This window comes from Triturus cristatus, chromosome 11 (assembly GCF_964204655.1).
Source record: "Triturus cristatus chromosome 11, aTriCri1.1, whole genome shotgun sequence".
NCBI lineage: Eukaryota > Metazoa > Chordata > Amphibia > Caudata > Salamandridae > Triturus > Triturus cristatus.
In genome coordinates, this window is record NC_140594.1 from 42,276,384 (window position 1) to 42,348,472 (window position 72,089).

Below are 72,089 nucleotides of genomic sequence, written 5' to 3' on the forward strand. Positions count from 1 at the left end.
AAAATTGAAGAACGATAGAGGACGCTGGACCCAGTACTGCAGGACACACCAACCCCCCCAAACAGACAGGGTGAACAGCCAGAGACCAAGGAGGAGGGCAAGGGGAAGAGGAAGAGTAAGAGGAAAACCAGGTTCAGCCAGCGGGAAAACCAGGTCCTGCTTGCAGAGGTAAAACCAAAGGAAATGATGGACGGAGTGTTGAACATTGCAAGCACTCACCCCCAGTCAACTGATCTGGGTTTAATCCACCACCGTTCTTTAGCCCACTCTGCCACCCCAGTTCATACATGGCCATATGCAATCAGTCTGACCCTGTGCCTCATGGGAACAGTCCAGGTTCGGGCTGGACTGTTCCCATGAGGCACAGGGTCAAGACTGATTTGCATATGGCTGGGTTCAAACTGGAACGGCATGGTGAGCAAAAACAACGATGGATTTAGGCCCAGATCTCTGTACTGGGGTGAATGTATGACATTGTTCTGCATTCTGTCCATCAATTGATGTTTTTGCACCTGTTTGCAGAGGTGACAGAGAAACAAGACCAGCTCTTGCAGTCCTTCCCAGCCAAGGTGAATGCTGTCGGAGAGGTGAGGAGAACAGTGAACGACTGCAAGATGTGCTGGCATGATGCTAAGCGCAAGACAAAGGAGAAATTGTCGACCAATAGCAAGGCAGTACTGCAGACCGGAGGTGGGAGATCAGCATCACAGGAGGAGCTGGATGCGTTGGAGAACAGGTGTCCGCAGACATCTGCGAGTAGTCGGTGTTTGGAATCCAGGGACAGGATAGTGCGGAACATGACAAGCCACATCAGCAACAGGGTGAGTAACAACCAGGGACTGGATGGACGGGGGTGGATAGGCCCATGGTCACTCATGCCCAATTAACCATCTACAAGTGCACACCCACAATGACTGCAGATCTTGTCCCAGATACTCTTGTCCCTGGGGGTATAGACTCATATCACCCTAGTCAACAAATATATTGCAAGACACATATTGGTGGGGTCGCAGACTTGTAAATCTGCACAGAAACGTAATTCAAAATATAGCCAAAGATTCATATCAGACCACAATATAAGGGCAACATGATAGAGCAAAGGGGCATATCGCGTGGAAATGTGGCAGGGTGGCAAATTGGCCTCCTTGCATCAACACCATTCATATACAATTTGTCTGCACAGGGCTGCATCTCTGTGACGACAATATGAGGATGCACTGTGAATGCGACAGATTATGTGCATAAGGGAGCATGCCACCACCAATGTCAGTACACATGCACCATTGTGCAAGGGTGTCTGAGTTGATTTGAAGATTGTATATGTGCATGAAGGGGGACCTTACTGCACATACACATTCTTGCACACAACAGACACCCTTGCACAATGGTGCATGTGTGCTGACATTGGTGGTGGCATGCTCACTTATGCACATCTGTCACGTTCACAGTGCATCCTCATACTGTCATCACAGAGATGCAGCCTTGTGCAGACAAATTGTATATGTGTGATGCTGAGGCAAGGGGGCCATTTTGACACCCTGCCGCATCTCCAGGCAATGTGTCCCTTTCCTTGCTCATGAGAGGCAGCCCTGTGTACACCAAGTGAGAAAGCATGTAGTGAGTCCGCATATCATATACACATTCATTTTCACAACATAGTGATCATGCAGCCTTCTGTCTAAAAGGCGCATATCCCACAATGCACACATTCAGCACAGTTGAATCAAAATGTGATGTGATACCAAAAGCAGGGGGAACAGGCCTTCAACGTACAGTGCATGGACTACGCATATCAGGAATGTGTCACCATAATGTTTTACTACATATTTTGTCTGTGTACCATACTCACAGAAGTAAAAAGTCTGTGTAAAGAAGTATAACAAGTCAAGTATGACACCGAGCAAGAATAGCAATTTAGCACCAAAGAATGCCACATTGCTAAATGGCACCATTACCCCTTAGGTCAAAATGCACTCCTCTACTCTCAAGTGTACACATGTGCCATTCCAAAAACAGTATTTTACATTAGTCCTGGTGTGAGTTGCCCATTACACCTTGATCTGCATGGAAACAAGTATTTTGGGAAAGTCAGCAATGTCAGTGAACAAATATGCAGTCATGTCTGTTATCCGCACACAAACCCTGGCATTCAATAATCTGAAATAGGACAACATGTATTATCCATGTGACCATCTGCATGGCATATACCCAAACACACATCCCCCTGCCAATTTTACCTGATGTGATGTAAGGGGGCTGATATGGCCTGAGCACCACTAATAAGCCTTTGGAAATCCACAGCCATGAAAAGTAGGCCTGCTTACACACTACACATTGTTATGTTATGTTATGTTATGTTAAAATCATTTGTAGAGCGCACTTACACCAGGCGGTTTCATGGCGCTGTGGGCGGGATGCGGCAGTAGTGTAGTGACAGACACTTACTCATATGCCGGAGAAAACAGAAGGGTTTTAAGGAGTGTTCTAAATTGGGTATAAGAAATTACTGATCTGAATTCCGTGGGAAGGGAGTTCCAGAATTGAGGGGCTAGGAGTGAGAATCTAAGACCATTGTGTTTTTTCCGTTTGAAGATGGGGATGGTGAGCAAGTTCAGGTGGGAGGAGCGAAGTTCCCGATAGGGGGTATAACGATGTATCATAGAGGAGATAAATGCCGAGCCGTGATGGCCGGGGCTTTGAAGATGGTACAGCCCAATTTAAATGCACAGCGTTTGGCCAACGGAAGCAAGTGAAGGCTCTTCATCAAGGGGCAGACATGTTGATGTCTGGGTTGATGGAAAATGAGCCTAGCTGCTTGGTTCTGAACCAATAGTAGGCGATGGAGCTGGTAAGCTGGGATGCCAACATAGAGTGAGTTGGCGTAGTCAATATGGGAGATTACCAGGGCCAGGAGAACTAGAGTTAGAGCCTTGGTGGTTAGGAATCTGCAAATTTTCCGGATTCTTCATAGGTGGAAGAAGCAGGAAGATACCACCGCACCGATCTGAGATTTCATAGACAGATCTTTGCTTATTATGACCCCTAGGCTTTTTACGGATTCTGCTGGGTGAGGAGGATTGCCTAGGAGAGGTGGCCAGAAGTTAGAGTTCCAAGGATTGGAGGTGCCTCCGGTCAAGATCAGCTCAGTCTTGTCAGGGTTGAGCTTTAGTTGATTGGCATACATCCAGTCACTAATGAGGTTCATGGTGGATTGAAAGTTGGAAACTGAAGTGGCAGAGGAGTCAATTTCGAACACCAGCTGAAGGTCGTTGGCGTAGTTAAAAGCAGCAATGTTACTGTTGCGTAAGGAACGAATCGGGGTGACATGTATAGATTAAAGAGAAGGGGTGAAAGAGAAGACCCCTGGGGAATCCCGCAGGTCAGCCTAACTTTCTCAGCTGAGAAGTTGGCGAGACGGACTGCCTTGAATCGATTGCTTAGGAAAGAGGAGATCCACCTCAGAGCCTGTCCCTGGATGCCAGCATTACTGACACGGTCGATCAGGAGATCATGATCGACCGTGTCAAAGGCTGCCGACAAATCCAGAAGTACCAGGGCCTGGGTGATGTTTTGATCGGCCCCCTTCCTAAGCTCGTCCATGACTGCTAGGATGACTAACTCCGTAGAGTGTGCTGGTCTAAATCCAGCTTCCTGGGGGGTCAAGGAACTGTGAGTGTTCGATAAAAGAGCAGAGGTAGTTAGCTACATGAGCTTCTAGAATCTTACTAAGGTAGGGGAGTAACGAGATGGGGCGGAAGTTGCTGAGTATCAAGGGATCGGCGTTGGGTGGGGAACAACCTTTGCAACGCAACTATTACAACGCACTACACTTACAACGCATTTTTTACAACGCAACATCCACTACAACGCATTCCATTACATCGCATGACACTACAACGCATTTTTAAAAACTACCTTTACAACGCATTCCATTACATCGCATACTACCTTTACAACGCATACCATTACAACGCATAATATTACATTAAAACCCCTACACTATCCAACACTTACCCTACAGTTGCACCCCCTGGAGTTAGAATAGTAATTTTTACCCCTATACTATCCAACACTTACCCTACTTTTGCACCCCCTGGAGTTAGAATAGTAATTTTTACCCCTACACTATCCAACACTTACCCTACTGTTGCACCCCCTGGAGTTAGAATAGTAATTTTTACCCCTATACTATCCAACACTTACCATACTGTTGCACCCCCTGGAGTTAGAATAGTAATTTTTACCCCTATACTATCCAACACTTACCCTACTGTTGCACCCCCTGGAGTTAGAATAGTAATTTTTACCCCTATACTATCCAACACTTACCCTACTGTTGCACCCCCTGGAGTTAGAATAGTAATTTTTACCCCTATACTATCCAACACTTACCCTACTGTTGCACCCCCTGGAGTTAGAATAGTAATTTTTACCCCCATACTATCCAACACTTACCCTACTGTTGCACCCCCTGGAGTTAGAATAGTAATTTTTACCCCCATACTATCCAACACTTACCCGACTGTTGCACCCCCTGGAGTTAGAATAGTAATTTTTACCCCTATACTATCCAACACTTACCCCACTGTTGCACTCCCTGGAGTTAGAATAATAATTTTTACCCCTATACTATCCAACACTTACCCTACTGTTGCACCCCCTGGAGTAAGAATAGTAATTTTTACCCCATACTATCCAACACTTACCCTACTGTTGCACCCCCTGGAGTAAGATTAGTAATTTTTACCCCTATACTATCCAATACTTACCTTAAATGCAATTTAATATTATGCGTTGTAATGGTATGCGTTGTAAAGGTAGTATGCGATGTAATGGAATGCTTTGTAAAGGTAGTTTTTAAAAATGCGTTGTAGTGTCATGCGATGTAATGGAATGCGTTGTAGTGGATGTTGCGTTGTAAAAAATGCGTTGTAAGTGCATGCGTTGTAAAAGTGTGCGTTGTAACAACATACATCCGCGTTGGGTTTCTTCAGGATGGGGACAATTTTGGTGAGTTTGAAGGTATCCGGGACCGTGCCTTGTCTGAGAGAGTTGTTGAGAAGTGGAGGGTCTGGGCAGGGGGAAAAAGCTTCTCGTAGAATGTTTGGGGGCAGCAGTCTGTAGGGGATCCTGATCCAACTTTTTTTAGTAGGACAAAGAACTCCTCTCTAGAGATCAAAGGTATTTGATCCAGCACCTGGGGATTTTTAAACGAAGAGGAGGGGGGGTTGTTGAAAGGGGGAATGCTACTTTTAATGGTGGCAATTTTCTCCATAAAATACGAGTTTAGGGAATCACATAGTGCTTGTGAGGGGACAGGTTTAGCTATCACTCTGTCCGGTTGTGATAGTTTGTCGACTATGGAAAAGATGTCCTTGGTCTTAGTAGCTGAATTTGTGATTTTCAAGGAGAAGTAAGTTGTCTTTGTCTGGAGGATGGAATTTTTATAGTCTTATAATAGGATGATGTAGGTGGCTTTTTTTTCCGGGACATAGTCTCGTCTCCAACTACGCTCGGCTTGCCTCAGTGCTAATTTCTTTGTTTTCAGCTCGTCGGAGAACCAGCGTTGAGCATCGTGAGGACGTTTTAGTTTGGTTCTTTTAAAAGGGGCGACGATGTTGCTGGCTGACTCAAGCCAGTGCTTGATGCTTGTAGCCTGATTGCCTAGGGAGTCCTGTTCACCAGGGGAAGAGGCTTTTAATAAGGTGCAGAAATCGTCGATGCTAGCCCGGTTCCAATTTCTAGCCAGGTGGTTGCCCAGAAGTGGAGGTTTTGTGAGGAGGATGCAGTCCATGGAAAATGTGATAATGTGATGGTCTGACCATGGGCATGGGGAGATTAGGGGTTGTGTGATTTCCAAGTTGGAGGTCCAGACTTGGTACAAGATATGTCCCTTAATGTGGGTGGCGACATGTACATGCTGGGTGCAGTTCAACCCGGACAGGAGGTCCGTGAATTCTAAAGAGCTGGTGCTCTCCTTTATATCAGTGGGCCAGTAGTTAACGTCTCCTATGATAATGATTTTAGCGCTATTGATAACTAGTTGGGAGATCATTTCGCCTAACAGTTGAGGAAAACAGGGCATGTGGTGGATGGGGGTCTGTAAAAGAGAGCGCAGATAAAAGGGGATTGAGGTGTTTCAAATTTTAAAATGAGGCTATCAACAGCGACTTTAAGAGCGGTAAACCTAAGTTTATGGTGGATGATAGCTGCAACCCCGCCTCCAGGCTTCCCTGAAGGCCTATTGGCCTGCAGTATATAGTAGCCTGTGGGCACTGCTGCCAGGATATTGGGTACAGACTCGGTAGTGAGCCATGTTTCCGACAGAAGAAGTATATCTGGTTTGTCGGAGTCAAGTAACTGGAATATTTCTAGATGGTGTTTAGCCAGTGAGCGGGTGTTTAAGTAGCTGATTACCAGGGTCCTTTTTTCCTGGGGCAGGGGAGTGATAGGTTCAGGTGAGTCTTTAAAGCTGGCGGGAAAACTCTGCTCAGACGGTAGGGCAGAGAGTTCAGGAAGAAAGTTCCTGGGGTTGAGGATCCCTGTAGTGTGCAAATGAGCCTTGGTGCAGGAACTAATAGGCCAGTTAGCTTGTAAGTGTCTCAGCTCAGTTGCTGTGTAAGAGATGAAATGGGCATAGTGGTTCGCCCCTTGCCCCGGCCGGCCGTGTACGGGTGCAGATGGGCTTGCCTTTGGCACGCCTTGGGTGCGCCGGTGGCGCGCCCGCTGCAGTCGTCCGCTGCGTATGCGCTCCGGCATCGATCTAAATAGTATTGAGGCCTGGAAGACTAGGGCTACCGGAAGTGCCTGCCCTTACTGAGACTCCCAAGAAGCCCTCCGCTCACGGCACTTGCCGCGTCGGACCGGGGCGTAGGAGTTATCTAATGCAGGTGAGGTTGATTGTGCACAAATACAAGTTTAAAGTATCAGCATTGATTGTGCAAAAATACAAGTTTTTAAAAAGTATCAGCGAAAAAAGATCTGTGCCGATATTTACACGGTGGGAACAACAAAGTTTTAGAAGTATGCGTAAATTAGTGTCAACTTAGAGGGTAATGGGTGTTGTTACTGTCTGTTCAGCCTGCAACAACACTAGAAAGTCACGCTGCACCATACTCACAATGGTTGAGCAAACAGGAGGGCAGTAAACAATGCATGCAAGGAAAAACAGGACCGACGACATGCACACAAGAGAAATCACAATAGCCGAAGCTATTTCTGTACATGTGTATTGCCTTGTGCAGCACACATATGAACAGCAATCAGTCCATCATTGCCAATGTGCCTGAAGGGGTCCCTCCTCACACATAAACAGTCTTGCACCAGACTCATGCACATGTGCACTACCCAGCAAAGCTGGCGGTCTGTGAGCCACACTGACAAGGCAAGTGACAGTGCATGACGAAATGCATGGCTGCTCCATAAAAATGTTAACATGGTGCAGGCCACGGTCACTGAAATGGCTGAGTGTGGAGTTCATTCTAAAGGAGCAGGTCACACTCTGTCACATCCTTGTGTCCATGCAACCCCTGATGTAAGTAGACATCTGCTGGCCAACAATGCACAAGTGTCACAACTGTGACCAAGACCCATATTTCCTCAAGCTTGAAACATCTCACCATTGTAAATGAACATAAGTGAGAGGGTCACTGGGTGAAAGGGGTAAGGGGCAGTAAAACCAAAGCTGTGGCATACCTGCAGATCAACATGCATCCATTAAGATGTCACCACTTCCTTTGACTTAATAAAATAAACAAGTATCTTCACTGTGTGTATCATGGCAAATCAAGCATACCTCCCTGCCCATATCATGTGGCACACCACATCAACCCAGAAACAGTGGGCGAGGCCGATCATGGCACAACAACAATCATGTTGCATAGCCAACAGCAAGGTGTGGCACCATGCAATACATCCCTCCTATAAAGATCAATCTTGAAAAAGTATCAGGGTGTAATCAGTAGGGGTGACTCTCACACAAAGCAGTGCACAGACTTATAAATCTGACCTAATCAACATTGACAACAATGTGGTACAAACTGAATCACTGCCACTACTGAACAGAGGACACAACTGGTGCTGCATGTGTGTAGAAATGTGTCACTCACATTTGGCATACTTGTAAACTGTGAGATGATAATGAGCAACTATAACATCACATCTGTGATGTTGCACAATGAATCACTACTCAGCATGTAATAGGCATCTCCTCCTAAACATTCTGAATGGACATTGTCATGCAGTCTGCTTGTAAACATATCCCATGCATGATCAGACTTCAAACACAAATACAACTGCATCTCCCCTTTACATTGAAGAGGGAGAAAAATCACCTCCCGTACAGCAGCTTGTCCTACTCTTCAATGATGAAGATGAAGATGAAGAGCTTCCAACCATCAACCAGGACACCATCCAACAGCTGCTCAACTCAATTAGCACCCCATCTCCGGAAGCAGGGCCATCCAGTAGCGTTGTGGATACTCCACCCCCTGCACAAACCACCCAGCTGCAAGTACCTACCACCACAGCTGTCCCCTAGGACCATGAGGACCACTGTTGCATTTCAACATCATGCAGTAGAGGTCCAGCAGGAGATGACTGGTCAGGTGCCTGTGGAGTTTGACAGCCTGGTGGCCAAATTAGTTGGGGTACGTGGGTGTCTCAGTCCCATTAGGGCCCACCTACAGACCATCCCAGACACCCACAGACTGCTCCATGCTCTTCAGCATTCCATAGCTGACATCGCATGAGTACTGACTCAGAGACAAGAGCAGCTGTCCAGTCACAGCGGTTCCAGCGATGTCAGCAAGGAGTTGCGTCACATGCAAATGATCATGGAGAACATGGAGCGGATGCAAGCTTCACACATGACTGCCACGACTGCACACCACAGATGAATACTGCTGTTGCTTCAACATCCACATCTCAGCACCCTGATGTGTCAGTGCCTCACAGTGCCCCAGCCAATCTACCACCATGCACACAGGAGGCACATGACACATCAGAGGATGAAGATGTGGATGAATCTGCACTATTGCAAAGAATAAACTGGTATCATTCATCTATGCCAATTGGACGGTTTCTCCTTGGATTTATGCTTAGCATCATGCCCTGGAACATCAGCTTCCACTGTCCCTAGATTCACTCTGCGACAATCACCTTGGACCTCGATATGGACTGTCATAATTTGTGTTGTTCCCAAAGACACTGCAATCAGCCTGCTGACTGAACTCTGCCTCTTCCTCTGGACAAGTTACCCCCAAAGGACTCTGTTAGGCCCACCACTGGGCATCTATGGAACGTGGGGGTTGTTTGACTAAGTACTGGGCCAGTCTTCATCAAAGTCAATGCACATGCAAATAAAAATATTTAAGTCACACAGATGTGTGTTGCCTATGACCATTCAAGTATAGAAGTCTTAAAAAATGTTGGGCCAGAGAAACCATCAAAACATACACCATGGAACATATGAGAAATGTTCATGTTTAACTGTGTCCGAGATAGTCAGTGAGATGACTGGGAATGTATGAACTAGCTGTGCCCTCATTGCTCAAATACAACATTCTTGCAAGAGTCCAACATTGCCCTATGTACATGATGGGAATAGGCATGTGCGAAATATGTCCAAGTCAGTCGCATGCCACAAGTAGTGTCTCCATTTAGCATTGCTGACAAGTCTCACTTGGCAGATCTACTCACATCCAACGGGGAGGACAAAGCTTGTTTTAATGGGGGTCATTGCATGTCACATAACAAAGATAAAGCACACCATATTCACATAGATGAAGATTCATATTGGCACATATCGACCACCTGCTATTCGAACCACATCTGTTTCAGTGAAGTTTTATTGGCAATAGGGACTTATCCTAAAGTGCAATTCCTTAGTCAGCCACTTCCCGTGGCTTAACAATGCCTTGGAAGTAAGGAACCCTCTCATGCTGTGCTCACTGTGAAAGGAGAGGGAAGAGGTGTGGTGCAGCTGCCAGGGCGGCTGACTATGGAATACAGGGGCTCACGGTTCCATCCCCAGCCCCGGCGACAGCTTAGCCCAGCACCTTGTGACTCTGGGAAATAGCTAGCTTAATCTTTCCAACAGCCCCCAGCGCCGGGACACCTCTCTGGAGGTAGCTGTGCGCTTTACAAATGCTGGTATATATATTATATATATAATGTGTCCATGGATGTGTAGTGCACTGCAAGTAGCATATTGTCAGATGCTGTACCACCATTTCAAGGGTGGCATCACTATAAGCAATGCCAAAAGTAACATCTTGGAAAAGTGAGTATGACACTGACACTACAGGGAGCAATGCTACATTTTCCCTCCTGTTTGCTGCAGAACTGTGTTATGCCTTCTGCCGTGCACATTTGATCCGCAAAATGACAACATTCAGCTGGGGCAGGAAGGTGAGCCTCCCTGCATAGGAACATCCAATTTCCATAATGCTGACACACTTGCACTACGCAGAAAGTGTGCCTATGTCTATGCATGGTATATGGACTTTGCACCAGGCTCATGTTAAATGCATGTTGGGGCTGTAATCTGGGGAACACAGGGCATACATCCATCTTCATGATGGATAAGAGTTTCAATGTCAATGTTTTCTCAATGCCATGTTCCTACATTGTGTTGTAAATGGGCTACAATGTGAACTCTGTCAGTCACACATAAGATATTATACTTCACAAAAGAGTGACCCTAGCCTAGAGCACTACTCCTACTTGCCACCCTGTAATCCATGCAAGTTTCCTGCGCTCAAATCAAATGGATCCTGACACTATCTGTCCAGCTAAGTAAGATGTCATGACCACATGTACACATTCAAATGATTGTTCTGTGATTGAATAAGTAGTATACAAGGGAAAAAGCACCAATCCATAAAATCACCTCCAACATAAGTGCAACCAGAATTCAAAAACATTAAAAATGTATTATAAATTAACAAAATTAACTACCCTAAACTAACACTAAGCACTACTACAGCTAACCTGATCTTAACTCACTGGAACAAAGTGAATGCTAATCTAAACTATCTACCGTAAATAATCCTAAACATGCAGAACATATTTAAGACAGCAACCTACTCCCACTCATAAGGCACATCATAAGACAGGACAAATACATCTTAGCTAAGCATAAACAAAGTATTCATTTATCCTACACAAATATATATATATATATATATTTTTGTTTATATAACAACAAATACATCAACCCCCCATCCAAAGGAAAAGGAAACTTATCCCCAGATACTACAAGAGAATTAAAATCTAAAAATATGTTAAAATCCTACACTACCTATTCCTACACAACAACTACACTACCTACAAACAAAAACCTTACCTAGCACTAACTAATTATATGAAAAGGCATTGGGGGAATGGAGAAAAGGGGGATGGGTCAACATTGTTCATAGTCAAAATGGTAGACCCAGGGCTGCCTTAATGTCCTGCAGGTGGGTGGTGTCCTCTGCCATTTCACGTTCAATGTGGGCCAGTGTAACGTTCATGTCCATCATGTAGCTACGGTCCCTCATGGTAAATCTAACTCCTTGTGTTGGTGCTGCAGATGGCATTGTCCCTTGTCCATGTGGCTGTGAAGGGGCACCAGATTGTGTGCAGGATCCAGACGCAGCGGCTTGTCTGTGTGGTGTCTCGAGGTGATCTGATGATATCTGTCCATGTCGGGACCCACGCCTGTCGCCAGAATGGCCCGGTATGGCCTGTGTGTCCCTCTGCATCCGGTGGAGTACTTCTTCAGGCACAGACTTCCACTGCATGGTCAGCTCGGCGCCTCCTCTCCATGTTGCGATAGCCGTTGGCCACCCCGCGTATATGCTGATATCGATCTTTACAGACCTGAAACGCGTGGGCCTCCTCTGGCGACATGTTGTCTATAAAATAAGAGCAATGACAATATGTGAGTCCTGATGACTATGTCAATGTTCTCCATTTAACTTTGAAACACAAGGTCAGTGAAACATGGGAGCCTACACTCTAACGAAAGATTGTGAAGTTCGAAAGTGACATGGACAATGCAAGGTTGATTTAAGGATCAGTTACAACATGATGGTGACACTGACATGAAAGTGCATGTCATGTGACATGTAGTGTCACAACATAATGAGACTGTCAGTGACAAATGATGGTGCTGTCACATACCTTGACTGAGGGGGACATGTACAAGGAGTTGGACGAGAGAGACATTGGCCATCCGGGTGTAGCACCCTGCTCCTCCACTTCTGTAACACAGGGCTGCACCATATGTACAAATATGTAGTACAGCCCTGCGTGTACCCCGGCGATGGTGTGCAATTTATCAACTCATTGCCATTACAGGCACCCTTGCACAAGAGAGCAAGGGTGTCTGTGTGCAGGGGAGGATTGTTTATGTGTAGGAAGGTGTCCCTTCCTGTACATGACCAATCCTTAAAAAGCCCTACTGTAACTTTCATGTGTGCTGCATCAAGCAGCCCACATGGAAGTGTCAAAATCACATTTTTCATTTTTTTTGTACATGCACAAGAAGGGACACCTTCCTGCACAGATTCATACTGGGCAATTGGTCTTTTTCCATGTGTGCTGCACAAGGCAGCACACATGATAAAAACAGCGTTAGTTGGCTGAACACTGACGTGTACATGAGGCGCTGCCACTCTCGCCACCACAAATTCACAATAGCTGACGTAGTGGTGGTGAGAGGGGCTTGTACATTTGCCAATGAGTCTTCCAGGGGAATGACCCCGAGGAGACAGCTTGACAACATCGTTGCAGTGGCAAAACATGGCTATTATACACATAGGGCCATCTTTGCTAGGTGGTTGGGGAGCGTGACATTGGTATCCTTGGCTTAAATCTAGGCCTTGTTGCTTCTTCAAAGCTGGTATGCAGCATACCTACAATAGTACTGTGCAGACCTGTGTCTGACCCCACACGGCCTGAAAAACACTACCTCCTTGTACATAATCTGGCCCACATGCACAGTCATCTCAGTCAAAGATGTACACGCATTCCATGTCTGGTCATACTCATCACCAACACCACTCACATGTCTCCTCTCCTGTCTGTACGCTCTACAATCCCCATGCATGTGCTGTAGTGACAGAACCCATCGATATTTCTTGCATGGGTATCACTGAATGGGGATGTGCAAAGTTACATCCGGAAGACATATGCATTGCTCCATCTTCACATACTGATTTGTTCACACTTCACACTTCCACGAAACATCATCACACTGGAGGCAAGGTACATGTGATACACACCCATACTGCATACTACTACGTACAGGATTTTAGCCAGACATTCATCACATCTCACAATGACAATATTTAATGGGTGAACTCACCAGTGGTGTGTGGGTCTATGAAGGCGACGATGGCCCCCTGTGTGATCAGTGGTCTGCCAGCTGTGAGACATGAAAAGAAATGTGTGTTGGTATCAGACATAAATTCACACCTGTGTTGTATTCATCATCTAATTCATCAACATCAATGACAATGCCCTGTAACTGTACTGTTGCAGTTCAGGTTGCATACATGATTGTGTCTTCTTTGCCTGTCATCCCCGGCCCAGACATGATAATTCAGAGTTTGGCAACACAAGACAATCCTGCTTGCACATATGCACATTTTGCATTCAGTACTTGTGTGACACATTCCCAAGACCCCGTTTCTCCCAACAACATCATGTTCTCCGTGGTCTATAGACAATAGCATCACTGAAGATCGCACAAGGGTGTGTCACAACTATTGATGGGGTACGAAACTCTGGAGATGTCCTTTTTTAAATGACCAATCTTTCCTATCTCATCAAACGTTACACAAAACCTAGGTACAAAGACAGCAGACATAGGAGGCAGCGCCAAGAGTTAAGGTCATGAAAACTGATACTTACTTTGGAAAATGAGGAGAAATACAATTATTCTCATCCTTTTTGCTTTTTCCATGTGTGCTGCCTTGTGCAGTACACATTGAAAAAGCAAAATGCCTTGGATTGTTTATGTACAGGAAGGTCACCCATCCTGTAAATTAACAATCTTTGTCCCGCACGCAGACACCCTTGCACTATGGTGCAAGGGAGCCTGGGCTGGCACTACACTGCTAAGTGTCACACCAGCGCAGGGGGAAATGCAAGCTTGCACCATACGCTTATAAATATGGTGCAGCCTTGCGTTTCAGAAGTGGCAAAGTTACGCATGAAGGCATGACGGCTAACGCCTCACTCCGCCACTTTCTTGAACACATACCCCATTGTGTTACAGACAGCATTTTAGATTTTTTGCTAAAGTGATCATTTAACAATTTAGAGGTTGTACTTACCACCTTGTAGGCCAATGAGGACTCCCAGGTGGTCCAACGGGTCATCCTCATGGCCCATGCAATCCTGCCATCGGTGATTCCCTTGTGGACAGTCCTGTCCACACCGAAGACCCGTAGCATCTGACTCCTCACATGCTCCCACCTCATCTTCCCCACACATACGGCACATCCCTGCATGATCCAACACCCACTCTCAACCATCAAGGGCAGGTAGTACTTCTAGCCAGAGGATGCCCCCCGATTCCCCCTCCAACATCCTGCCCTCCCTACCCACACCCACCATCTCCCAGAACACACCTAAACAAACTCCTACAAAAATAAAGCCAAATATATACCCCAACAACTATTAATTATGTAAATTACCCCTTGGACAACCACCTGACAAGATTTAGTAGAAGATGCAAAAAACACGTAAGGACAAGTACACAAGACTTCACAGAGACACTAGGGACAGTTCACAGGACACAACAGCACTGTCCAACTCGAAAATTACTAGCACCCCCTCTCCAAACACCTCGAACACTCTCCACATTCACTGGCAGTGTCCTCAAAACAGAAAGTGAAAGTGCACAGTACTCCTACAGTACACAGGATGCATGCTGACATCACTTCCTGTGTGTTTGCCGCCCTTTTTTGACTTTGCTGTGAAAATCTGAAAGCAAATTGGCTTTAGCAGTAATATTCTGTGTTGTTACATGTATTTAGCAATTATTTTCCATAACGTTATGAAAAAATGATGGCATTTGCATTAATGCTGGCAAATTTTGATCGCTACATGCAAGTTGTACCTCAGATGAACAGTGTTTGATGACAGTTCATCTCTGACTCCAACACACACCCTAAAATTCATATTTGACCCCAAAACACACCCTAAAATACATATTTGACCCCCAAAAACACCCTATAATTCATATTTGACCCCAACACACACCCTATAATTCATATTTGACCCCAAAAACACATACTCACCCTACAACTTCCAATTCACCATTACTAAGTGCACAATGTTTAACTTTCACTAAATTATGCTTATGTCCATTTTCCAAAGAAAAGAGAAAAAGGGATGTCATATTTTGATGTGCTTCTGTGAAGAATTTATTTATAATCCATTCCCTCCATGCTGTTCCTGAAGCAGAAGCTGTGGTGTGTGCAGCATCTACCTCGTCTTCCTGCTCATCCTCAGGATTGTACGGTTTATCCGGCAGTTCAAGCCATGGCGCATTTGTGCAAGACACAACATGTCAGGATTATTTTGCACACTAGTTCTGGGCTGTACAGCAGTCTACCGCATGATATGTCGAGGCACCGGAACCTTGACTTAAGCACGCAAATCTCCTTTCGACAATGGACATGGTGCGTCCAAGGGCAACATTGTACAGTCTCTGTACCTGTGTGTCTGTGGCTCTGAGGGATGTCATCAGCCATGGAGAGAGTGCATATCCTTGATCACCTGAAACATATAATGGAGAGATGTGTCCATTAGTATTTGTGTCTGCCGTGTTTGCAGAGTTTCTATTTTGGGGTGTGTGATTTGTCCTACTTTTAAAATTCAGGTTTGTCATGTGTAGCTATGAACAATTGACCAGCATCACTGCAAATTAAATTTCCCATACTTGACCGCCTACACATCATCATGGTGGCATGGTCTGGATCCTGTGTATTGCCTCCATGTTGTGACTGTCAGGATGTATGTTTAACTCGTAAGTAGATTACAGTTTGTTTACAGGCCCGTTGCACATACTGATCCTCTCATGCGTACATATTTAATGGTGTGCACCATTGGCACATGTGCCTGCTAACACATCCCCCATAAGTTTTTAAATGATTACTATTTTGGGACATCATCTATATTCCTCATTGTGAGTGGAGTGATTGTGCTGCGGTGCTGGGAGAGAGATTCCTTGTCTGTCAAACATTGAAGTCATTGTGGGCGAATTACATCCACTTGCACCAAAGGTGGGTCAGTGTTTGAGTGACAGTGGCATTGCTACCTGGTGCAATGTACTCACTGGGATATATGATGACTATGTCCTTGTGCATGAATTGACTTTGACTCTGCATGTATGGATGTTTGAGTAATACCCATCAATATTTCTGTGTGTGTCAGTTAACATTCAACACACATTGTTATTTCAGCTTTTGTGCATCATACTACTGAACGTCACCAGGGTAGTCATATGCATGTTATACTTGGCTAAGGTAGTAGAGCCCTTTACCTAAGCCGCAAGGGTAGAGAGGTAGTCCCGGGTGTGGATGCATCCTCCAAAATGAAATACTATTTACCAGAGGTATCCCATCCAGTGTAATGATAGCCCGGCACTGAACTCTCATGGCATCAACCGCTCAAATGCAGGGAAGGACGCAATTCCTTTTGGTTAAATAATCCTCACACACTCCAGTGGTGTCATGATTCATCTTAGGGTTCACCCAGAATCATAAAGATTAGGGTGTGCTCAACCATATCTCAGGGTGCACTTAAGCGAGATAGGCCAGGGGATCTGAAGATTACTAATCCTCCTAAGTCTCCAGGTATCCCTTTGATGACTGAGTCGCAGGGGATGTGAGAAAGAAAATGAACGTGTGTCGTCAGGAGATGATGGTCCTCATGCCATGCCAACATATTTCACCCCTACTGGGTGACCCACATGGGTCCTGGGTTTTCTTACTGGCAAAATAGGCTTGCCTCCCTGGGTCTTTAGTGGGTGTGTTCCCCTATCTTGTTTTCAATTGAGGGTGCAGACAGCTGCACTCTTGTGAAAAGATGGAAGATATGCTTATCTCCCATCCAATTTTGTAGTGTTTTCTGCGTGCCCTATTCAGGTGGATTTAATGTGTCTCAAGGGACTGCGGTTAGTGGAGTTAGACTTGTGTTCATACTTTATTCATAGGTCCTGACCCTCCATCACACCTCCTTGGTTCCCACCTCTCCCAGCATTTGCAAATGTGTGACGGAGGGGTGGGAACTTTGAGGAAAGTTTGTCTACAAGGCTACCCACACTGACCGCAGTACCTTGGGTTCTTGTGTATGGTAGGTGGACCTGTTACAAGGCATGTTGTATGCCATTTGCTACATGTACATTATCACATTTTTGAGCTACATGATTGGGGACTTGAGCTGTGTGGTGTGTTCAGTTTGTACTTACTGAGGAGCAGTCAATTTCCATATGTGCTATTCTCAAACCGCTGATTGATGATGGACTGTCGGAAGATGTAGGAGTCATGCACACTCCCTGGAAACTTAGCAACAACATGGGAGAACAAGCCCCGGTGGTCCACACTTGCCTGCACATTATTGGAGTGTGTGTGCTTCCTGATCCGGTAGATATGTGCAGTGTCCACAGAAGGCACAAGCAGAACATGGGTGCAGTCAGTTGCCCCCAACACATGCTGGAACCCAACAATGGCATAGAAGCCTTGCTTGATGTCAAGTTGCTCTTGCGCAGTGTTGGGGAAGTGTAGGTGCTGTGAAGTCAGGCTGATAATGGATCTAATACAGTTGGGAGGAACCTTGAAAAGGATGACTGGGAGACTCCAGCAACTCTGGCAATAGTGGGTTGGAAGGTACCAGAGGCCAACATGTGCAGCATTGCTGGTAGCTTTGTCTGAGGTGGGATGTTGGTGCTACGCTGAGATGGTGCCTGCAGCCTGGGGGCTATCTGGGTCAGTATGCGGAGGATGGAGCTCCTTTTAAGCCTGTATTGGGCTATCACATCCCCTGGTGTGAGGTCTATCAGGGTGGTGCATTGGCTATAGACCTGCTGTCTTCTTTGGCGGTGGCGGTGGTTGTTGTGGTTGTCTTCTTGGGGCTCCTAGCTGCAAGAGTAGTACCTCCATGGCATCAGTAGGTTAGCAAATGAGGCTCTGGGGTAGTCTCCATTGTGTGCTGTTTTCTATCACCATTTTTAAGACCACCTTTTTTCTGGTCTTAAAATCGAGCCACTAATGGGCCCTAGCAGCTGTTTTTGGAAAGTATCGCCGGACCGGGAATCCCCTGTTAATATCGCGAAGTGGGTTTAGCGGCTGATTTTGGACCGGAACGCCTACCTTGCATCTCATTTTCGTTAGCTATCACTAACAGCAGTGGCGATAGGAAAAATGGACAATTTCACCAGCAAACTGTCGCTAACCGCGGTTAGTGGCAACTTGTACATATGGCTATTAAAAAAAAGCTGCCGTAACGTCAAAAAATTGATGCTACAGTGGTGTTAACTCCTTGTACATATGCCCCTCTGTTTTCTTTTTGGCAGTCGTAATGTACACTTTTAAGTTTGGCTCCACCCCCTTTAACAGATAAGCTAAGTCTAAGCTTTTGAGTAACTTTGCACTTGGGTTTTGTGAATAGCCAAAAGTAGTAAAGAAACTCAAAAGTGAAAGAGGTAATTACAAGTGTAAATAAGTCAGAAGTGTAAGTTACCTTTGTGAACAGCCCCATATTCTTTTGCTTGCAAAAAAACTAGCATTGAACTTCAGATTTGGAGTTTTGAATCACAATGTTATTAGAGATCAAGTAAGTCATTTATATGAGAAGCAGAGAGTTCCAAGAAAAACTCTGGACAGAGGGTGATTCTTAACTGAAGGAAATAATTGCACTGGTGAGAAAGGTGAATGGCCTGGATGTTGCTCAAAGGCAGCCTTAAACTCAACAGAGTAATATATGACTCAGTCTATAAAATATCTGAAAGAAGAAGCAAATGGTGTGCTTGGAACAAAAGAATTGAACCTCAAAGCTATAATAAATCTGCCGGCTAGTAATGTTATCACTGCAGCAGCACACAGCACGCTGCGAAATTTCAGAAGTGTCTAGCTAAGGATTTTAAATGCTAGGGGTGTGGAATAATTGGAGACATTGCACTTGTCTGCAAAAGGAAGAGCAGAAAAACTGTCATCGCTTGATGTACCAGATAACGATACAGATTACGGAGGAGAGGATAATGACAATGGACCCAACATTTTTGCCTGCAGAAACCCTCCGACAGTCTGACAGAGGCTTGCTGCTCAACATCGAGGGTTACCCTCCGACCATCATATTACAATGATTGCATTTGGAAGGAAACCTGTGGGGGGATTCCACTCCTCTCCCGATGGGCTCAAAGAGCCCGTCGGAAAAGAAGTGGAACTGTAATCTCTTGAATGACGATAGAGCCAGCCTCTGCTCCGCTTCCAGGATTACAATGTTGGTTGCCAACAGCCTTTCCATGTCGTCCTTACAAACATGGAAAGCCTGTCGGAAAGTGACTCTGGGGCCCCTAGCAGGACCCCCATCTCCCCTGGCATTTCGCTATGGGGCCTGGGGGGCACTGCCCCATAAACATCTCTGCACCGTGTGGCAGGCATGGCATGGTGCCTGCCACACGGTGCAGGAATGTTTACAAATATCCATTTTCCAATGGAAGCTTGTGCAGCAGGTGGAAAAGGCACACAGCACAAGCTTTCATTGGAAAATTGATGTTTACGACCGCCCTATGGGCGGTTGCATCCTAATACTGTGGTTGGAACCGCCAGCATAAGGTTGGGCAGTGCCAAAGCCCAATGGTGTCGGGCAGACATAAGTCCACCGACCTCGTAATGTGGCCCAATATTTTTGTGGTAAAACATCAAACATTAAAAGTAGACTGGGCACTACATAAAGAGTGGCAAAAGGACAAACTTGTATTTTGGGTGACTTTTGGTTGGGTGACACTCCAAGAGGCAGCAGATTCTGCTTCCCCATGCTCAAGTATTGAACAATAAGTATGGGAAGCTAATTTTGTACAGGAATAAGGACCTTTCTCTGAATCAACTTACATCAACCATGAAAGCTATACAGATGATACTATAGAATGGCAGGGTACATGTTACTGCTTAAATTAAAGGACAAAATTGCTATCTGCAAGTTGTATATTACCAGAGACTGGCTGTATAATCTGATTGCCAGAGAACACATGTTCAGTAATTGTTTTAAAGAACTGGGCCATCACCTTGTGGATAGTGAGGTTACTAACCCCAGGTAGCTTGCTAAGGAGCTGGACCACTGGCTCAGCACCATGGTCCACAAGAAGGTACCTGGAGTGTCCCCAAGTAGGTGGTTCATGTTCCCCCCACCAGAGAAAGGAGGAGGTCTAGGGTGACACAGACATGTCCCAGAGTAAGGTGGATGAAAGGATTCTAGTGCCCCTTCTCAGAAACAGGGGAGGAGGTTGGGATGAGAGAACCTCAAGCCAGGAGCTCTCGCAGCAGACACTGCCCATGATGCCAGCAATGTGCCTGGAGGCACCAATTCCCTTTAATAGGGCTCCCGCTGTGTGGGGAACTCGTTGGTTACAGTGGTGCACAGGAGAACCTCAAGCCCCAGGAGCTCTCGCAGCCGACACCGCCCATGACACTAGCAACGCGCCCAGAGGCTCCTATTTCCTTCCCTAGGTCTACCGCTGTGCAGGATGCAACCGGGCTCCTGCCCGGGCAAAGACCCAGCCAAGAGTGGGCCCGTGTGCACCCGTCTGTGGCCGGACAAGGCTGGGCTGTGCACCCCTCTTTCAGCTAAAGTAGCAACAACATAAGGTGAGAACTCCTATCCGTAAAAACTATCAACTATGGGGAAATTAACAGGACCCACAGTCACGCGTCCTTCTGTCACCATTGACAGTATGTTGGAGAGGGTGGTTAGTAATGTAACAAATGAAATTGAACTAAGGGAGAATAGATTGTCTTTCGGAAGTGAGGCGATACAGACAGGACCCGGTAGTGGTATTACTTATGTTTCTGTGTTAGCTGGTGATGATGCCTTGCATACCGTGACTGATCCTGATTTTGAGCCCCCTATTGGTGATGTTGACACATCACGGCCACCCCATTTGTAACTGTGGCTGTGGCAGCAAAATGCGAAAGGCCATAAGGAAAGCCCACTTGTACCAAAAGGAAGCAGCCCCCACGCACTGGTGCACCACGTAGTGACTTAACCTCCTGGGTGCAGCCATCTCTTAGCTCACAGCCCATAACCGAACCCTCGAATGATGACGCTACTTGACCCTCTTATGCCCACACTGAAGCTACACCTGAATCACTTGATGTGAGGCAGTCTCTTATCAACGTACTATGCTCCCAGGCTGGCAATTTAAAAGACAAGAAACTCAATCCTCCAATGGATAGCCTGGATCACCCAGAGACTCTAATGGACAGACTCTGTAACCGGGTAATGGCTCTAATAACGATGCCACGATGGGAGGGGGCAATCATTTGACAAGTGTTTTATCCCCAAACAGTCTAGTTAATGGGGATCAGTGTTTGCCAGATAGTCTTTCAAATGCATTTTCCTCTAATAGATGTACACAATTGATTGATCAACAGCCCCCGAATGCAACGGTAACACATAACTCCATAGGTAATGATCGCCCGCATATCCTAATTAGGGATGGTCCCTCTGCTCTCCCCAACCTTAAAACTAAACATAACTCTATATTGAATCATCCCACAGAATTTTCTGGTAAGAATAATGGTGCTACCCACCACCCTCCACAGGGGACTAGTCACAAAATCAATACGGACGTGTTGAGCTTGCCTCCAGCTACCTGCCCATATGTCCTGGTGTTGGCAGGAGTACCCACACTTAAGGCACAACAGAATAAATCCTGGGGAGAGCTGTGCAACAAGTGTGTTGACTGGTTAACTAAGAACAAACAGTTTAATGTTTAGAATATGAATTAGCTAATCATCGTACGGAGGGTGGGGTGGGTTGGTGGTTCAGCTAAAAATATTGAAGGGTATTGTATCATAATAAACGTTCGTAGACCCTCTGTGGTAAGGGCGATATTATGACAGCAAGAGACCTCTGCCCTTAGACACACTAAAATCTGGTCTTTACCCCTAGGCTATTTTTCTAAACCACCTATAAGTGGTAATATACCAGGACCATCTCCCTTGGCTGATCAGAATAAATTTGTGGTGCTATCCAATCTTGATGCCCAGGACTGACTGACAGCATTAATAGTCGGCGGGCCGATACTTTACGAAAGCACTTTTTGCATGCATCCCTGACACATGTTCAAACTGATACAGAGGGGGCTCTGGCTTGTGATTACCAGGTTCTGAAAATACTTAATTGGAACGCGTCTGGTCTACAACCTAAGATAGTATTAGCAGACTGGCTGCAGTTAATCAGGCAATATGATATTTTAATGTTTCAGGAAACCTGGGTTACTAGAGATATACACCTCGAAGGGTTTGAGTGTTATAATATTCTCTCACCCAAAATGGGACGGTCCTCTGGTGGTTTAGCCATATGGGTGAACATCGCAGCGGGGGCTGTGTTATGACTATACCATTGCATAATGATGAATTTCAGGTTATGAGATGTAAAAGGGTTATGTCCCTATACTTGATTCATTTTTACAATAACAACTTTTATTCAAAACCAATTCACCAGTCTCTTTGATTACATTACTGTCCTATGGGACTCAAAGAACGTGGATAATGATACAGTTGGTAGTTGCTTGGGAGGCAATGTTAATGCCAAACTGGCCCCCCGGGATTCTTTTTTTGACAATCTTAGTAGTGCCCTAACCTGTTATAGGGGCGTAGAGCTGTTGGAACATTTGACAGTTCGCAATTTGAGTAATGGTATGGACGTCGCTGCTTTTAACAATAATTGTATAATATAACCTACGTTTAGAGGCAGGGGTTGCACTACTACAATTGATTATATCTTTATCCCTTCTAATCTAGATGATTTTTTTTTATTGTACGGCAAATTTGTTGAAACTCACCATAGGGATCATAACTCGATTGAAGTGGCAATTAAACTGTCCTCAAAACCCGAGTACAAAATTGAGAGTGGTGCAAGGAATCTGGAACCCTCCAGGGACAATTTACAATTAGTGTGGTGAGGAGTAGATCCTGCCCAATAAGTTTATAAAGTGGTCAGGGAGAATCTTACATTGTTTGAGGTTTGCTTGACAACACACAAATCCAATCCTGATGTAGTCACTGCATTTTCTAATCTCTGTTCAATTAGTAAAATAGAATTATTGAAACCTACCTGTTTAATTCTTCATTGACTTAGATGGTTTAACCACAAATGTTCAGTAGTAAACCGGCAGTTGCAACAGGCCCTTGCAACCAAACCTAGGTGCCCACAAGTGGTGACCTTGTTAAGAAAAAAATATAAGTTGGTCATCTCATTGAGGTAGGGAGAGATATTAGTCCAGCAATGGGGTTCGCTTGCCAGTGTGGCAAGCCAAAAGAACAGCAACCTTTTCTGGGAAACCATAAAAGATATGCGAGAGAAGGGCCAGATGTTAACACCAATTAGTTGATATATAATTAGCGAAGCATGGCAAGCACATTTCTCAGCGGTATACCCAGCTCCGCCTCACCATAATGAGATATCTCAGCTGCCCATCCCCAAGGGAGTAATTATGTCCCTGTCCGATGTGGAGGTTGCCATAAATCAGAGTATGGGCAATAAAACTCCGGGACCTGACGAGGTGCCCATAGATCTCATCAAACACAAACCAGATATCTGGGCCCGCTTTTGCTTAATGTTTTTAATAACCTAGTTTGTTCCCCGTTACCAAGCACATGGTCAACTTCTGTTATCGTACCAATTTTTAAAAAGCTGACTGCTCCCAGCCAGGCTGCTACATGCCCATTTCTTTGATAGATACCACACTGAAAATCTTGGGTAGGGTCCTGTACAACTAGACCAAAGCTTGGGCTGTGGAGAATTCCATTCTGTAGCCCTGCCAATATGGTTTTAGAAATAATGTGGGTACAATAGATCAGTGTCTTAATCTAAACCTAATAATTAGCAAATATACCATCGCCCAACGTTCATCGATATATTTGGCCTTCATGGATTTGACCTCAACATTCGACTATGTAAATCTATCTTGGCTGTGGTCTATCCTTTTAGAAAGTGGAATGGACAAGACACTAGTGCATTTTTTAGCCTATTTACAAAGAGACATGAGGGCTAGGATTAGAATTAACACGCACTGGGAAGTTTCTAACAATATTGGTGTTTTTAGAGGGGTAAGGCAGTGTTGTGTTTTAGCCCCATTCATTTTTATTCTGTATATCAATAATTTACATGCATTTTTAACAAACCTTACTAACAACATCCCAAGAATAAAAGGACTCTATACTTCCATCCCTATTATATGCAGATGATAGAGTCTTAATGGGCTGCAATTCTAACGCGCTGCGTCTTTTAGTATGGGTTGTGTGGATTTCAAGTCCTCCTAAGATTTACAAACTAATTTCACCAAATCTTTTATCATTGCCTGTGGATCAAGAAAGCACACAATAAATGCCCTCTCTCTTGGCAATCAGAGTTTACAAAGCACAATCACTTTTCCTTAACTGGGACTGTTTTTTGTTGCTAACAGCCTGTGGACAGACCATACTGCCTACTGCAGGCACAAGTTTTCTAAGGCAAATAATGCAGTACTTGGCTTACCCCAACCGAGGAGGGAGTGGGCCATTTTGCCTATTTAAAAAAAATGTTAAATCTCAGTGTACACCAGTAGCAGCCTATGGCGAAGAGGTTTGGGGCATTTATAATTGCCATAATATTCAGAATGAAGAGAACAGTTTCTGCCACTAGTTCTTGGGTGTCGCAATCTCTTCACCCCAATATGTGTGCCACAGTGAACTAAAGTTACATTATGTTGAAGATTATATCAGAGCGTGCCCCTCTTCATTTTGGCTAGCTTTATGGAAAAATAAGGCTGTGTCTCTCACCGGAGATATTATAGCACATTGACTTAAATGTGAGAAAGGTATGGACGTTCCATGGTTAGCAGAGGTGAGAACCAGTTTACGCAGGATTAGCCACAGACATGTTTTTGCTAGCCCTAATGATTTTGACATTGTAAATAAAAGGGTGCTTCATGTGGCCCTCTACAAGTGCTACCACAAGGATAGGCTGGCCAAAGAGTCCAGTAAATTGAGCCTGGCCTTGTATTTAGACATTGTAAACAACCAACAACTGACTGTCTATCTGAGTAAACCTATGAGTTGCTGGTAGCGTGGTCTCCTTTTTCATTAAAGGGGAGGCACAGTTAAGTATCTACTATGCTTGCCCCTGGACTTTCCAGCTAACTTTGATCTTGTTCCCTGTACATGTGATGGGCACTCAGGCCAAACCTTACTATACTTCTTATTTTTCTGTAATTACTACACATACTATACAAAATTGTTCCTACTTCCTTTCTTTAAGAGGCATTTCTTTGTAGTTTAGAGAGAAGCATATAGGGCCCTTCTCAAATTGGAAGAGGATGAGATAATAGTCCACATGGGGGCCTTTTTGAAAACTGCCATTTGAGCGTGCAACTCGATGAATATTGTATAACTGCACTTTAATAGCCCAGCACTACATTGATTTTTACGTATTCTTATGTGTTTTCCTTTTCAAAATATTACGATTCATATGATTTTGATATTGTATGAGCCTGCTCTTTAATTGATATGTATTTATCCGAATAAAATTATGAGATGAATGATAAAACAGGGGAGAAGGTTCTGATGGCCTTGGCCCAGGGTGCTTCCTTTCCTATACCTCTGCTTTGATTGGGACTCACTCTGTCCTAGGAAGCCACCTCCTGGTGGGAACTCTACAGCTGTGGCCAATATGGCCTTAGGAGGGATTAGTCACCTGGGGCAGTTGGTAGAATATGCCCTAGCCTCCCTTAGTTGGGAGACTCAGGGGATGAGCTTGTGATACCTGAGGGCGGGAGTCAGGACTCCCACCCATGTCATAACAGTAAACTCGGATCCCTGTCACTGCACTGAGAGATAATGATGTCAGTCAGACCATGTTATTGTTATTGTTAATATATATTTGTAAAGCATCAAATCACCAGCGGTCTCTAAGGGCTACCACAATGACCCTGAACCCAGAAGTCCCCTACTGCCGGTTGATCGAGCAAAGATGGGGTAAGCTTATCCAAATGCCTCAATAAATAGGATGTCTTCAATTTCTTCCCAAAAGGAAGTAGCGTGGCTTCCCCACGTAAGCTCTCCGGTAGCTTGTTCCAGAGCTGGGGGATCACCACAGAAAAGGCCCGCCCCCCCCAGCGTAGCTCTATTAAAACGCAGACAGGTCAGCAAATTTCTCCCGGATGAGCGGAGACATCGACTAGGCACATAGAGCTGCAATCGGTCTTTTATGTAGCTGGGTGCCGCTCCACCCTGAGCTTTGTGTGCAATGCACAGGCCCTTAAACCTGACCCTCTGCTTAATAGGAAACAAGTGTAATTGTTTGAACAGGGGTGTGGCGCTAGTTCTTCTTGGCAGCTTAAAAATCAATCTTGCAGCATCATTTAATGTCATCTGAAGTTTCCCCAGGAGTTTCTCAGGGAGCCCAATATAGACTGCGTTGCCGTAATCCAGGTGTGACAGAATTAATGCTGACACAACGGTACGCATGGTGGTAAATAACAGCAAGGGTACCAGTTTCTGAAATTGTCTCATCAGTCTCACGCAGCTCCCCACAACCGCAGCTACCTAATCATTGTTAGCTTGGTATCTAACCTGATACCCAAGCTCTTCACAACTGGCACCGGTATCCGAGTGTTGCCAATCTCTTGTGGCCAGAAGAGGCTGGACCAGAGGTTAGCCCCTGTGCCAAGGGACTGCACCTCTGTCTTGTCCGGGTTTACCCTGAGCGAATTGGAGGTCATCTAGTTCATAGTGAACCAGAGGATGTTCTGTACATTAAGCTGTGCCTGGGTGGAATTGTCAATGCACACAATTAGCTGGGTGTCGTCGGCATAATTAAACACCTGACAGTCCAGTTTTGCCAACGCTTCTACCAATAGCTGAAGGTAGATGTTAAAAAGCAACGGTGATAATGCCAAGCCCTACTGAACGCCACACAGCAAGGCGCCATGCCTCAACGTATGGTCGCCCAGTTGGACTTTTTGGGACCGATGCTCCAGGAAGGAAATAATCCATTGGAGAACTGTCCCAGTAACTCCCAGCTGTCGAACACGGGTCACCAGCTGTGCATGGGTCACCGTGTCGAATGCAGCTGAGAGGTCCAATAGAATCAGTGCAGAGGGGTTTTTCTTGTCAGCTGTGAGCCTTAGCTCATCCAGCACTGAGAGCAACACCAGCTCAGTGCTGTTATGGGCCCTAAATCCAGCTTGCCGGACATGTGGCAGCTGGTGATCTTCCAGAAAGAACGAGAACACTCGGAGCACATATTGTTTAAGAACTTTGGCCAAAAAAGGGAGTCTCTAGATAGTTCAAAAGTTCTTTAGATTCTTAGTGTCTGCCCCTGGTCTTTAACAGTGGGATAGCTTCTTTAAATTTGTGTTGGACCTTCCCTGTAACCAAGGACAAGTTTAATAGGGACAGCACCTGGGCCCTGTTACCGGAAGGCCTATTTTGAACACACCTGGAGGGCAAGGGTCCTCTGGTGACCCCGATTTGACTTTGCCCATGATATGGGCTAGGTCATTAGGGTCTAGGGCAGGAAAGGCCAAAAGTGTACCGCCCTGAAAATCTGGTAGACCTAATACTGGAAAGGGACATGGGCTTAAACGGGTGCTGCCTATTTCCCTAATAATATCTTGGACCTTAATTAGGAAGAAATCCTGAATTTTCTCACAGTCATCCTGATTGGTGACCACCCTGTGTTCTTTCTTATGACTCAGCTCTTTTAAAACATTGAAAGTCTCTTTTTGAATGTCTGTGGCCTCATTGATCTTTGATTCGTAGTACACGGATTTAGTTGTAATAATTAGAGTTTTATAGGAGGCTAGTTTTAGTTTATATTTCCCATGGGCCCCTGAGTCATATAATTTCGGCCAATGCCTTTCACATTGACGAAGGGCCTGTTTTTCCCTTCTCAGTTCTTCCGAGTACCACGGAGCATCCTTAGTTCTATTCATTATTCTTTCCCTCCGAACAGGGGCCACAATATCCATGACTGTCCTCAGCCAGTGAGTAAGTTTCTCATACTCCTGGTCCTGGTCACTGAACTGTGGCCCTGGGTGGACAGTCTCACATAGTGATGCCCTTCTTAGACTGGTGTCCTCTATCTTAAGCCAGTTCCATACTGTCCTTCAGACTGGAGGTAAGTGAACTGGTTTACTTTGTACCGGGATCTCAAAGTTGATCTGATAATGATCTGACCATCTACAAGGTCTGCACTCTGTTAATAGCGTGGCTGAGGACATAGTCCAGATTAGGTCTAAAGTGTGGCCCTTCTCGTGGGTAGGGGTCTCCACAATTTGTTTCAGCCCCAACATGGTCATGGCCTCTCCATACCCACTGGCCACGCAATCTCTGGCCATCAAATCCCAGTGGTAATTAAAATCCCCTAATACGAGGATCTGTTGGTATTTTGAACAGAGGTCACTAATCACTTCATGGAACAGGCCGATAAACAGTGGGGTTGACTGCAGAGGACGATATACCACCACCACTATCAGTCAAGAATTAATCCCCAGTTTGATCCCTAGGACTTCTACCCCATCAAGACTCTCCTCGACTATGTTCTCGGTGGATCCAGCCCTGCGGTAAAATATTGCAACCCCTCCCACCCATTTTGTTCCCCTGTCGATTATAGGTCAGGACTTCATAATCAGGGGGAAGGGAGGCCACTATATTGGGGCTCGAGGCATCCTCTAACCATGTCTCTGTTAACGCGAGGATATCGGGCTTCGCCTCCTGGAGCAGTGAGAACATTTCTAAGTTATGCTTATGAAGGGACCGAGTGTTTGGCAGAATGGCCCTTAAGCAGAGTAGATCATCCCACCCCCTGTCTTTGACCCTATGGCCATGCATGTTACTCCTTTGTAGTTCCCCCCCTGTCAGTTAGTAAATTATCAGTTAGCAGATTATATGAAAGAAGCTTCTTTACTAATGGTTCTGAGAGGGATGGCGTATAAGCTGGATAGTTTAATTCAAGGAGTTCTTCCATTGAGTACGTCCAGTTTTGACCAGGGTCACTGGCCCCTGGCCCCGCTCAGGCGCAGACGGGCTTGCCTTAGGCGCGTCCGCGCAGCGCCCTGCTTTATGCGCATGTGGGTGACTCCCTAGAGTGTGTCAGAGGGAAGCGCCGACTACGAAGAGCGCCGAGGGACCTGCCCGAACTGGCAGTCACCTCTCTCCGGTAAGTTCTACCCTAATGTAACACAGATGTGAGCAGTCAATTTCAAAAGACAAATACATTTCACGTAGCAGCAGTTCCAACATATAAAACCAAGAAATCGTTTTTTTTGAAAAAAAAGATGAGGTCCTCGTTTAAAACGTAGTTCCCCCAAATGTGCAAATCACAGCAGCAGCAAGGTCTAAGACCGCGATTCAGGTCTTGGTAGTGGAAAGACTGGTTTCTGCAGAGCACTACACTGGACAGGTGCGTAGGGTAACTTAGGCCCACAAACAGGGCGTTTTCCACCCTACTGCTCTGGTGTCCCTGTAATGGGGTGGGGAAGTGACCTTGAGGAAGGGCACAGATCAATCAATCAATCAGGGTTTTCTAGAGCGCACTACTCACCCGTGAGGGTCTCAAGGCGCAGGTGGGGGGCAGCTCCGGATCAGTCGAAGAGCCAGGTCTTGTGGTCCTTCCTGAATGTGTGCAGGGTCAGGGAGCATTTGATGTTCACAGGGAGCTCGTTCCAGGTCTTGGCTGCGAAGTGGGAGAAGGCTCTCCTGCCTGTTCTGTTTCTGCGGATGCGGGGGACCTCTACCAGGGTGAGGTCGGCGGATCGGAGGTTCCTCTTGGGTAAATGGAAGGATAATCTCTCGTTTAGGTATTTGTGTCCAATGTTATTGAGTGATTTGTAGGCATGGTTGTGCAGTTTGAAGGTGACTCTCTTCTCGACGGAGAGCCAGTGGAGGTCTCAGAGGTGTTGGGTCATATGTTTGTGACGCGGTGTCCCGAGGATTAGTCTCGCTGCGGCGTTCTAGATGGTTTGGAGTTTGTGTAGAAGGGTTCTGTTGATACCGGCATATAGGGCGTTGCCGTAGTCCAGTCTGTGTTATGAGTGCGTGGGTGACGGTTCTTCTACAGTCGGGGGGGATCCATTTGAAAATCTTGCGGAGGATGCGTAGGCAGTTGAAACTGGTGGAGGTGATGTTGTTGTCTGGCGGTTTATGGAGAGGGAGAAGTTGAGGATGATGCCAAGGTTTCTTGCCTGGTCTCTGGGGGTGGGTGGGATCCCGAGGGTGGTGGGCCACCAGGTGTTGTCCCTGGCGGAGGTGCAGGGTCCGAGGGTGAGAACCTCAGTCTTCTCAGAGTTGATCTTCAAACAGCTGTCTTTCATCCAGGCTGCCACATTCTTCATTACTTCCTGGAAACAAAGTCTGGTGTCTTCGGGCTTCTTCGTGAGTGAGAGGATGAGCTGGGTATCATCTGCGTAGGATACAATGCTGAGCCCATGCTGTCTGATGATGGCAGCGAGGGAGCCATGTAGATGTTAAAGAGCGTGGGGCTGAGCGATGATCCTTGGGGTACTCCGCAGTTGGTTTTGGTGGGAACAGAGAGGAAGGGAGGGAGTCTGATCCTCCGGAGTTCGGCCGGAGAGAAAGGATTGGATCCAGTCGAGGGGGGTTCCTTGTATCCCGCGTCGTGAAGTCTGGCTGTAAGCGTGAGATGTGGAATGGTGTCGAAGGCTGCGGAGAGGTCCCGTAGGATGAGGGCCGCAGTGTGTCCCTGGTCGAGTAGCATGCGGATGTCGTCAGTGGCGGTGAGGAGGGCGGTCTTGGTGCTGTGGTTGCTGCGGAATCCAGACTGGGAGGTGTCCAGGATAGAGTTCTCTTCGATGAAGGTGGTCAGTTGGGCGTTTACGAGTCTCTCGGTGACTTTGGCCATGAAGGGAAGGAGAGAGATGGGCAAGAAGTTTTTCAGGTCCGTTGGGTCGGCCGTTGACTTCTTGAGGAGGGGTTTAATCTCCACCTGCTTCCAGTCATCTGGGAAGATGCCAGACATGAAGGAGGCGTTGATGGTCCATCTTAGTCCGGGTGCAATGGCAGCGGCGGCCCTGTGGAATATGTGCTGTGGGCAGGGGTCCATTGGGTCTCCTGAGTGGGTTTTCTTCATGGTCACGGTGTTGTGTTCTATGGTGGCGGGATTCCAGGTCATGATGGATGGCTTATCGGCAGCGAGGGGGGGGGGTAGTCGTGGTGTCCAGTGTCTGTTTGTTGAAGTTGTCGTAGACCACCTTGATCTTCAGATGGAATTAGGACCTGAGCTTGTCGCAGAGTTCTTGGGACGGTGTGATGTCCATGGCTTCTCTGGGGTGTTTTGCGACCTGCTGTATGATGTTTAACAGTTCCTTGGCGTTGGTTGCGGTGGTCTTCCTTCAGGGCGCTCCTGTGGTTGTTCTGTGGTTTTCTGGATTCGCCAGATTTTTTCTAGGTGTCTGCTGGAGCGTCTGGCTTCTTGTAGTTCTGTGGTGAACCAGGTGGCCTTCAGAGGGCGTTGTTTGGCGAGGCAGCAGAGGGGTGCGAGTTGTCGGCGCAGCAGGAGATCAGGCAGTAACACTCCCTGGCTGCGGAGTTGTGTAGGTCGAGGCGCTGGCGGGGGCTTGGAGAAGGGTGGTATTCCTCTGACACCTTGCTCCAGTTCCTTTGTGTCGGGCATGGGGAGGCGTGGGTGCGGTGGTGGTGTTGAAGATGAAGTGGACGCAGTGGTGGTCCATCCAGAGGGGCTGGGTGGTGTGGCTGAAGCGGATGTTTGTCCCACCTATGAAAATTGGGCCGAGGGTGTGTCCAGGTTTGTGCGTGGGCGTGTTGACCAGCTGCTTCAGTCTGAGGTTGTCGGGGAGAGTGGTGGAGTCGGGGTTGTCGCAGTTGTCAAGGTGGAAGTTCAGGTCCCCGAGTAGTATGTAGTCTGTGGAGGTGATGGCGTGGGGTGCAGCGAGCTCGGCAATAATAGTTGCGGACTAGGTGCGAGGTCCCGGTGGTCTGTAAATGAGGGTGCCGCGCAGCGTGGCCCTAGGGCTGGTCAGGATCTGAAAGTGGAGGTGTTCTGTGTTGGAGTGGGGGTCACTCATGCTGAATTTGGAGAGTCGGAGAGGGGTCTTGTGTGCGGTGGTGAGTCCTCCTCCTGGGCGGTGGGGGCGGTCCTTTCTCTCGATACTGTAGCCGTCGGGAATGGCAATGGCGATGTCGGGGCCAGAGGTGGCATTGGTCCAGGTTTCCGTGAAGAAGTGACGTCGGGCGAGAGGGTGTCGATCAAGTCCCAGATCTCTACGGCATGTCGGTGCACAGAGTGCATGTTGAGGAGAATGCAAGTTAGGGTTGCGGCGGTGCGTGCATCAGGCGGGCCTTCGGCGGTCGAGGTGGTTTTGTCGACGGTGAAGGATCTGCAGCAGAGTCTACATGAGAACTGTCCATGGGTGGTGATGGTTGAATATCGTTCGCAGTCGGTGTGTCTTCCGGGGTTGAGTGCGTGGAGTGCGGCGGAGCTGTATCGGCAGGGTCCCGGGGCTCCAGGGTTCCTGGCACTGGCTGCAGTCGGGTCCCGGACAGGCGCAGACGGGCGCAGATGGGCTTGCCTTGGGCGCGCCTTCAGCACACCAGCGGCGCGACCGCGTAGCGGCCGCCATTATGTAGGGGAGGGGGGAGGGACGTGCAGCAGGGAGGCAGGAGCGGGGCAGTCAAATGCGCAAAGAACTTTAGGCCTACCAAATGAACCAATACCAAAACAAAGATTATCTTAACAAAAGCAACCAATGATAATCTACGAATTCAAAAACAAACGTATCCAAAGAGCAAAACAAGAGCAACAAAGCACAACCAGACTGAGCGCAACCCACTTAATACTTAACTGAAATATGGAAGACGTCACCAAGGAGAACCCGTCTACGTCTCGCCGTACTAAGGTCTGCACCTCGGGTCCAAGACAGGGCGACAGTCAGGGCAGCGGGCCTCTGTAGCCGTCTAGGAACGGGAACCCTCGTGGAAGAGATCATCGGGCCACTTTTACGACATACAGGGATCGATGAAGCGGGGTACCTCCCTCCGGAATCTTCACACGAAGCTCCTCGAAATTTTCAGGCTTTGGACCGGTACCGGATGACGTCGCCCCACGTGGGCGCCAATTTGAGGTTCTGGATTTTTTTAAAGTCCAGAGGTGTCAGGGAAACAACACCCAAAGACCCCTGAGTTCCTTCCTGTCTCGGTGCACAAATAAACAGAGACGCGGGCTTCTCGATGGTGGCGTCAGAGACCAAGTTTTATTTACTGCAGGGACACAGAAGTCATAGGAACCACACAAAGGCAGAATCTACGAGACTGTTCAAATTGCAAGAAGTGGGTTGCTCCTTAAATACACGAAATATGTCTTTAGGCAACATTACACGAATGATTTTCATGCCCAACCCGGTATCCCAAACAGACAATAAACATACACCAAACAATAATTAGTCGTAGGTTTTCGGTATTCGATCAAGTCTCCTTGTCAGTTTTCCATTCTTTGCCCGATCCTCCCCATCATAAAAATCGTATCCTCCCCATTGTAAAAGCCCAGAAGGAGAGGAGCAGAGCCAGGTGTAAGGGATTGAAAAGCAGGATAAGAGGTGTTTATGGATCGTAAACGGGCACGGCTACCGTATTCGGCCTCTCAATCAGGACAATGGACGCGAGAACTAGTATAGCAGGATTGGCCTCAGGCAGGGGAGGCAGCTTGATTCTGCCTAGTCACGTAGCGTCAGCTTCCTCGGGCTTGAGCTTACGTGTCCTTAACAAGGTGATTCTGCCGGGGTCATCGCTCGTCCATTGACTATGTGAGGGCAAGAAACAAAATGGATGCCGTACCTAAAATGGATGCCATGATATTACAACAGAATGCCCTATTTCTCAGTGAATTCATGCTTGTAGTGCGGCGAAAACACTGTCATGCATACAATGGATCATTTACGGTTCACTGGTACCAAAATCGTGTCAGTACTACGATACCGACTACACGGGCTCGGATCGTTACAGAACCTCATCAGGTGGAGGGGTCACGGATCAATGCGGCAGCGGGAAATGGAGGGGAAAACGTATCGAAAACCAGCACTACAACAATAAGGGACAATAGGGAAAACCAACACAACAGCAGTAAGGCACAATACAATAAAATTAAAGAGCCACAAAAGGAAAAAAAACAGAATCAGGGAAGTCTCAAACCCTGCAACGGTGGGGCTGCCAGAGGCGAAGCAGAGCACAGCGGAGCTGCAGGGGAGAGTGCGATTCTAGGACCGAAGTCACAGGTCTCAATCGCGCTACCCCGCAGCGGCCGCCAGTATGTAGGGGAGGGAGGAGGGACGTGCAGCTGGGGGGCGGGAGCGGGCGGTCAGGGGGAGGGGTCACAGGTCAATGCGGCGGCAGGAAACGGAGGGGAAAATGTAGGGAAAACCAGCACTTCAACAATAAGGGATAATAGGGAAAACCAAAACAACAACAGTAAGGCACAATACAATAAAATAAAAGAGCCACAGAGCGACAAAAGGAACAAACATTTGCAATGCAATAGGTCTCGCATTTGCGAGAGTTTCAGCTATTGGCATTGTAAATGACGATGCCTTTTATCTAAATGTTTGTTTTAAAGCATCAATAAAAGGCATTGTCATTTACAATGCCAATAGCTTAAACTGATGTAGTGGAGCCATCTTAAGACAGGCAGGCATCTTACGTGTAGCTATGTCTGAATCATAACCTCAGGGATATTATCCCCGCCTTTGGGTTCAAGACCCAGACCATATTCCACACAGGTCCTCCACATTCTCCCAGAATGCAATGCACCATCATGCTAAATCAGGAGCTTTAACGTTTGTGCGATGGCAACTGAGACCCCTGTGTGACTTAATTGTGCTACACTGCCACAGCAATCAAAATGCCTTGTAGGGGGGCGGGGTATGCTACTACACAGTACTCTAATATGTGTAACCCCACACTACATCTTTTAGCACTGTGGCGGAGTATTATTTTTGCTGTTATTTAAAAATGCGTCGTGAAGTGTTTCATTTGTGCCGGTGCTTGGCTCCAGCACTTACTTGTAGACACCGACATGGACACGGTGGCACTGTATGAGTATTTTTTTTAGCAGAGTCAGTTAGTGGGGCATTTGGCTATTTAATAAACCTTTAAAAAAATATACTACTGTAATATAAACCACCAGTCCACCTCAAGGTGACAATCGAGTGGTGAATTTTGTCCTAGGACTCTTTCCCCAATAAATAACTGTCAGTACTTTTTATGATGCTTCACTGAGCTTTTGAAATTGTGTGGGCTTGTGCACCATTTTGCTTTTGGTTAAATGCACAAATTCCACTTTCACGCATCTTGTATGTTCAGTACCACATCCCAAAATCCATAAGTTATCGCATACGGGCAATCTGATTGGATGGGAACAGGGTGTATGTATGCACCTCACTCACACAGGAGCTAACAAACCGAAACAATTCGGGGATATTTACAAGCCCATTGCGCTGCCGCTACTTTTTCCCCATATTAAAAGGGGCGCACCGACGGCACACGGGGCTTGTGAATAAGCCCCGAATTCGTTTGTACTTAAAACGGAGCAAATTCATTTCATTGCCCGTTTGGTGCGTGAGTATCATGAACACAGAAGACAGAATTTTGTACAAACAAGTCCAATACAGATATCAAACTAATTTCAATTTTTTGTCGAGTGTAAATAAGAAATAGATAAACAATGCAGCTACCCTAAATTCACATTTATTCCCGCTCACAGAGAAATGGTGTCTTGGAGTCAGATGAAACCAAGAAGCTTTCACCCGAAACTTTCAACTGGCACCAAAAAACAGGAGCATTTAATTGACGCCATTCATTCAGACTGCGTGTGGAATAGATGTAAATGTCCAGTGTTTGTAAAGCGCGAACAATTACCCAAGGTGTCAAGGCGCTGGGGGTCGTCGGGAAGATTAAGCGAGCTATTGCCCAGAGTCATATGGTGCTGGGCTGATCTGCCGTCGGCACAGGGATCGAACCGTGAGCCTCTGAGTTCCGGTGTCAGCTGCCCTGGCCACTGCGCCACACCTCTTCCACTATAATAATATAGAACATGGTATTTACCCAGCCTGGTCAAAAGCAGAGGTAACGGATTTCACACGATTTTGGAGGGAAGATGTAAATAATGACAGAAAACGTATTCCACTTTTCGAATGGGATATGCGATACTTCGTTTCAACCAAAATATTTATGCACTTTATTTCTATGACATAAGTAGCAAAAATAGTGCAAACTGTGCTGCTTTTTTTCAGTGCCGTTTGTGGATAACTTTGCACTGGGGCAGAAGTGTGCACATTTAGGGGCTGATTATCAACAGTCAGCGATAATAATATTATCGCAGGCTATCTCTGGAATTTATCGCCCTACAGGACGATAAAAATTCCAGCGATAGCTAGGTTATCGCCCTTTTGCAGGGAACATCTCTGGTTTTCCAGCGATGTTCCCTGCAAAACGGCGATAACCTTGCTGATAAGACCCACAGGGTCTTATCAGCATAATCCACCCCCTATGTTAGGGATGGCTAAGTCAGGATTTTAGCAGACGTTACATTTTGGCGAAAACGGCTGTTTTCGCCAAAATGTAACATCTGCAAAAATCATGTGGGCTGCCTTGTAAATATCGCGATGTAAACATCAGCGATATTTGCAAGGTAGTCCATCCGGGGTACGCCCAGTAGCGCCCACTTTGCATCTCATTGGAGATGCAAAGGGAGGAGTTGGGAAAAAGGGTGCTAACATGCGATTATGCATGTTAGCGCCCTCTTGTAAATAGGGCGCTGGTTTTATCTCCACTTTTTTGGCTTTGTATGCCAAAAAAGCGGAGATGAAGCCCTGGAGCAACCTCCCCTATAAGAATAATATACGTATAAATAACTGTTACACCAATTGACATAAGAATAAAATGCATAGTGAACTGAACTACAGGTTGTTGCACATCCTTCTGTTGTGAATAACGTATTGAGTACTATGAGCTGTCACACTGTTCTCAAGCTAGCTCAGGAAATAATTTGCTAAATGGACCATACAGGGAATTGATTTGTTTCTTGTACAAATAAGGTACATTCCCACTGTTTTTTGTATTACATCATACCCAGGTCCACGACCACGATTGGGTTACCCCATTTTTGTAACAGTTCACCCTGAAAGCTCAGGTTTTTAGGGGTCCCACTCCAAAAAGGAGAGACCAGAGGCCCAGATGGAGGGTCGGGAGATAGAGACGGACAGTCCACAGTGAGAGTACCAGTGTATCAGGGGTTGCCAGCTGTTAGAACAGAAGACCCGACAAATGACCCTGGTGGGACTGATGCAGCGTGGAATTTTTAAATCCTCCCTTCGTCACAGATCAAATATCACACTAGCTCATTCACTCAATACATTCATTGGTGGGGCCCATAACACCAACACTCACACTTCATTGATCCGTTCTCACAGGAGAGATAAATTGTCCAAACGCTGACATGAAAGGAATATCTTTCAATTAAAAGAACCTAATTTACCTGAACATACATTAAGTACTTTTATTAAACTCAGAACTTCGAGATATTCCTCTTATTTAGTCGACAGTTCAGTTAGTTGATTTTGGATATTTGGTGACTCAATTCTTTAATCTACATTTAATCTCATTCTAATTTCTCTAAATAAATCACCCGACACATTTGTTTGTTAGAATAATAATTTTGTTTATCTAATCAATTTCAATTTCAATAAGTCATAAACCAAATCACCGAACATCATATTTACCTAATCTGGCTATTAGTCGTCCTCTAAGTCAATCAAGTTGTGGAAAAGTCTTTAATTCATCAAAGTCAGGCAGCAATTCAGTCTTTCAAAGATTCAGGATAACAGCTGTCCAACAGTGTCACCGTCCCCTCCATCAGCATAACGTCAGGAAAATGAAAGTTCGCTCAAAAAGAAGGATACTCAATTTGCTTTGTCTACCGACTTTTATAATGAAACTAACGTCAAAATGTAACAAAAATCAGTTTTAGAAAGTCCTGATTGGCTGGTTTGGGGTCATTCGGTAAAGTTCTCACATAGTCCGTTAGGTTAAGTCATCACACTTGCTGGTTCCGGTTTTAAAGACTGTCCTTTGTTTCGTGATTTTGGCGAAGCTCCCAGGGTGTCCATGATGGGTACATCTTGCCTGGGGTCAGGACGAGGCCACTGTTGCTGGCGGTGGCGCAGGCGCACTTCTCTCGAAACCTCGTGAAACGGTGGTAGTCAAGTCGTGTGTCTCAGTCAGCCATCTTTTCTTAGCCCCAAATGGTCAACTTAAGCAGAACAAACACAAAACATAATTGAAACATTGAAATGGCTAATAAAATGTTAAACCCTCACTAACTCCCTTATGCGTAAGTAATTATCTAGCATGATAACAACATTCAAAGTGTTTATATTCACCCAGTGATGTCATCTAGTGCAACTTACAATTAGGTGCAATATTCTAATTTTCTACCATTAATATGCGTACAAATATTAGTATACAGTTAATTTAGCCATGCAAATGCAAATCCCACGTGTAATTCTTTCGTTAATAAAATTGGTGAGTTATCACTTCAAACAGATTAATAATATTACAATTAATAGATTATTCGGATTAATATAAACATGCAGAAGTGGGGGGGTATACAAAATTTTGTACTACCCGCTCCAGCAATCCCCCCTTTGGTGATTATATCACCACACCATCGAAATTTTGTATCCCTTTTACGGAATTTCAAAGTGAATTCTTGTTTTTATTCATAATTCAGTTCCCCCTGTCTCTTCTCTTTTTGCTGATTTATACATATTCTCCTTTATTTCCTCCAATTCTATCTCATCAAATTCTCTTTCTTGTTTTACGTCTTTTATCCTTCATTTTTCTCTTTTTGACTTTTTTTGGTTTTTATTCTTTTTACAACAAATACACCCTAATCTTATCATTAATACTATAAAAATCACACATGTTAATGGAAATAATATCTTACCTAAAAAGGTACTACCTAATTTTACTAAGAAGTTTTTAATAGCTGATACCTTGCTTCCAATCTTTTCCCATACACCTTTAAATCTTTACTTTCGTCAGGAATGTAAGTACAACAATGTTGAACTTTCAGCATTCCACAGACTCCACCCTCTTTTGCCAATAAGATATCAAGGGCAAGTCGGTTTTGCATTACCATAGCAAGCATGGCAACCATTGTTGAAAGTCTTCTAATTTTGTTTGCATTCAGAGATATTCCCACTGCCGGTATCAATGCTCCAAAAATATCACCTACAATTTCTGCCCAAGATTCTCTCTTACTACGTACTAAAATACTACCTAAGTTATGTACACCATCTTCTTCTCTATCCATGTGAAAAATCTTTGGAAAAACCAGGCCTACATAACATGTGCCATACCAATGGTCTGGCAAACGATAATATGCCCTGTTCCCACAAATAAAATATAGTCCAGGAAAAACTGGATCTTTTCCACCTTTAAATCCCCATCCACCCATGATTCGGAATGTATCATGGCACTTGCTATTCCCTACAAAATAATTATCATATGCAGTTTGATACCTTTTTTTGTTAAATATTTTTTATTGAATATAAGAAAACACAGGATTACAAATATAAACTAGTCAATAATGTTCAAAATATAAGCATACAAACGTTCTACAAAAATAGTAACTGCATAATAGGATAATTATACAGAAAAGGTTACAGAGTATATAAACATTTATAATAACGTGCCTAAAATGATAATAAATAAAAAAGGAAAAAGAGAGTATACCTAAGGAAAAAGATATAAAACTAGGATATTACAGTGGTATAGAAAGAACCTGTGTAAATGTTAGAATAAATATAATATTGAAAGGGGTAGAGTAATTTTTATAGAGGAAAGAGACAAGAAAAAAGAGAAAGAGAGAAAAAAAAAGTGAAGAAAAGAGAAGAAAGAGAGGAAGAGAGGAGAACTCAGTAATAAGAATAGAAAAGGATTATAATGATACTGACAGATAAGTCGTAAAAGGTAGCCATAGTAAATCAGATTTAATTTGAAGGTGGATAGAAGACTGAGGAATAGAGGCAATTCTATGCTCATCACATATATAGTTCCACCAATGTAAAAAGGATAACTTAGAATTGTCTTTCCAGCAAATTAATATGACTTTAAAAGCCACAGCAAGAAATAAATCAAATAAAGGAGATGTGGGATTAACTTGAGCCAAATCAGGCAACTTGGTGCCTAAAAATACATTTTGAATACTAAGTTGTATTTTGCAAGTGAAAATCAGGGTACACTTTGACCATATAGCATTCCAGAATGCATAAACCTTAGGACAATAGAACAATAAATGCAATAAAGAACCTTCAGCATTAAGACAAGACCAACAAAATGATGAAGCAGAGTGGTTAAACTTATTTAACAAAAGGGGAGTAATAACAACTCTATTATAAATAAAGTACAGGGACTGTGTGATATTAGCAGCTTTGGAAGTCTTGAATATTTTCTGCCAAACGTATCCCATTGCGATATCGACCGAGTCAGAGAAAGGTCTTGTTCCCACTCTAGTTCAACCTTAGATTTAGTCCGTGTACCAACAGGGGTAGATAAAGATTTATAGATAAAAGAGGCACTGGGAACAATATCGGCAGAAATTTGATATAATGGAGTATCAGGAAGAAGTGAAGCAGGAGTAGGTAGAGAGAGAAATTTCTGTACACAATCCTGAAGTATTAAAGCTAAAGTATTATACTGCTGAATACAGGAATCAGGTAATTGAAAAGATTCTTGCAACTGATGGAAAGAAAGAATTACATTATTCACAAACATTTGATGTACATAAATAAGACCCTTTTCTTTCCATTGTTTGTAGTAAAATGATTTGTGACGAAACTTAATGTATTCAGTTTGATTCCTTTTAATACACAATTTCCCTTTCTGAGGCCAGTCTAAAGCCATAGTTGGACTTGTTTCCCCTTTCAAGTGTTTTTCCATCTCTACATCCCATACTGTTTTCTCCACCTTTCCTTCTGAAGCCTTTCTTGGCATTTTCAGTCTCCTTTCTTCAACCATATCTAAAAGTGTATTTTCCTCTTTCTTTAAACTACAAGTCAAATGATTTTTAAATATGTATTCTAATGTTAGTTCTTTAGTCTCTAAGAAAAATTCACCTAACACCTTTGCAGGTTTTACCTTATTTAACTTGTTAATTGACGGTACTTGTGAAAATATAGTATCTACATCTGAAAAATAATATTCAAATTTTCCTGTCTGATAAAATAAACTAGCTATTACGCTACATGTTATTCCATAAGTCACTGGAAGGTGATGATAAGTCACTCCCTCCGATACAGAAGCAGGCAACTGCATACAGACGTAGCAGTCCCTTACATCCATTGTTTTTACATATTCATACAACAATTTCGAAAACACATTATTAGAAAAGTTAGTTATAGACCTGTCTTTATGTAAATAGTTTTAATTTATTCTAATCAGAACTACTTTTTGAATCTTCCCTATATTACTTATGTTTTCACTATGTCCTTCTAATGTATCTATAGTAACTTTAAATTAGATCAGGAGAGCAAGTACACTCCATAGAGGCATTAGTAATCCTGTACAACAACAACACATTTAACACCAATTCTTCAAAAATTTACATCTATCTTTTCTACTATCTATGTTTGCCATCTTTGCTAAAATGGACTGTGTCTTTTGACTACTTCACAACTAGTTTTCTAACCCAAGGCTCTAAGCACCTACGTGGTTCTACCAGTTTTTGTCTTTTCCAGTATTTTATTGTCTTTCTCTCAGTCATTTTCTTGTCTCATTCAGTTTGGCATTTCCTCATTTTTCACTTTTGCTTCGTGATCAGTATACAGAATGTCCTGAACATCCGCTTCTTCTCCAATATCGGACAAGATAACTCTCAGGATTTCCGATTCTTCGTCTTCCTCAACCACTTCAGGTACAACCACCTCTGGATTTCCTTGGCTATCCGCCTCTTCTTTTACTTCAGGCAGGGCCACATACGTCCATTCTGGTGATTTATACTTCAGGTTAGGTTTCTGGTTCTTTTGCTCTCTTTAATTTCAGTGGTTACTTCGTCTTTTGATTTCACCTGACTTGTCACTTCATTCACCTGTTCAGCTCTTGGTGAACTTACTCGTGTCAGTGGGTATCACAACCTTTTTATTTTATTCGGCCAAACATCATCTTTCGCTGCTCTTTTCAATCTACTTCCTTTATCATTCTTTTCAGTTCTCCAAGCTCTCTTTCTTAGAACTCGACCTTCAGGTATTTCATCTTCGCTTTCTTCTAACTCGGTTTCAACTTGCTTTTTATTTTCAACAGTTTCTTTTTCCACCACTTCTTTAGTTTTCCCTACTTCTGTCCCTCCTCGAATCTCCGTCACGCAATCTTCCTGCTGACTACTTGTCCCTGTTTCTAACTGGATGTTGGAGTTCCCTACACCTCCTCGGGGGTCTTCCGCAATAATCTTTCCCTCTCTCTCTGTATCTGGCACCTGTCCATCTAAATGTGTTGTTTCAGGTGGAATTTCTCTCAATCTTTCATCGGGCACTTCCTTCTCATGAATCTCTTTTATTGTCTCTTCACTGTCTTTTTCTTTGGTTTTCTCTTGTTTTCCCTTTGAACACTTCGCTCCTTGTTCAGTCTCTGAGTCTGAACTGGTATAAGAAATCTGTAACCTTCTTCTCAGGGAAATACTTCTTGGAACATGTGTTAGACTCATTTCTGCTTCCCCCCTTTCAGGGTTTTCTTTTGTTTTTGGCTCTTCTTCATCTGAGCAAAAACCAAGGGAAATGATGGACGGAGTGTTGAACATTGCAAGCACTCACCCCCAGTCAACTGATCTGGGTTCAATCCATCACCGTTCTTTAGCCCACTCTGCCACCCCAGTTCAGACATGGCCATATGCAAATCAGTCTGACCCTGTGCCTCATGGAAACAGTCCAGCCCGAACTGCCAAGCCATGTCTTCCCTGGACCGGAAACAAGCTTCCTAGGACCGGTTTCTGGCATTTCAGCCGTCTTCAGCCAGGCTTGCTTGAATCCAGTGGCAAAGTGAGCAAGGGACTCACGTCTGAGCATACCCTACCAACTTATGGCGAACAAAGCAAAAACCAAAGGAAATGATGGACGGAGTGTTGAACATTGCAAGCATTCACCCCCAGTCAACTGATCTGGGTTTAATCCATCAGCGTTCTTTAGCCCACTCTGCCACCCCAGTTCAGACATGGCCATATGCAAATCAGTCTGACCCTGTGCCTCATGGGAACAGTCCAGCCCGAACTGCCAAGCCATGTCTTCCCTGGACCGGAAACAAGCTTCCTAGGACTGGTTTCTGGCATTTCAGCTGTCTTCAGCCAGGCTTGCTTGAATCCAGTGGCAAAGTGAGCAAGGGACTCACGTCTGAGCATACCCTGCCAACTAATGGCGAACAAAGCAAAAACCAAAGGAAATGATGGACGGAGTGTTGAACATTGCAAGCACACACCCCCAGTCAACTGATCTGGGTTTAATCCATCACCGTTCTTTAGCCCACTCTGCCACCACAGTTCAGACATGGCCATATGCAAATCAGTCTGACCCTGTGCCTCATGGGAACAGTCCAGCCCGAACTGCCAAGCCATGTCTTCCCTGGACCGGAAACAAGCTTCCTAGGACCGGTTTCTGGCATTTCAGCCGTCTTCAGCCAGGCTTGCTTGAATCCAGTGGCAAAGTGAGCAAGGGACTCACGTCTGAGCATACCCTGCCAACTTATGGCGAACAAAGCAAAAACCAAAGGAAATGATGGACGGAGTGTTGAACATTGCAAGCACTCACCCCCAGTCAACTGATCTGGGTTTAATCCATCACCGTTCTTTAGCCCACTCTGCCACCCCAGTTCAGACATGGCCATATGCAAATCAGTCTGACCCTGTGCCTCATGGGAACAGTCCAGCCCGAACTGCCAAGCCATGTCTTCCCTGGACCGGAAACAAGCTTCCTAGGACCGGTTTCTGGCATTTCAGCCGTCTTCAGCCAGGCTTGCTTGAATCCAGTGGCAAAGTGAGCAAGGGACTCACGTCTGAGCATACCCTGCCAACTTATGGTGAACAAAGCAAAAACCAAAGGAAATGATGGACGGAGTTTTGAACATTGCAAGCACTCACCCCCAGTCAACTGATCTGGGTTTAATCCATCACCGTTCTTTAGCCACTGGATTCAAGCAAGCCTGGCTGAACACGGCTGAAATGCCAGAAACTAGTCCTAGGAAGCTTGTTTCCGGTCCAGGGAAGACATGGCTTGGCAGTTCGGGCTGGACTGTTCCCATGAGGCACAGGGTCAGACTGATTTGCATATGGCCATGTCTGAACTGGGGTGGCAGAGTGGGCTAAAGAACGGTGGTGGATTAAACCCAGATCAGTTGACTGGGGGTGAGTGCTTGCAATGTTCAACACTCCGTTCATCATTTCCTTTGGTTTTGCTTTGTTCGCCATAAGTTGGCAGGGTATGCTCAGACGTGAGTCCCTTGCTCACTTTGCCACTGGATTCAAGCAAGCCTGGTTGAAGACGGCTGAAATGCCAGAAACCGGTCCTAGGAAGCTTGTTTCCAGTCCAGGGAAGACATGGCTTGGCAGTTCGGGCTGGACTGTTCCCATGAGGCACAGGGTCAGACTGATTTGCATATGGCCATGTCTGAACTGGGGTGGCAGAGTGGGCTAAAGAACGGTGGTGGATTAAACCCAGATCAGTTGACTGGGGGTTCGTGCTTGCAATGTTCAACACTCCGTCCATCATTTCCTTTGGTTTTGCTCTCTTCTTCATCTGACTCAGTACTGGATTCTGATTCATCAAAATAGTAAATACTCCTTTTCTGTGCTGTCCACTGGATTTGGAATTCTCAATGTATGGCTTGCATGGATCCAATTTTTCAATCCAGCACACTTTACAGCTGTTGTTGTGGTCAAGATGGCTTGTCTTGGTTTTCCCCACCTCGGGATTAAACAGTTTCTTCTTCTGTGTACTTTTATTCTCACCCAGTCCCCTGGGCTTAGATCATGGGCTGGCTTCTTTTCAAGGGTGGTGGCATCCGCTCTAACCTGATGAAACACAGAATCAGCCAGGCCTTCACAGTATTCCACCATGTCATCAGTTATAGTCATCAGCTTGTTGACTGGTATAAACACGTGCCGCATGGCTCGTCCCATGATGATTTCATGAGGACTTAACCCTGTAGTTCTATCTGGAATTGATCTAATAGTCATGAGTACCAGGCGCAAGACATCAGGCCATTTCATACCTGTGGCTAAACACATTTTCCCTATCCTGTTTTTGATAGTACCATTCATTTGTTCCACCACACCAGAAGCCTCTGGTCGGTAGGCACAATGCAGTTTTTGTTGTACATTCAATGCTTCACAAATCAGTTTTATGATTTCATTATGAAAATGCCCTCCTCGGTCTGATTCAATTGTCAAATCTAGGGATGAATTCCCTCAAAAGTCCTAGGAAGCTTGTTTCCAGTCCAGGGAAGACATGGCTTGGCAGTTCGGGCTGGACTGTTCCCATGAGGCACAGGGTCAGACTGATTTGCATATGGCCATGTCTGAACTGGGGTGGCAGAGTGGGCTAAAGAACGGTGGTGGATTAAACCCAGATCAGTTGACTGGGGGTTCGTGCTTGCAATGTTCAACACTCCGTCCATCATTTCCTTTGGTTTTGCTCTCTTCTTCATCTGACTCAGTACTGGATTCTGATTCATCAAAATAGTAAATACTCCTTTTCTGTGCTGTCCACTGGATTTGGAATTCTCAATGTATGGCTTGCATGGATCCAATTTTTCAATCCAGCACACTTTACAGCTGTTGTTGTGGTCAAGATGGCTTGTCTTGGTTTTCCCCACCTCGGGATTAAACAGTTTCTTCTTCTGTGTACTTTTATTCTCACCCAGTCCCCTGGGCTTAGACCATGGGCTGGCTTCTTTTCAAGGGTGGTGGCATCCGCTCTAACCTGATGAAACACAGAATCAGCCAGGCCTTCACAGTATTCCACCATGTCATCAGTTATAGTCATCAGCTTGTTGACTGGTATAAACACGTGCCGCATGGCTCGTCCCATGATGATTTCATGAGGACTTAACCCTGTAGTTCTATCTGGAATTGATCTAATAGTCATGAGTACCAGGCGCAAGACATCAGGCCATTTCATACCTGTGGCTAAACACATTTTCCCTATCCTGTTTTTGATAGTACCATTCATTTGTTCCACCACACCAGAAGCCTCTGGTCGGTAGGCACAATGCAGTTTTTGTTGTACATTCAATGCTTCACAAATCAGTTTTATGATTTCATTATGAAAATGCCCTCCTCGGTCTGATTCAATTGTCAAATCTAGGGATGAATTCCCTCAAAAGTAATTTTGCCACTGTCATCCCATCATTTCTTCTTGTTGGGAATGCTTCTACCCATCTAGAAAACAGACAGACCATAACCAAAACATATCTCTATTACAGGGAGGCATCTCAATAAAATCCACTTGTATTCTGGTAAAAGGCCCCCCTTCTCGACCTATTGTTCCTAGACTCACTACTGTCTTTCTTCCTGGATTGTATTGCTGACATATTAGGCATCTCTGACAAAGACTGTCTGCTACAAGTCTGAATTTTGCATTATTCCAGGTTTGTTTAAATGACCTGACCATAGCATCTCTCCCTATGTGTCCCTGTCCATGATACATCCGTGCCATGGCAGACATCATGCTATCAGGTATGACTGGTCTTCCATCTCGATAGACCCACACATGATCTTTCTCTCTGGGTGCACATCCTGCTTTTACCCACTGCTTCATTTCCTCTTCTCCCACCTCATCCTGCAATTGTCTTACTTCTCCCCATGTTCCCACAGTGTTAGTAAACATCAAAGAGCAAGAAATCACCTCTCTTTCCTTAGCCCAATTAATTGAATTCTGATTTCATGCACAATATTGTGCCATGTCATTTGCGTATTTGTTACCAGTGGCGATATAATCACCACTTTGACTATGGGCAGCACACTTCACAACAGCCAATTGCCTAGGCAACTGTATCGCCTCAAGCAATTTTCCAACCACTTCAGCATTCTTAATGGGAGTTCCACTCGATGTCAAAAAGCCTCTCTGCAGCCATATTTGACCGAAGTCATGTACGACTCCGAATCCATACTGGCTGTCAGTCTTCACATGCACTCTCACACTCTTTCCAATCTTACATGCTCTAGTCAAAGCGACAAGTTCAGCTACTTGTGCTGATTTTACTCCTTTCAGATATGACGCTTCCATCACTGCTGCAACTGTACATACCGCATAATCTGTACTTAACACTTCATCATCTGTTCTCAAACAAGACCCATCCACAAACAGAACAAAATCACTTTCTGGTAAGGGTACATCTTTTATGTCAGGTCGAGGTTTTGTACAGAAATCAAGTACATCCAGACAGTCATGATCTACTTCATCTCTGACTTCCACATTTTCAGCATCAGCCAGTAATGTTGAAGGATTCACATTCAAACATCTCACAAGACTTACATTCGTGGCACCTAGTATAACTTTTTCATACTTAGTCAGCCGACTATGTGTCATATACTGAGTGCGACTCCTTGTTAAAAGGATTGCCACATCATGAGGTACGAACACTTTCACAGGATATCTCATCACAATTCCCTCACTCTGTTCCAAACTTCGGCATGTAGCAGCTACTGCTTTCAAACACCCAGGTAAGGCTACAGCTACTGGGTCCAACATTGATGAAAAATATGCAATTGGTCTCCTCAGTTTTCCATGCTTCTGTAGTAGCACAGAGAGCGCACATCCATTTCTCTCACTACAATACAACTCAAACTCCTTTTCATAGTCAGGCATACCCAATGCAGGTGCTTCACACAACCCATCTCTCAATCTTTTAAATACTGCCAATTCCTCTTTGTTCAAATCAATGGGATCTTTCACATCGCTTCTTGTCAGTCGTACCAAAGGTTTTGCAATCAACGAAAAATTGCTAATCCATTGACGACAATATCCAACCATTTCCAGAAACATTCTCACTTCTCTTTGGGTCATGGGTGCACTCATTCTTTTTATGATCTTGATCCTATCTATCGGTATTTTCCTCAGTCCTTTTTCAATGTGATGTCCTAAATATTGTACTTCTTTCTTGCAAAATTGTAATTTTGATGGTGACACTTTAAGTCCTCCATCTGCCAAATGATTCAGCAAGGCTATTGTGTCAAGCTCACAAGCCTCACGGGTTTTCGATGCCACAAGAAGGTCGTCGATGTACTGGACTAATACTGAATTTTCTGGCATTTTTAGGCTTTCCAAAGACTTCTTCAATAGCTGATTAAATATCGAGGGGCTTTCTGAAAACCCCTGTGGAATTCGGCACCAAGCCAAGATACGCTTGCCGAAACGAAATGCAAAAATGTGCTGACTGTCATGGTGCAATGGGATGGAAAAGAAAGCATGGCATAGATCAATTACTGTATACTATTCTGCGTCATGAGGAATCTGATATAAAATCACAGATGGATTTGGTACAATGGGACAACATGACACAACGATTTTGTTTATCTTTCTCAGATCTTGTACTATCCTGAACTTCCCACTAGGCTTTTTCAGTCCCATTATTGGTGAATTACATGGACTACTCATTATTTCTCTCAAAATACCTTGTTTTATCATTTCTTCAATCACAGGAGTCACTCCTTCAATTATTTCAGGTGTCAATTTATATTGGGGAACAGTTGGATAACTTACTCCTTCTTTTACTGTTATTTTTACTGGATCTACATTTCTCATTAATCCCACATCTTCTCCTGTGAAATCCCAAACTTCTGCCTTACCAGATTGTTTTAATTTTTTAGGTAATTCATCAGGGTTAAATACAGCATAGGTTTCAATAACCTTATTTTCCCTGTTTGTCATTGTCATTTTTTACAGCACGTCTTCATCTGGGGTTTCCAATGCTATCCCATCCGGGGTACAAAATATAGTACAGTTCATTTTGCACAACAAATCTCTACCTAATAGATTCACAGGACTGGTATCGCACACGACAAAGCGGTGCATTTCAGAAAATTTCCCTATGTTAGCTTTCACTGGGTCTGTAAGGTAAATTTTAATCTGCCTGTTGGATACACCAACTACTTGGATCGTTTCATCCGAGAGAGGAAGATTCTTAACATCAGCTGATCTGACTGTTGATCGAGTAGCACCAGTATCAACTAGGAAAGTAATGCTTTCATCATTAATCTTTCCATCTACAAATGGGCCTGACTGGTCTACTTCTAGAGTTGCGCCAATTACGCACTCTTCTTCCTCCCTTCGGCACCGTCAATAACTTTCTTCTGAATCACTCTCATCGCGTTGCAGCCAATACTGCGAAGCAGCGCTAGCGCGCGGCGGTTTATTTACCTGTTCTCTGTTGTAGAATCCCGTTTCATTACTATACTTCTGGGAATTTTTGCTCTGTGGAAAAGGCGGTTTTGGCACCTGATTCTGTTGGGTAACAACCTGCTGCTGTCGCTGCGGTTGACCACTCACCTCATTCTGCACCTGTGGATTCAATGATGCATTTTCATCATTAGTACTTGGGGGAAATTTACACTCGGATTTCCAATGCCCTATTCTACCGCAATTATGACACGGGAATTTCTTCTTAGCTTCCTCTATATTTCCTTTACCTTTCCCAGGACTGAATTTTTGTCTTGATCCTGTATTATTCGCTTGGTCTGCTAATTGAACTTCCTGTCTCTCTGCTACCTTCACTTGTGCCCACATAGCCTTTTCTTTCAATTTTCGCTGTTTTGCTTCAATCTCATCACTGAAATATTTAGCATGTCTCAGTACTTCGTTTATTTTCCTATTTTGCCAGTCTACAGTATGCTGCTTTATCATCTCACTAATTTCTGGATGAAGACCATATACAAACCTGTATACAAAATGACTTAGATCCTTTTCACTCAGATTTTCATCTCCACTAAACTGTTTAAAGGCCAAAATTAGCCTCTCATAATATGCATGTAATGATTCTTTGCTTTCCTGATGTGTTCCGTCAATTTTTACCCAATCTGTCTCTTTAGGTGGAACCTTATTTTTCAGAAAGGCTATAACCTGTTCGTATTTTTTCATTACCTCGGGGTCTGGAGCCCCTGTTTTTGGATCCCTTGGGTATTCTTGTGTTGGCCAATCTATCATGATTTTGCACTCTGTCCATGGATCTGCTGGTACTATTATGTCAAACAGGCTGTTTAGATCAATCCACAATACTTTGGACAATTTTACAAATCTGTCCACCTGTCTATACCACTCGATGGGTTTTTCACGTAGTCGAGGGAAGTCATTTGTGAATGACAAAATATCTTGCCTAGTCCATGGGACATGTACATATCCTCCTCCTGGAATTTCTCTCATTGGGTATTCTGTTACTACCTTCTCTTTTTCTCTAACAGGGAAAGCTGAAAAGGTTTTATCTGAGGCATCATCTCGTTTTTGATACCATCTACTTTTCCATTTCTCCACATCTCCCCATTTTCTCAACAAAATAATGATTTCCTTAATCTGACTCATTCGTCCTGTGGTATTCATATTTTCTATTTCCTTTTCCGTGAAATCTATTCAATATGGTTTCTGTAGGGCTTTTACCTTTTCAATATCTATACCCATTTCATATGCTACTTCTTCTAATCTTTCATGGAGACTTTTTGCTCTCCACGTTATGCTTTTACGCAGGAATAACAACTCCTCATCCTGGTAGGTTTTTAACTTCTCCGTAGGGATAGTTCCTACAATTAACTCTTCCAGTACCATTCGTAGTTTGGCCACATCTATTGACTGAGATTCTTTGTCTTTCTTTTGCAAGCTTCTCAACCATTCACTTAATTCCTCTGTAGATGGTCCTACTGACTTCTCTACATTACCTTGTCCAGAATCCTTTTGTGTTTCTATTATTGACTCCACTGTTGTTATACATCTTTCTGCACAATTCTGGCCTACAAACGGATTATTTGAAACATTTGGTTCAATCATACTTATTGTCTGTCTCCATGGATTGCCATTTTGACTCAGTTTTGGCTCTTTAACCTTTTTATTTTTTTTATAAGGGACGTTAAACAATGTTCGCCATCTTTTTGTTTATCAAAAATAGGCATTACTGGAACTATCGTTACTGGAACTGTTACAGCTTCCAGATTTTTGGTTAATTCTCTTATTTTCTCTGTTAATTCTAAGGTTGTCTTTGCTAGTTCCACTTAATTTTCACAATTTATTCTACTTCCAGACTTCCTTTCTACCTCTCTAATGGAATTGTTTTTTCCCAAATCCTGGAACTCTGGTTCCAATTTTATGATTCGTAAAGTGTCTTTCGTTGGGGCACTTGGTGTTAATATTTCTGGTTCTGGCCGATATGAGGGTGGGTTTTTATAGAACATGTCATCTAGAACACCGTCCTCTGATTCATTCACTCCATACCCTCTCGTTTCTACATTATGACTATTTTCTGTGCATTTTCTTCCTTCATTTTCTCCTGCAGTTCTTATGGGAAACAAACCCTCAGTCATACTCGCATTCCGCCACCTTCTCATTCGATCATCATGATTCTCATGTCCGTATGACCTACCAAACATGTATCTATACCTTCCACCACTTCTCTGTCTTATTCGGTCATGCATCTCATCTTCCCATTCTTTCAATGCTTCAAATATTGTCGGTCTAGGTCTTGGTTCTAAATTCATCATTTTCTCTCTTAAATTTCTCAAAACTGCCAAATTAAATGAACCATGTTCTAGAAACGCCAAAACTCCGTCATTCTCAGTATACTTGACCCAATTGTCTAACCAAATACAGGTGTGATATCCATATTTCGCAACCATAAAGGATGCAGGGGTTTTCGGTGGAGGAAGTAATTGTCCTTCCCTAGTTACAATCGGTTTGTCCTTCTTAAACCACTTTTTAATTCTACCGAACCAGGACTTCTCCTTTTCTGGCGGATCGTAATAAATTTTTTCTGTCTTTTCGTGTCTCACTAGTTTCTCCTCTTGATCGTACCGCTTTTCTGTCCAACTGTAGCGCAACTCACACTAACGCACCAATCCGGAACATCTACGTCACTCTGTAATTCTCCAATCCCAGCGCAACTCACACTAACGCACCAATCCGGAGCGTCTACGTCACCTTGTGATTCTCCACTCCTAGCGCGACGTACACTAACGCACCAATCCGGAGCGTTCTACGTTTCCGACTGACTGGCCAATCCCAGCGCGGTCGTTCTGACGTCTGCAACCGCTGCCGCAGCTCCTGCTCCTGTCTACCCCTCCTTTACAAAATTCACTCGGTAAGTTTTGTTTCAAATTTACAATTCTGTTAGTAACAACACAAAAACACCACCATTGTCTGCTTCGCTAACCAAGGAATAGCAATAGACCTTTCCCACGAGAATTCCGTCTTTCCCGAGAGCAGCGCTTACCTCTTCCCTACTACGGAATCGTTACTTCTGTTGATACAGTAGCACATCCCTCTACCTTACCCTTCTAACAAGCATTAGCTAACCGTTTCTCCAGATTTAAGACACTTGGGTGCCGATTACGATCCGGTAAAAACCGGGTACGAACCGTCGGTCGGAGCGTTTTCCCCGTCCGACTCGTACCCGGTCGTAAAACTTTACAAACATGGAATTACGATTCGCACGGAAACACCATTTCCGTACGAATCATAAAAAACACCGACCGACGAAAACATACATACGAATGTGATCCGGGAATGCTGCGACGTGACGTCGGGACGCTTTCAGGCAGCGTTTCACGACCCAGGAATTACGATTCGAACCGACAGCAGTCCGGACGGCAATATTTTCACGGCACCCAAAAAGTGCCGGAAAAGCGAAGTACGGCGCGATTCGACCAGAGTAGGTGGCCCGGTACGCACCGTACCCCCCCCAGCCCCTGTACGTATGCGCCGAACCCCCTGTGTATGTACACCCGTGTACGTTCGAGTCGAACCCCCCGTGTACGTTCGAGTCGAACCCCCCCGTGTATGTACACCCGTGTACGTTCGAGTCGTACCCCCATGCGCTGGGGGTACGCACCGTACATTCACGGGTGGGGGTACGACTCGAACGTACACGGGGGGTTCGACTCGAACGTACACGGGGGGTTCGACTCGAACGTACACGGGGGGGTTCGACTCGAACGTACACGGGGGTTCGACTCGAACGTACACGGGTGTACATACTCGGGGGGTTCGGCGCGTACGTACGGGGGCTGGGGGGGGTCGCCGCGTACGTACGGGGGCTGGAGGGGTCGGCGCGTATGCGGGCACGTCTCCATGGTTGCTATGGGAGTTCGGTGCGGACGGTGTTTTTTCCATCTGGTTGTAACCTCGGACGCACGGGATAGATCGTGATTCCTCGGTCGGACTTCACCTTTCACATTTGTACGGTAAATCGCACGAGGACGTGTCGGACACATTTTCCGACCCGAGGACGTGTGGGGAATGATTCTCAATGCGGTTCGTATGGACTTTTTACCATGCGAATCGTGATTGCCAGTTCGTACGGCAATTGTACGATTCGTACGGTAAAAAGACCGGATACGAGTCGCACGGGGACATTTTTTACCGGATCGTAATCGGCACCTTGGTTGGAGACCCAATGCTCCTGAGAAATAAAACTAGAGTTTCACAATTAACCCGAATGCCTTCACATTCACGCACTTTCACACGAAAAAAATGTAGTACATTCACACAGAATCCTGTCTTTCCCGAGAACAGCGAACAGTCTGTCCTACTACAGAATTATGACATACGTTGATAAAGTAGCACTACCCTCTACTTTACCCTTCTAGCAAACTTAGGGAGCACCTATTACCTTTCTAGTGATAAGCGTTATCGGAATGCCATTTGGACTCCTGGTACCTAAGACCAAAACTTCACAGGTGATCTTCGCTACCATACACTTCTTTCATACAGGAGATATTTCTAAAGGTAACACGCGACGATGTCACCAGATCGAACCCAGACAATGCGTCGTGCAACTTCAATTGTTACACGTTTTTCCCTGTTTACCTTCAGGGCAACAACAATGTCCGTCTTTCCCGAGAGCAGCGCTTACCTCTTCTCTACTATGGAACCGTTACAAACTTCCAACTTCCTACATCCCAGAAGCCGTTCAAACAACTTAGAACTCGACGCGACTCAACATAGAGTGGTAATACATAAACCAATATCAATCAATACACAATAATCAATAAGCAATTTACAAGCTATATTCACCAAACCAAAACAATAACAACCATCATCCTGCTACCAGAAAAACTGATGCAGCGTGGAATTTTTAAATCCTCCCTTCGTCACAGATCAAATATCACACTAGCTCATTCACTCAATACATTCATTGGTGAGGCCCATAACACCAACACTCACACTTCATTGATCCGTTCTCACAGGAGAGATAAATTGTCCAAACGCTGACATGAAAGGAATATCTTTCAATTAAAAATACCTCATTTACCTGAACATACATTAAGTACTTTTATTAAACTCAGAACCTCGAGATATTCCCCTCATTTAGTCGACAGATCAGTTAGTTGCTTTTTGGATATTTGGTGACTCAATTCTTTAATCTACATTTAATCTTATTCTAATTTCTCTAAATAAATCACCCAACACATTTGTTTGTTAGAATAATAATTTTGTTTATCTAATCAATTTCAATTTCAATAAGTCATAAACCAAATCACCGAACATCATATTTACCTAATCTGGCTATTAGTCGTCCACTAAGTCAATCAAGTCGTGGAAAAGTCTTTAATTCATCAAAGTCAGGCAGCAATTCAGACTTTCAAAGATTCAGGATAACAGCTGTCCAGCTGTGTCACCGTCCCCTCTATCAGCATAACGTCAGGAAAATGAAAGTTTGCTCAAAAAGGATTCTCAATTCGCTTTGTCTACCCACTTTTATAATGAAACTAACGTCAAAATGTAACAAAATCAGTTTTAGAAAGTCCTGATTGGCTGGTTTGGGGTCATTCGGTAAAGTTCTCACTAAGGGGCATATCAACAAGGGCTTTATCTCTGCTTTTTTGGCTTTAAAAGCCAAAAAAGCAGAGATAAAACTAGCACCCTATCAACAACAGGGTGCTAACACGCAAATTTGCATGTTAGCACCCTTTTACTCTACGCTTCCCCTTGCATCTCTAATGAGATGCAAAGGGGGCGTTCCAGAGTAAAATAATAGGAGAAATGTCGCTAAGCGACATTTCTCCTATTATCAAGAATGTCGCTAACCCTGTTAGAGACAAAAAAAGCAGCGCTAACCGCGGTTAACGCTGTTTTTTTACGTCTGCTAATTTTCAGACTTAGCCATGATATCCTATGGAAGGAGGATATCATGGCTAAGTTTGCCTGTCCCTATCAACAAGGTAACGTGTGATTATCGCTGGGTTTCCAGCGATAATCTTACGTTAGCCTGTTAGCGTGTAGATTTTTATCGCTATTGAGATAAGCGTTGCTAATAGCACGCTATCTCAGCGATAAAAATTCACGCTAGCCGGCGATAATTATCCTCACGCTAAGAGCGCTGAGCGATAATTATCGCCGGTTGTTGTTGATATGCCCCATAGTCTGTTAGGTTAAGTCATCACACTTGCTGGTTCCGGTTTTAAAGACAGTCCTTTGTTTCGTGATTTTGGCGAAGCTCCCAGGGTGTCCTTGATGGGTACATCTTGCCTGGGGTCAGGACGAGGCCACTGTTGGGAAACGGTAGTAGTCACGTTGTGTGTCTCAGTCAGCCATCTTAGGCTCAAATGGTCAACTTAAGCAATACAAACACAAAACGTAATTAAAACATTGAAATGGCTAACAAAATGTTAAACCCTCACTAATTCCCTTATGCGAAAGTAATTATCTAGCATGATAGCAACATTCAAAGCGTTTATATTCACCCAGTGATGTCATCTGGTGCAATTTACAATTACGTCACAAAAGCAACATTTATCGTGCAATATTCTAATTTTCTACCATTAATATGCGTACAAATATTAGTATACAGTTAATTTAGCCATGCAAATGCAAATCCCACATGTAATTCTTTTGTTAATATAATTGGTGAGTTATCACTTCAAACAGATTAATAATATTACAATTAATAGATTATTTGGATTAATATAAACATGCAGAAATGGGGGGGGGATATACAAAATTTTGTACTACCCGCTCCAGCAGGACCACTTCTGACCTAGAGTTACTCCCTGCGTTGTCACAGAGACAGTGAGACCAGGTGGAGCAGACAGAGAATGTGTCACCCATGATGGGTGTGGTGGTTCCCCTTGGAAGTCATGCCTTGCCAGACACCTGTTCAGGCTCATGGTACAGAATCTGGGCTAAGAGGCCAGTGTCAGGATACCACCCCTGGAAAGGAAAGTGAAAGCTGTGCACATAATACCGTGGCCTTTGCCCCCACTCTGTGGACAGAGAACCCTCATGAGCAAATAGGGAACTCCTTGCCAGCCCCAAGACTAGACGTGAGGCCTGGTCAGCGTTTCCACTTGGTAGCTCCACCTAGGAATGAATGGCCTGGCTCTTGACACTGACACATGCCAGTGGACTCTGTTGGTTGTTGTCCTTATGGGCAGTGTTCCTTGGGTTGTAGGAGAGAAGTCTGGTCCAAGTGGCTGAATGGGCCACATCACTTTGTTGAGCATGGCATTACTGTCTGACTACTTTGATGCATCTGTGAGCAAAATGAGGTTAAAAGCTACACAGATGGGGTCCAGAGGTGAGGAGAACGGTTCCCCATGGTTTAGTCCAATGGCTCAAGAAAGTATTGACAGAGGGACCTAAATTGGTTTAGAAGGGAATAAACTGACAGGTGCCACTAAAGAAGAGGCCCATTGTCCATGTTCTATCACCTGAGCAGAGAAGCCCTTCAAGATATTGATAAGTCTAACCGGCTGTTGACAGGAGTGGAGGTCATATTGGACCTGACCCTCTCTGCAGGGTCACCCTCAAACATTTTACCTTTACCTCTCCTGTTTTCCAAATTCGTTTTTTTTAGCATTAGGACTCTGCACTTTACCACTTCTAACCAGTGCTAAAGGACTTGTGCCCTTAAAATTTTTTAAAATTGGCAATACTTGATAGGCATATTTCATTTACTTGTAAGCCCCTAGTTGTCTGAACCCCTTTCATTGGGCCAATGGGCATGCACAGGTCACTGGGCCCAACCATGGGGTTGAGGTGTTATGAATACTGAGAAACAGGACCAAGTACCCCTACTGCATTTGACTCTCAGTGGTAGATGTGAACAAGCAGTCCAAGGCTTCCCCAGGTTAGGGGCAAAGGTGTGGATACATATTAGTGAACATGGCTCATAACAAAGAGCACACAGCAGCAGCAGTAAATCAATGTCCAGCAAATACCTATTTACTTATTGTTGTACAAAAATAAGTATTTTATTTCTAACTCTACCCATGCAAAGGAAAGTTACGGCATTCACAGACGATAATACTTACTTATGGTCGGGGATCTAGTGTTTTACTGGCAAATGCCTGTCCCACCCGCACCTCGTGATGTGATCGCTTTTATTCCCCATTCATTAGTGACTGCATCCAGGGAATGCTCCCTAGTAGGCCTTTACCTCAAAAGTCCACTCTGACTCTTATTATAGTCAAAAGTCTTAGCTCTGCAGTGCTTGTAGCAGTGAGTCCCCCATGGTCCAGTAGGCCTGTCACAAGTCTTCGCTGCTCTGACAGAGAGTAAACATGCAGCATCCTGGAGGGTGCCCTCTCTGATTGTACTCTCAACAGCTCCAATCCTACTCAGGGAAGTTGGCTGCACGCGGGCATCATGGCTGCACTCGACAAGCTCTCTTCTGAGCTACATGGTTGTGCTTCGGCAGTGATCAGAGATGTTTCCATGCTCCTCCTGCAAGCGAAATGTCCACTATTCCCCAGATGGGGAGAGTGGTGTTTTGAATGTTCATGATCTCAATCCCTTTAAGGTGGTGGTGTGTTCTCACTTGATTCTTATAGTCAGTTTGAATGCACTCCTACAGGTCATCACTGCTCGTGGGTTCCTGCCCAATCTACATGGCACAATTAACCCCAGCAGCTCCTCCTGGCATACTGGGTTGCCGCACCAGTTTCCCACAAGGCTGTAGCCTTTTTTAATGCCAGTCTTTACCACAGCAGTGACTCTTAGCACATGAGGTCACCACTACAGCATTGCACAGGCTCCATAATTTCTCAGCAAGGCAGTCTTTCCATTGCGGCCCCTCATGGGTCGCATTGTCACTACAACAGTGCTGAACAGGCCTCAGCCCTTACCGCACCGCAATCTTCACACAGCTATATTCAAGGAGACCCTCTCCTGGCATATGGAGATCACGGACACAGCCTGCACATGGGCAGCAACCTGATTGGTGATGCAGCCACATCCTCACACCTTGCATTGGGAGTTTATTCCACAGGTTTCCCCATTGGATCTGGCTCCCTCTGGTGCACTCCTCTTCCTCACAGGGCACACTGGTCTTAGCAAGCAGAAGCTGCTGGTGCTCCAGGCTCCACAGTAGGTGGTCTTGGTTTCCCTGGGTGATGTCTCCCAACACACAAGGAGACTAGGAGGTCTTGGCCCCCAGTCTGGTCCCAGCCAGAAGTCTTGCAAAGCTTCCCCTCCTCTCACAGCCCATCTGGAAGCTTTTTGGGGTCAACCACCCCTTCTATTGTTCATTTCTAGGCACCATATGTGGTCTAAGGTATGGGCTTTTGAGATTTTATGTTAGGGTTCTCTTTCTTTGAAGAACATATTTATTCTCGCCTTCTTTCTCTTACTGTCATAGCAGGATAGACGCAGAAGCTGACAGTCCCATAACACAGGCCATGGGAGTGACTAGACTTAACACCTGGATGTCAGCCACAGTTATTTGTTCATCAAAAGGTTAATTCCAGGATCCCATCCCCATTCTTTATGATTCCCTTATTAACCCCACCTCCTTTATGAGATGTGTCCAGGCCTTTTCTTTGTGATCTCCTAATGAATCAAAGAGCACCCTTTTAAATGTACAGGGGGAGCTTTGCTCTCCCTCCTCCACTTTGTCCCACCCAGCTCACAAGAATGCAGCAATACAAAAATCTGTCTGGGGCAATTCCTCTACCTCCTTAGGCCTGGCCTCCAAAATGGAACCTAGGCCCTCCATGTAATGTACCATTACAGGTACACAGCACACACACACTGTCCAGCACTGTTACCTCCATGTACTGTGCCACCAAAAATACACATCCATTCAGGACACACATTCACTCTGTGTACTGTAGCCTTTCTGTGTTGCCACTTTCAAGCACACATGCAGCCAGCACACACATTCACCATGTGCCTGCTATACAACACTATACCCTTCATGTACACGCAGTACATGCACACACCAGTCATGTACACTCTAGCACTACCTCTCCCATGTACTGTACTTATCACAAGTACGTATACACCGAGTGCTTGCTTTCACGTTACACACACTACACAGCACTGCTCTATCCATGTACTGTACCCTTCCCAGACACACATACAACCAGTTCAGAGTCATCACTTCTGCACTACACAGTACTTAACATCTAACTGATGTAGGCCAGGGTTGAGATAAGCGCATAGCAGCAGAATTTTAAAAAGAGAGTAAGCCTGTAGGCCTCACTCCAGCAGCACAGATTAGAAAGGACCTGTTCACTCCTACTGGTCGCTAAATGGTATGCTGCCACCGCAGCGGTAGCCTTCCATCACTATGAGGGCAGCAATTTGGGCACCTCTCCCAGTCCAACAAGACCACAATCTATGAGACAGGCCTAGGTCATGGCACACAAACATGATCCGTGTTTGCCAATGACAATAAAAACAGCATTAAAGATCCAGACATTAGTAAAGTTGAGCACTCAGGGCAAGGGTACATGCCCATTAACATTCAGAGGACTTTTCCGTCTCAGTACTGGAATGTAGTACTACATCTACCCAGGGTCTGTAAATTAAAAGCTGCCTGCAAAACTGATTGTGCCACTCTCTAAAGTAGCCTGTTACAACATTTCTCCAGGCCTGCTGTTGCAGCCTGCAGTGTCGGTTTAAAACTACCATTTTGACTTGGCAAAATAATGTTTTTGCCAGGCCTAAACCCTTCTTTCTAATGCATTTGAGTAACCTCCAAGGTAGGTCTTAAACAGCCCAAAGGGTAGTGTGCATTGTATCCAAAATGTGGGACATTTGTTTTTAAGTTCTACATATCATAGTAGTAAAAAACTCCTAAATTCCTTTTTTTAGTGGTGTGAGGCCTATCTCTCCCATAGGATAACATTGGGTTGCCTCATTACATATAAATAAGTGCTGACATTTGATCGGGAGCCGGTAGGGATATCAAGTTTGGACACAAGTGAATTGTATAGTGGTAAAGTCATTTTGTAAGTTCCAATTCTGAAGAATGTCACTTTTGGAAAGTTGTAATTTTCCTAGTCATTTGTGCCTTTTGCCAGTTTCCTGGGTCACGTAACCCTCCTGTTGCTCTTTGTGTATTCCTCCCAGACAGTAAGACAAATGGGGACTAGGTATTGGGGGGATGACAAACATGCTTGGATCGCTGGGGGCAGAGCTGTTCCCTGCCCCACATACACTACGAAGGGCTACCTCCAGCACACACACAAAGGAACCTGATAGTAATCTTTTATCACCCCAGATTTAGAGGCAGCCTAGATTTTTTCACTTTAAAGGATGGTGCCAGGTATAAATATTGGACCATCAGAACACATCTTCATTACAATCATTGACCTTTTGAAGAACACAGATGGACTGCCTTGTGCCCCAGAGGACTGCCTTGCTGCTTGCGTCCTGCCTTGTTCTCCAGAAGACCTCCCTGCTGCTACCAAAGAAGTGATCAGCTGCCTAATGCCTGCATTGTTCTTTTGAGTACTGCCCTGGTACTTGAGGCCTGCCTTGCTACTTGAACCCTGATGTTGGAGCTACAGGAACATAACGAGATGTAGAGACCTTGAAACTGCACCTGGTCTCTGCTGGAGTCCTAACCCCTCCAAGTGATGCCCGCCAAGTCCAGGACCTTTGGAAGTAGTGTTGGAGATAACCCTAAAAGCTAGGGCTTAAAAACATGTTCACCATAAAGTAGCCTTAAAACCGACAAAAGACAAGGACCTGCCTACCTGCTAATCCGCCTGAGGTAAATCGCTGGTATGCCTGACCCTGTGGTAAATCTCTGTTACATTCTTCTCCTCAGCAGCAAATCCTGTTCAGCAGGATCTCTCAGCGAAGGTATCTTACCTTGTGGATCCCTTGCCACCTGTATCGGTGACATAATATCAAAAACACAAATATTGTGATGCATAGGTATAGTGTCAAAAATATCTACCACAAAAAATCCTTTTACCTACTACATATGAAGGTAAGTACAAAAATATTGAAAAAGGTATAGTTTCAAACTAATATCATTAAAAAAGTATATAGGTTAAAATATTAAATGTTAAATATTTTTCTATATAACATTACTATAATATAAAATACATAATGTAAGTAACATTTTGCATTATATAAATAAATATCTACTTACATACACACATACATATATATGTTTGTATGTTAATATACATATTATATATATATATACATAACAGTATTATTTTAAATAATTTACATTATATGACGTTTTTTATTTCTTAAAGCTACTACTATAAACATATATATATATCTATATATCCAAAAATACAGGTCCACCAGCCGTTGCACCTCAACGCCACGGGTGCTTGCTCAGCGCACGGGGGTTTGCGCTTTTAAATTCCACACAGCAGGTTCTCTAATACATAGAGCCTTTCCAACAGAGCGCACTCATGAGCCATCTGCGTTTTTCCAAGCAAAATCTTCAATTTATTTTGTTTCTTTTCTGCATCAAAGTAGACAAACGCGTTTCGGCGTGACCGCCTTCGTCAGTGTCAACTCGATATTTTTTACCTTGTGAATTTAAATAAAGATGTGCTATACAATTCATGAACATGAAAAGTGACTCGTGATTCTTAAAAACAAAAGAAAGCATAAACAAAAGAGTACACAGAGAGAAATTACATTTCTGTGGCGGCCATCTTGTAACGGTCTATTTGGTTCGAGTTCAATTCCATTAATAAAGCAAACATATTTAGTATTGCCACTACAATCCTCCATCATTGATATTAATCTTATAAAACAAAATCAATCAATGCCAAGTACATTTATAATGGTTTCTCAAATCACGGTTTTACGCCTCGGTCATCAATCGACCTGACTTTATCATAAGCGAAAATTCTACTCCCGTTTTTAAATCTCCCATGCTTCAAACCTTTATTCAAGCCATCTTAGCCTCATTCCACCCTGCATGGGCCCACTTCGTAATCCTATTTCTCTCCTTATTTCTCTTTTCATATTTTACTTTCTGGGCATTAAAAACAATAAGCACAAATTCCATTGACACTGACGAAGGCGGTCACGCCGAAACGCGTTTGTCTACTTTGATGCAGAAAAGAAACAAAATAAATTGAAGATTTTGCTTGGGAAAACGCAGATGGCTCATGAGTGCGCTCTGTTGGAAAGGCTCTGGGCCCGATTCACAGTACTAACTTAAGACAAAATCCTAAACTTACTACCATTTTGGTATTCACAGAAGGCACTTACTCATTTTGGTATTCACAGAAGGCACTTACTCATTTCGGTATTCACAGAAGTTAGGAGTCTTAACTTTAGGACTCCTAAATGCCTTCTGTGAATACCGAAAGTCTTAAAATTAGGATTTTTCTCAGTTTAGTAGTAGTATAGTTAGGACTCCTAACTTTAGGACTCCTAAATGCCTTCTGTGAATACCGAAAGCCTTAAAATTTGGATTTTTCTCAGTTTAGTAGTAGTATAGTTAGGACTCCTAACTTTAGGACTCCTAAATGCCTTCTGTGAATACCGAAAGTCTTAAAATTAGGATTTTTCTCAATTTAGTAGTAGTAAAGTTAGGACTCCTAACTTTAGGACTCCTAAACTTAGAAAAATCCTAATTTTAAGACTTTTGGTATTCACAGAAGGCATTTAGGAGTCCTAAAGTTCTGTGAATACCGAAGTGAGTAAGTGCCTTCTGTGAATACGAAAATGGTAGTAAGTTTAGGATTTTGTCTTAAGTTAGTTCTCTGAATCGGGCCCTCTATGTACTATAGAACCTGCTGTGTGGAATATATCTATATATATGTAAATATATAGATATATATATTTTCACTGAAAAAAACGCAGGTTTCAGGGACGTTATAGTAAGTTGGCCATTTCACTCGTACAAAACCACTGAAATTCGGCCCTTATAGTTAGTTGAGCTAACTATAGCCCGTGCCCCCGCAATGCACTGTTGATGACATCACTCATGTCATGGTCAGTGACATCACTCATGACATCACTGATGACATCACTGATGACATCGCAAATGACATCACAGGTGACATCACTGAAGACATCATCCAGTGACTGTGTTTTTCTGTAAAGTTTAAATATTTAATATATATATATAGGCCAAGGTGTATTGAAGAATGATTGCTTGTATGACTGACTGAATGGATGATTTAGAAGGTGCATCACTGACTGTATAAATGAGTGATTTAAAGTGTCCTACTGAATGCATGGGTTAGTGACTAAACTGTGGGAATGTCTATATCAGTCTATCTGTTAGTGTGTAAGCGGCTGCATGGGTTGGTGAGTAGCCGCATGAGTGTCTATATGGATTATTGATTGGATGTCTGAGTATCTGTATGGGTGCCTGAGTGTCTGGGTGGGTGGGGTGTTTGTGACTCCCTGCATGGATGTGTGAGTGGGTAATCCACTGGGTGTATGGGTTCAAGTGTGCGTCTGTGAGGGGCTGTTTGGGTAGGTTAGTGTATGTATGGTTGTGTTGGTGAGTGAATGAATGCCTCAGTGGTACATTTGTAAGTAACTACATATGTAAAAGGCAGTATATGTGAGTGTTGGAGTATATAAATAACTATATGTGAAAGTGAGTGATTGTGAGAGTTGATGTGTGGATGAGTGTGTGCTTGTGTCAGTGTTTGTATGAGAGAGTAAGTATGTGTTAGTATCGATATGAATGAGTGCGGTGGTGTGTGTATGACTGTATAGGTGAGTAAATGGAAGTGTGATTGATTCTTTGCATGACTGAATAGCTGTGTGAGTAACTCAATGGTGAGTGGCGGTGTGTGCGTGTCTGTATGGGTGTATGAGTGCATATGATAGTGGCTGTATTGATGAGTGACTGAATGTATGAGTGACTGTATGGGTGAGTGAGTGGATGTGTGTGTGTAGACCTAGGAATCACTGACTGGGTATGTAGTAATTGGTATTGGTGTGTCTATGGTATCGGGAATGGCAGTCTGTATTTTAGAGTGGGTGTATTAAAGGTTATATTAGGGTTTGAGGAGGTGCATCAAAGGATGATGTCATCAGTGATGTCATTTGAGATGTCAACAGTGATGTCACTTACCATGTCATGAGTGATGTAATATGTGATGTCATCAGCTGTGCTTTGCGGGGGAGCGAGTTATAGTTAGCTCAACTAACAATAATGGCCTAATTTCTCTGGTTTTGAACAAGTGAAATGTCCAACTAACTATAACGTCCCTGTAACCTGTGGTTCTTTCAGTGAATTTCAAAAGTTTTTGGAATACTAATTTCTAACTATAACTTCCCTGAAACATATGGTTTTTTCAGTGAATTTCAAAGGTTTTTTAAACGCTAATTTCTAACTATGACGTCCCGGAAACCTATGGTTTTTTCAGTGAAATTCAAAGGTTTTTTAAATGATAATTTCTAACTATGCATACATAGGTAGGTCATGTGCAGAAACAGGAAGAAAGGTGCAGAAAGAAGCAAGAGAAGTGCAGAAAGAGGCAAGGGAGGTGCAGAAAGAGGAAGAAAGGTACTGAAAGAATCAAGAGAAATGCAGAAAGCGGCAACAGAAATCCAGAAAGAGGAAGAAAGGTGAAAAAAGAAGCAAGAGATGTGCAGAAAGAACCAGCAGAAGTGCAAAAAGTGCCCTACTTTGACTGTACCTTACAACAAACTCATTCAAACTACCTCACTAATCCTTCTCCAAAGATGTCTTAAGCCAAACTTTTCTCTTGAAGGTTCACTATTAATCAACTGCTCAGAATGTTAGGCCTACCAAATATAAAACCGCAATCCTAAGCATATCTCTTTTGTAAGTCTGACCAAGTTTGTGAAGGAATGCATGAGTATATATGCTTTTACCTAGTGCCATGTTAAATGAAAATAAACATACAAAGACTTGAAGACCTGTGTTTCAAACAGCATACTCTGTAAATGTGTAAAAAAAGGGGTATGCATTTCTTTCTGCTCACAATGGGTATGCAATAGTATATTAAAGGGGCTCTAAAACACATATATACATAAGCTATGTATGCCTGTGCAACCGAATGACAGAGCAGAACTAATAAGATTTGACCACCTATAAGGAGAAGCTACCCCTTTTTTAAGCTACTATCTTCAGATGCATAACACATGTGAGAATACATGCTCAAGTAGACATTTACCTCAGTCACGAGAGCATGCAGACCTTTAAACTTGATAGCTTGCACTTCTCATTTGAATATAGAAACAGACAAGATAAGTACATAAAGGAGCAAGAGAATTGCAGAAAAAAACAAGAGAGGTGCAGAAAGAGAAAGAAATGTGCAGAAAGAGGCAAGAGGAGTGCAAAAAGAGGCAAGCGAAGTATAGAAAGAGGCAAGAGAAGTGCAGAAAAATGCAACAGAGGTGCTGAAAGAGGCAAGAGGGGTACAGAAAGAAGGAAGAGGGGTGCAGAAAGAAGCAGGAGCAGTGCAGGAATAACCAGCAGAGGTGCTGAAGGAGGCAAGAGGGGTGCCAAAAGAGGCAAGAGGGGTACCAACATTTTCAAGAGAGGTGCAGAAAGAAGCAAGAGCAGTGAAGAAAGAACCAACAGAGGTGCAGAAAAAGACAAGAGGGGTGCAGAAAGAGGCAAGAGAAGTTCCAAAAGAAGCAACAGAGGTGCAGAAGGAGGCAAGAGAACTGAAGAAAGAGGCAAGAGAGTTGAAGCAAGAGGCATGAGAAGTGCACAAAGAGGGAGGAAGTGTGCAGAAAGAGACAAGAGGGCTGCAGAAAGAAGTAAGAGAGGTATAGAAAGAAGCAAGAGAAATGCAGAAAGAAGCAACAACAGATGTGCAGAAAGAGGCAACAGGGGTGCAGAAAGAGGAAAGAGAAGTGCAGAAGGAACCAACAGAGGTGCAGAAAAAGGCATGAAAAGTGCAGAAAGAGACAAGAGAAATGCAGAAAGAGGCAAGAGAGTTGCAGAAACAGTCAAAAGAGGTGCAGAAAAAGGGAACAGGAGTGCAGAAAGAAGCAACAGAAGTGCACAAAGAAGCAAGTGAATTGCAGAAATAAGCAACAGAGGTGTAGAAAGAGGCAGGAGGGGTGCAGAAAAAATTGACAGAAGTGCAGAAAGAAGCAACATAGGTAAAAAAAATGAGGCAAGAGAGGTACATAAAGAGGTAAGAGGGAGCAGAAAGAAGCAACAGAAGTGCACAAAGAAGCAAGTGAATTGCAGAAATAAGCAACAGAGGTGTAGAAAGAGGCAGGAGGGGTGCAGAAAAAATTGACAGAAGTGCAGAAAGAAGCAACATAGGTAAAAAAAATGAGGCAAGAGAGGTACATAAAGAGGTAAGAGGGAGCAGAAAGAAGCAACAAAGGTGCAGAAAGAAGAGAAGTGCAGAAAGAAGCAACAGAGGTACAGAAAGAGGCAAGAGGGTTGCAGAAAGAGGGAAGAAGGATGCAGAAAGAGGCAAAAGGTGTGGTAAATAAAATCTTCTTTACCGGACTGAATTTCATACGGAATCTTAAAATAAAGTAAAATAGCTCAAAATAACAAGAGGCAGAATCCGTGGTATAAGAGGTTTTCTAAATGGGCTTTATTCCACTCAAAATGGCCGACTCGAGTCGCGGCCTTCAGGTTCCGTCACCACGAGGGTTCAGGAAGTGAAGTACAATACTTTATTGACAGACATGCATTTTTATAATAAGTACATTACAATGAAACGAATGTAGAAGGCGTAACATTTGATAAGAAAAGTAACATAACAGGTACGTAATCGAAACTAGGCGTAATAAGGAATAAAAGAAACATGATTGGTTAGGATTATCAGACATAGGTGGATCTATAAGATAATACTTGGCATAGATGCGCGCGCAGCAGCATGACGTGTGAGTGACGTGCAACTAGGGGGTGAAGGGACTTGACATTTAGCTCTACATGTGGAGACGAGAAGTCTGGGGGGTCAAGTCAACCTAATCCCAAATCATATCTAACATCCTATGTTTAAAGAACTATGTTATCCACAAGGAAGGACTCTCGGACAGAATCTAGTCTATACTGACTGTGTGCGTGCACAAACGCCTAAGTGTCTATATGAGATGCGAGAGGCAGATAACTTTCCATGGCAGCAGGGCTATGAATCACTTGCAGGAGGACGGAAAGGCTGAGTCCTTTGCTTGTGAGCTAAAGGAAATGTTTACCTAAATCACTAGACAGGAATGCATCGGCTGAAGAGCAAGATAGATAATTCGAAGGTGAAATACAGCTTCTTGGCAGGCAGGCGAAAACTGGCCGAGGCAGGCACCGTTAGCTGCACAGGGAGTAGGACAAAGTTCATGGATACAGATGCGAGCTCAAGCTGAAGCTGTCAGAGACAGAGAGCAGGGAAAGGCTTTGAGGACAGAATCGGGCCTACTTGCCTGAACTGTAAAAATGGAGTAACTTAGCCATATAAAGTCGGTGGCCTTTCATACTTAGGAATCGAATATCCAGCCCATTGATGGCGGATCTGACAGAGAACATGTCGACGGTAGACACACATATATTTGCGTTCTTAGAAACTGGAACTGGAGGGAACATACATGTATTTGTAACATGCATATAGAACCGTTGGGGTCCAAGATAGGGGACATAACTGATCAGGAAAATCCACATTTCCACATTCCCTCCTTGTCCCCTACTTGCCCTTTAAGAGATATCAATCTTCATCATTCCATCGATTTGCTCATGGAGCATCATTTCTTCTTCCTTCTTCTTCCGGTGTTTTGAACGAGAACTGTGATATGGAATGCATGATGTGGCACACAGACCACAAATCGCTGGTCCACATTGCAGGCATAAACAACAACTGAAAAGCATAAGAAGGCCAATACCTAGGAAGGATAGAACTCTCCATCCCCAGGCTGATATCACACTCCAAAACCACCCGGACCACGTCCAAGTGCCTGGATTCTCGTGTATCTGGCTCACAATCTTATGAAGGCGTGTTATAGCTTTATATACAGATGGCGAATTTTCTGGTATAAATATGCAGCAGCTGGATCCGATGACCCTGCAAGCTCCGCCCCTATCGGCCAGGATGACGTCAAGGACAAGACGATTCTGGAGAACAACAATTCTCATCACTGATTGTTCTTCTGTCAGATTGCCTAGGGCGGCTATAGTCTCGTTTACTACAGCTTCAAGAGTCTTGGTTAGTCTGCGTATCAGCTTACTATTTGATATTGTACCTATATAGGGAAAGATACCTTTATTGAAATCTACATACTTGTCCCATGCCGTCTCAGTATAATCGACAACTGGGAGATCTCTTCGCTCTCTATTGTGTACTAAATGAACATTTCGATAATAATCAGGGGGAGCTAGAAAAACAGGTGGCAAAAGGAATGCTATGTAACAGGTACCATCCCAATCTAGAGGCAGACGCATATATGCAGTCTGACCACATATAAAGTAAGAATGGCGAGAAGCTCTAAATGAAGATTTACCTTGATCACTATATTCTACTGTAGTAACGCATTGGCTATGGCCCATGTGTATGGAACCAACTTTTCTTACACATAATTCACCCTTAACTGGAAATACTGACATAGTGGGCAGAATTAGTTCAACTTCGGTTTTGACATTCAAAATCATAAGATTAGGCGTAAAATTACCTAATTTATACACTTCATTTTCTAAATCAGTTCCTGTTCTACTGGGGTGACCCTCCTTATTAGGGTGACAGACTTTGAATAAAACTAGATTCAGATTTCCCCATATCCAATGTTGTTGATAAACTGCTGTGTCTGGGTCTATGGAATTTAATAAACTAAACCATGCTCCACAGGAGCCATTGTGTGTGAACGGATGTGGAAAGAAAGGCAGAACTCCTTTGTTATTCTGATAGGGAGGGAGTCGGCCACACACCCAACAATTGGTGGCATTACTAGTCTGATGGGAATGATGTAACATACTAATGAAGGTGTTGTTGCGCAGCGCAAGTCTATAGGACAACTCATGTGGGGGTAATTCACTAAAAGAATGTTCATCAGTTATATTGAAAGCACGTTTAGAAACAGGATAATACATATGCAACAATATGCTTGCAGTAACTATTAAAAAACTCAAGGAAAACAAAATTAATAAAGTCACAATACAGTGGCTACGCAGTAATTTACAATAAGCATGTCGTTTTATTATGATTCTGGACTCTACATCATTCAGACCTAAGGGATACATGTCGGGACAGATTCAACCGCTTCACCTTGGAGAGGACTTAAACAATCAAATCGTCCGACAGTTTGGATCTGGACCTGAGTTTCTGCTTATAGAGTTCGGTGCTACTGGCTTCAGCCAAAGGTAGCTTTGAGTCAATGGGGGAAGACACACGAGGAGTACTGTTTGTGTCAGGAGGAAGTCCATGAAATTTCTTTATATGGCTGGAATGCACCCAGCCTTTTCTCCCTTCGATCTTCACAGCTGTTCTGGTTGTCAGCAGGACCAACTCAGGAAGCCTCCACCTTGGCTCCAGTTGGGTTTTCCGATCAAAATTCCTGACGAGAACATAATCGCCGGGAATTACATCATGAGGTTTCACCTCGGTGTTGTCGGGAAAAGCTGCGACTACCTGTGAACGACAAGATTGTAGTGCAGACATCAAGGAAGCCAGGTAATCTGTCAGCATATTACAGTCAACATCAGTTATTTTACGGGGTATAGGCGTCCCCCACATATTCGGTGGTCTACCAAAGATCACCTCATAAGGTGATAGCCCTGTTCGAGAGTGTGCTACCATCCTCATGTAAAATAGCGCAACTGGTAAAGCTACTATCCAGTCCACACCTTTTTCCTGACATATTTTAGACAGTCTGATTTTTAAAAGTTGATTATGTCGTTCCACGAGACCTGCTGCCTCGGGGTGTCGGACACAGTGGAATTTCCACTGATATCCCAACAAAAGCGAGACATGTTTCATTAATTCGGATGAGAAAGGCTGGCCGTTATCTGAATATACAACACGTGGTAAACCGTACCGTGGGAAGAATTCTCGAACTAGCTGCTTGGCAGTAGTCGGGGCAGTGTAATCTGATACGGGATACGCCTCTGTCCAACGGGAGAGAGCGCAGACAACTACGAGAACATATTTGAATCCTCGACAACGTTCCATCTGAATATAATCCATCTGGAGGACTTCAAAAGGATGGTCAGGAGGCTGAAATCCACCCTGCTCTACGGGAACACTCTTTCCTGGATTAAACTGACAACATATCATACAGGTACGAACTTTTTGTTTAGCTGCTGCTCGTAAATGTTTGTTGAACCAAATGTGCTGAATGCTGTCTAGCATAGCCTTCTCTCCTAAATGTGCTGGACTGTGAACTGTAGCTATAATGGCTTGAACCATGGAATCAGGGAGAAACCATACAGATTTCTCCTTCGTCATCCATCCTTGATCTGTCTGGATCCCTCCTAGTTCAGTCCACTTCTTTATTTCTTCTGCTGTGGCATGTGTCTGTATGTCAATTACGTCAAGTGCGGGATCCTTAATTGTCATACACTGTGTTGGTGTCTGAACTATTGGCTTTGTCATGTCTAATGTGCGATTCTGAGCAGTCTGTTTAGCTGTTCTGTCAGCTAAATCATTGCCTTGAGAAATGGTATCAGTAACCTTCGTGTGTGCTTTACATTTCATAATCGATATAGCAGTGGGTAGATGTATTGCGTCTAACAAAGCATGAATGAGGGGTCCGTGCTGAATGTGGGCACCATGGGAGGTTAAATAACCTCTCTCTCGCCACAGCACGCCGAAGTCGTGTACAACTCCGAATGCATAACGTGAGTCAGTGTATACATTAACTTTCTTATTTGTGGCTTGAATACAGGCTTGTGTTAGAGCAATAAGTTCTGCTGCTTGGGCTGACAAAGTATCTATACAATTTGTCTCAATAACTTCAGTGTCTGTTGTGACTGCATACGCGGTCACTAAATCTCCTGTATTTGTTCTCATGCACGATCCGTCTACATACAACGTCAGGTCTGGATCTAACAATGGAACGTCTGTCAAGTCTTGTCTAGGTTTCGTCTTTATTTCAATGATTTCAACACAATCATGAGCTAGTGGGTCTGTTCCAATTACAGGTAATAGTGTAGCAGGATTCAATGTATTACACCGTCGGATCTCTATGTGTGGTTGAAACAATGTCAGTTCATAACCGGTAAGTCTTGCTATGGTCAAGTGTTGTGTTTGTGTTCGGTTCACAAGAACCTCTACTGCATGTGGTACTTGTACTGTCAATGGGTGTCCTAATACTATGGCATCGCTTTGTCTGATTGCTAAAGCTGTCGCTGCCACTGATTTCAGGCATGCAGGCAAAGCCTGAGCTACGGGATCTAATGTACTGGAAAAATAAGCACATGGCTTGCGTGATCCTGCTTGATCCTGAGTGAGTACTGACAAGGCAGTACCTT